This window comes from Gastrolobium bilobum, unplaced genomic scaffold, assembly GCF_033153095.1.
Source record: "Gastrolobium bilobum isolate Gb01-03AN ecotype WA unplaced genomic scaffold, APGP_CSIRO_Gbil_v1 utg3777, whole genome shotgun sequence".
In the NCBI taxonomy this organism is placed as follows: Eukaryota; Viridiplantae; Streptophyta; class Magnoliopsida; order Fabales; family Fabaceae; genus Gastrolobium; species Gastrolobium bilobum.
This window is the reverse complement of record NW_026899610.1, coordinates 24,306-87,388: the sequence shown is the minus strand read 5'-3', so window position 1 is coordinate 87,388 and position 63,083 is coordinate 24,306. Positions and strand designations below refer to the sequence as shown.

General features: G+C 35.1%; 4 protein-coding genes across 5 annotated transcripts in view; 3 read left to right on the top strand and 1 right to left on the bottom strand.

Annotated features, from left to right (window-relative positions):
• Positions 1 to 10,719: 10,719 nt before the first annotated feature.
• LOC133291951 (serine/threonine-protein kinase EDR1-like) lies at positions 10,720 to 39,882 on the top strand. Of its 2 annotated transcripts, none has more exons than XM_061490310.1 (17): positions 10,720 to 10,839; positions 12,126 to 12,522; positions 14,353 to 14,556; positions 15,026 to 15,214; positions 15,473 to 15,717; positions 16,344 to 16,451; positions 16,669 to 16,758; positions 22,969 to 23,064; positions 24,134 to 24,232; positions 27,826 to 27,946; positions 33,973 to 34,261; positions 37,614 to 37,737; positions 37,877 to 37,896; positions 38,354 to 38,510; positions 39,101 to 39,389; positions 39,479 to 39,551; positions 39,636 to 39,882. In XM_061490310.1, the coding sequence occupies exons 2-17, from the start codon at positions 12,274 to 12,276 to the stop codon at positions 39,716 to 39,718; spliced, it is 2,436 nt and encodes an 811-aa protein (XP_061346294.1). In that variant the 5' UTR covers positions 10,720 to 10,839; positions 12,126 to 12,273; the 3' UTR covers positions 39,719 to 39,882. The 2 variants fall into 2 exon arrangements, with proteins under 2 accessions (XP_061346294.1, XP_061346293.1); XM_061490309.1 differs by having other exon boundaries at positions 15,473 to 15,732.
• Positions 39,883 to 41,427: 1,545 nt separating this feature from the next.
• LOC133291952 (trihelix transcription factor ENAP2-like) lies at positions 41,428 to 43,753 on the top strand. The gene is made up of 2 exons (XM_061490311.1): positions 41,428 to 42,458; positions 43,624 to 43,753. Exons 1-2 carry the CDS (start codon positions 41,558 to 41,560, stop codon positions 43,632 to 43,634), a joined length of 912 nt encoding a protein of 303 aa, XP_061346295.1. The 5' UTR covers positions 41,428 to 41,557; the 3' UTR covers positions 43,635 to 43,753.
• Positions 43,754 to 45,416: 1,663 nt separating this feature from the next.
• On the top strand, positions 45,417 to 47,243 carry LOC133291954 (uncharacterized). Its single transcript, XM_061490313.1, has 9 exons — positions 45,417 to 45,445; positions 45,567 to 45,691; positions 45,784 to 45,868; positions 45,945 to 46,235; positions 46,326 to 46,449; positions 46,545 to 46,670; positions 46,806 to 46,871; positions 46,955 to 47,103; positions 47,195 to 47,243. The coding sequence occupies exons 1-9, from the start codon at positions 45,417 to 45,419 to the stop codon at positions 47,241 to 47,243; spliced, it is 1,044 nt and encodes a 347-aa protein (XP_061346297.1).
• A 15,340-nt stretch (positions 47,244 to 62,583) lies between these two features.
• LOC133291953 (protein LIGHT-DEPENDENT SHORT HYPOCOTYLS 10-like) overlaps positions 62,584 to 63,083 on the bottom strand; it is a 537-nt gene continuing 37 nt past the window's right edge. Inside the window, exon 1 of the mRNA XM_061490312.1 lies at positions 62,584 to 63,083. This exon is cut by the window's right edge and continues 37 nt beyond it. Coding sequence (XP_061346296.1) covers positions 62,584 to 63,083 — 500 coding nt within the window.

Sequence of the window (63,083 nt, the reverse complement as noted above, 5' to 3'; positions counted from 1 at the left end):
GATAAGAAAATTTGGTGAGAGAGAAACAGGGTTATTTTCGTAAATGTTACATTTTTTTCCTATCTATATTTTATTTACACCCAAACATAGACTTTATAAAAGTTACATAATTTTCCTATCTAAATTTTTTCCAACCAAACAACTTTTTTTACATTTTCCTACTAAACTCACTTTCCAACCATTTTCCTATCAATTACATTTCCTTAGTATTCAAAAAATTTATCCTCAACCAAACGCCCCCTCAACGTATTTTCACCAAAAACCCATCTATCCAATTTGTCTGGATTTATGAGAAACATAGATATCCGCACTGTTTAGAAACCCAATTTGAAGGTGGGATTTTTCGGAAAACCGGTTATCTGGCTTTTAATGCACTGTTGATTTCATAAAGTTACCTAATGTTCCCAGTAAAGTTTTTTCCCACCAAACAACATTTTTTTACATTTTTCTAGGCTTTTTGACCCTTATGCCCCTTAATTAATAATTAATTACCAAATTGCCCCTCATTCAAAACTATTTCGAAAATTTACCCTTCCCAACAAACATAACACCAATCTGCCCCTGTTTGACCGTTGACCACGAAGCCTACCCGGGTACACCATTACCTACCCGGGTAAATTTTGAAACTTTTTATCTACCCGAGTATGTAGGGGTGTACCCGGGTAGAGTTCTTGAATCTGGGAAAATGTTTGAATTATTTACCCGGGTACGGAGCAGTGTACCCGGGTAAACATCGACGGTAGGGTTTTAAAATACCCAGCAGCCCCATTTCGAAAACCCACAAAAGGGGTACCCGAGTAGAGCTGCTGGAGGAGTGTCATCTTGAGCGATTTCAGGCATAATCTTGCACTAATTCGTCTTGTTTGTGATCATCATTCGCGGACCTTGCAACCTCTCTGCCTTCTACCGATTGAAATCGATCAAAGGTGCATTTTTTTTCAGTTTTTTCAATTATGTTATGATTTCTGTTCTGATTCATTGTATTTTCGTTTATATCATTTGATTCTGTCCGAATTATTTTATCAATTTGTATGTCATACGCTTACCCTAACCCTAACCCTAACCCTGAATCTAACCCTAACCCTAACCCTAACCCTAACATGTATCTAATTTCTGATTTTGGTTATTTTTTCAGTTTAATAGTGTGACACAATGACCTCTCGACGCGTTTCAAAGCTGCCAGTGACCCGTTCCGAGAGAAGAACCAAGAGTCGTCACGATGGGTCGTCATCCTCTCAGCCCCAGGCTGCTTCGAGTCAGGCTCCGGACTTGACGTTCGGATATTTGTTTGAGGATGACATTCCTTCACACGAGAAGTTCGTGAAGTTTTTCATGACCCGGAAGATCTGCGAACCGAAATCACTGGATTCGGCATTCTTCAACCTAGAGCGTTTTGACATCGTGCCGCTTCTTGAGCAGACACATTTACTTCACCTGGCGGAGATGCGGTGCCCATACTCGGAGGTTATGGTAAGAGCCTTCTACCAGAACCTTGGCTACTCGCAAGGCGAGCTGACTTCCCGTGTCTGCGGGATTGATATCATCATGACTGCTCCTATCTGGACGGAGCTACTGGGGTTCGATTTTGATGGTGTCACAGGAGCAGCACTATATGATGGAGACAGCCATCATATATTCTGGACGCGATTTCCCGGGTACACTGCTCCGTACCCGGGTAAATAATTCAAACATTTTCATGTTTGTTAGGAGGGTAAATTTTCGAAATAGTTTTGAATGAGGGGCAATTTGGTAATTAATTATTAATTAAGGGGCATAAGGGTCAAAAAGCCCATTTTTCTACCTATCTCACTTTATCTATCTTTCCAATCATTTCTCTATCTATTACATTTCCCTACTATTCCAAAAAAATTTCCTCAACCAAACGCGGCTAAGGAATTTTCCAAGTTGAAGGAGTTAGAAGTACCAAAGAGTAACTGAAGGGTGCCTTCTGATATGGGATGATCCAAAAATGGTGCATCAGCAGCATCATCACCCATTGCTTGATTGAATAATAATAAGAAGAAAAAATTGAAATTCAAAATAAAAATTGGATTTTGATGAAGAAATAAAACACCCCACAATCTAATTAGTTGCGATTGCAGCGAATCTGATTGAGCGAAGCAAAAGGTGTTCAATGGCGGTGTTTCCCATTGAAGCTCCAAGCAATGCAACGTACTGTGAACTGAACCGACCGGTAGTTGAATTGTTCAACAATTACAAGACTTAGACCGGTTCGACTAGAAACCTGTCAATTGTCATCCAAATCTTTGGGGCTGGTCGCGACAGCTTTAACTCAGTTATCAAAAACAGCTTCTATTTGTTTCTTAGATTTGAATCCTCTCGTATAATTTTTTTTTCATATTATTTAACTACAACCACCTTTCTCTTTCTTATCTGATCATGTGAAAATGAATGGTTAATCAAATATAACATAATTTTATATGACCACTTTTCCTCCTGAGGATCCAAATCCTAATATGCTCGGATATCAAGCTACGATAGAATCAAATTTTGAAAATTTTAAATAATTTGCTCATTTAATTTATAAAAGTATCCCACAATTTGCTGTATTTTTTCAACGAATCACATGAATAATATTAATAAGGATTTTTTTTTGGTAAACATATTAATAAGGATTTAATATTTTTATTTTTATTGCAATTTTTTTTTCTAATACACTCATATAAAAGTGAGTGAATCCATCATAATGAGAAGAGATAGAGAAAATTAATAAGGTCTATCTACTTTTACGTGAGTAAGGTAGAAATTTTTTGGTTTTTTATTTTACTTTTTCCTGTACATGAGATAAAAGGGGAATAATTTAATAAAAAATAAAAGGGAAATAAATAAGATGTTATCCTCAAATTGGAATTTGCAACAACAACAAAAAAGCAAAAGATAACTTCAATAAAAATCTCACAATTTCCGGTTACCAAAAACAAAACACAACAAAGTTACGTAAGTTCAATTGGACTCTATTACCTTCTCGCTAAATTTTCTTCTTTGCATATATCAAGGAACCTAAAGTTCTGCCTCATCAATGGCTTATGTGTAGCCCTTCTTCCTCTTTCTAAATTTCCCTCTACTGTTGTTTCCCTCCCTCAACACCTCTTCATATTTTTTCTTTTCAATTGTTTTAGCCGTTACAAATTCACAATGCATTGAAATATTTTACCGTTTCAACTTTATTTTGTGAGGGTCATTGAGGTTTGGTTCCCTACACTCCATAATGTTTCCTTTGATTTTGCCTTTGATCCTCCATGATTTCTTAAATTTCTCTAGTACTAACGTACTGTTTTTGATTGCTCAAGTATTGAATTCAAAAAATTAACATGTTCTTCCAATTATAGATATACATGAGTTGAGTTTTTGGACTATATAAAAAAGAGCCGTTTTCAGAGTAAAAAGCTTTTGTTTTTAATCTTATTAAGAAATTCACCTAATTTTTAGTTTAGTGGTCCTTTTTTTTTTTGGGGACATATTTTAGTGGTCCTTTATCTGGGTTTTGTTCTGGTTTGGTGAGATCTTTGCAGAAAAATCATGGAACAAGTTAAAGAACAACGTGATGATGCTGATATAGAAAGGGAAACTTTGGTTTCAAGTTGACAGTGAAGCCAGAAGTAAAATACAATTATTGCCAAAAGATCAAACCACATAGAATTTAGCTTGCGCTAAAGTTGTATTATTTATAGAAACTCAACTAATAGTAAGATTGTATCATAATTTAAAAAAAAAAATTATACCATTTCTAAATGTTAGCTGGTACTAAAACACCATCTAAAGAACAAATGGCTCTGCCAGTGTAAGTTGTTCAGAATCCTAAAAGCAATTGCAGATTAGTATCTCACAAGCCAGTTTTTCTTCAAGGATTTGTCTCTCTCTATCAGATCAATTTAGTGCATGTTAGTGTATGAAGTTCAAATTTTTTAATTCCAGATATATATAATATAGCCACCATTAATTCTAGCTGATACAGTTTCCAATTTTTAACTTTAGCGCGTTTGACAAAGGATAAAAAAATTTACCTGAGAAACTTAATTACTGTAATACAGTGAAAAAGTGAGTTTGGTAAGAAAATTAAAAAAAAAATTATTTAGTAAGCTGAAATATTATAAAAAATTTGGTGTAAGTTAAACTTTTTTTTATTGTCACTTTTGGTTTCTCAGACAAAATCAAAATATCACCAAAATGATGATATTCTGAAGTGGACAAATTCTTGTAATTTTACACATTACATCGTGTTGGAATAGAAGATTCTATATGTTGTTATGATTTGCTGTGATATGTTGTAACCTGTAGTTTGTTAGGATATGTATAACTGAGTCCTATTGTAATTAAGTGTAGTTACTTATCTTTAGGAAGTTGTTTTACTATTTGGTAACAGACTGTTTGGTAACAGCCGTAACAGCCTATTCTATTTAAGATACATTGATGTACAGTTTTAAATCAATGGAAATACTATCAATTGATATGGTATCAGAGCGATCCCTTGTTAAAAAAAAAAAAAAACTTCCGCAACGTGTAGACTCTGAAAACAGTGAGCAGGAGATAGCTTCTGTTGAAGATGGCCAATGAAAACAGCAGCAGGTTGAAGCCATCAGACCCTGGATCACCATTCTATCTGACTGGATCAGATAGCCCAAGGATTCTTTTAACAACCGTTATGCTGAGAGGAGAAGCCAACTACGAGAATTGGGAAAAGTTTGTTGAACGTCCTCCATGCATTCACTGCGGGAAAACTAATCATGAAGCCTCTCGATGCTGGCAAGCATTTGGCTATCCTGGACGTGGTGGTAGCAGAGGACGAGGACCTGGACGTTTCGGTGGTGATAGGAGCAGTAACCCACAAGGAGGATTCCATGCAAAGCCATTTGGTGCACACGCAGCTCAAACGGAGGAACCACTAAAGCAAGCAAATGCATTCGCCGTTCTGACACATGACGTGGTGACACAATTGTTATCATTGGTTGACAACCCGCAACGCTCAAAGGACAAATTAAATCGTAAAGATTCCCATTGTCACTGGCTTATAGATAGTGGTGCATCACGCCACATGACAGGGGTATTGGAATTGCTGGAGAATGTTACAGATGTTGAACCTTTGGCAATCGGTTTACCCAATGGAGCTATTACTTATGTTGTGCAACAAGGATCTGTTTCGTTTACTCCTTCTTTTTCATTATCCAATGTCTTATTTGTGCCAAATTTAAAGTGTAACTTGATATCTGTATCTCAGTTGGTACGACAACATAATGTTGATGTGGTATTCACTAATAATAGTTGTGTTTTGCAGGACCGCAAGCTGAGGACGGAGATTGGATTGGGTGATCACAGGGATGGTGTGTATGTGTTTCGACCAAGCCAAGCAGCAGCTTTAACAGTTCGCTCCAGTGATACGCAAGAACTTTGGCACAAGCGGTTGGGCCATGCATCATCCGAAGCACTTTCTCTGATTCCTTTTTCTAGTAGCATTCGATTTGGCAATGTAAACAATAAGGCATGCGATATTTGTTATCGTGCCAAACAAAATCGATCCTCGTTTCCCATTAGTGATCGAAAGAGTAATAAAATTTTTGATCTTCTTCATTGTGATACATGGGGTCCTTACCGCACTTCCTCTTTCTCTGGTGCTTATTATTTTTTAACGATAGTCGATGACTTCAGTCGTGCTGTTTGGGTTTGTTTGATGGGTGACAAAAGTGAAACTTTTGGTGTGTTACGAAAATTTCTTTTAATGGTGCAAAATCAGTTTAATACAACAGTTAAGAGTATTAGATCAGATAATGGAACTGAATTTACTTCCAACAAGATGATTGAATTATTCACTGCCAATGGTATATTTCATCAGAAATCCTGTGTTCATACGCCGCAACAGAACGGTCGGGTAGAACGGAAGCATAGGCATATTCTAAATGTGTCTCGTGCTCTTTTGTTTCAAGCAAACTTGCCAATCAAATTCTGGGGAGAGAGTGTGATGACAGCAGCTCATATTATTAATAGAACTCCCACAAAGCTTCTCAATGGCAAAACTCCTTATGAGCTTTTGCATGGATCTGTTGCTGATTACAGTCACTTAAGGATATTTGGCTGCCTATGTTATGCGGTGACACAACCAAAACCTACAAACAAATTTAGTCCACGGTCTAGGCGGTGTATGTTTGTTGGTTATCCTCATGGGCAGAAAGGTTGGAGAGTGTATGATCTTAATACTAAGGAATTCTTTGTGTCACGAGATGTCAGTTTCCACGAAGATGAGTTTCCTTTTGTTGCTATAAGTGTGCCTACACCTAGCCCATCATTACCTACATTTATACCAATAGATTCTAATGATTCTGCCAATCCAGTATCTCAATCAACTTCAAATGATTGTGAGGTAGAAGTGCAGTTGGAAGATAGGGGGAGTGTCCATCAGTCTGAAAGGGAGCCGAATGAAGATTCTACATCAAATGCTGATCAAGTGCAAAGGAGTGAGGATCCAGCTCCTGCTCTCGTACAAAGGAATGAAGATTCAGCTCACGAACTTGTGCAAAGAAGTGCAGAATCAGCTCAAAACGATTCTCTTCGTCCAGCACGCACACGAAGGCCTCCGTCCTATTTGAGTAACTACAAATGTAATCTGATTGAGGCACATACATACACTCCCAGTCTCACCTCTTCTAGCTCCACCTCAGGTATACGGTATCCAATTGCCAACTATGTGAATACTAACAATTTTTCTTCAAAACATCGAGTTTTTGTTGCTGCTATTGATGCAGGTAGTGAACCTCGGTCATTTAAAGAAGCAATGACCAATGATGTTTGGCGTAAAGCTATGGCTCAGGAGATACATGCACTAGAAGAAAATAATACGTGGACTATCACTGATTTACCTGCAGGCAAACATGCCCTTCCATGTAAATGGGTATATAAAATTAAATATCATTCCAATGGTAGCATCGAGCGCTACAAAGCAAGGTTGGTAATTGCAGGTAATCATCAAGTTCCAGGAGAAGATTTCCATGAAACTTACGCTCCTGTAGCGAAAATGGTGAGTGTTAGAACTCTACTCTCGGTTGCAGCTGCAAAAGGTTGGTACTTGCACCAAATGGATGTTCATAATGCGTTTCTTAATGGAGAACTGGACGAAGAAGTGTATATGCGCATACCGGCAGGCTTTAATCAAGGACAAGGAAGAAAAGTGTGTCGTTTGCAAAGGTCGTTATATGGCTTACGACAATCTCCCAGGAATTGGTTTGCAAAGTTGAGTTCCTCACTTATTAAATACGGTTTTGTTCAATCCGAAGCAGATCACACTTTGTTCACTTTGAAGCGTGGTTCTACCTTCTTGACCATACTAGTCTATGTTGATGATTTGGTGTTGGCAGGCAATGATTCCCAAGCATGTCAAGAGGTTAAGATTTATCTTAACAAGTGTTTTAAAATTAAAGATTTGGGTCACTTGAAATATTTTTTGGGCATCGAGGTTGCCCGTAGCAATGAGGGTATCTTCTTGTGCCAACGAAAATATGCATTAGATATCCTCAAAGAAACAGGTTTGTTGGATTGTAAACCGGTTCAGTTTCCAATTGAACAGAATCATCGCTTAGCTCTGGCAGATGGACCTGACTATGATGATCCAGGTCGCTATAGAAGAATTGTCGGCAAGCTAGTGTACCTTACGATCACTCGTCCTGATTTGAGTTATGTAGTGCACACTCTTTCACAGTTCATGCAAGTTCCAAAGGAAGCACATTATGATGCTGCCATTCGGGTACTAAGATACATCAAAATGAATCCTGGCCAAGGTATCCTCCTTTCTTCCAAAAGTGATCTCAAAATTCATGCTTTCTGTGATTCAGATTGGGCCAGCTGCCCTTTAACTCGCCGGTCAGTTTCTGGGTTCTTCATTATGCTTGGAACCTCACCTGTTTCTTGGAAAACAAAGAAGCAACTCACTGTCTCACGCTCCTCAGCAGAGGCTGAGTACCGCTCCATGGCTGCCGCGACAGCAGAATTGATATGGTTGAAGTCTTTTCTTGCTTCACTTGGTGTTATCCATGATGATCCTATGGAATTATGTTGTGATAATCAAGCCGCTATACATATCGCGGCAAATCCTGTGTTCCATGAGCGAACTAAACACATTGAAATTGATTGCCATTTTGTCCGGGAAAGGTTGGTTTCTAAGACGATTCGAACTACTTTTGTTCGTTCTCATTTGCAACTCGCAGACATTTTCACCAAAGCACTTGGTCGTGTTCCATTTCTTGCCGTTCTTTCCAAGTTAGGCATTTCATGTCTTCATGCTCCAACTTGAGGGGGAGTGTTGGAATAGAAGATTCTATATGTTGTTATGATTTGCTGTGATATGTTGTAACCTGTAGTTTGTTAGGATATGTATAACTGAGTCCTATTGTAATTAGGTGTAGTTACTTATCTTTAGGAAGTTGTTTTACTATTTGGTAACAGACTGTTTGGTAACAGCCGTAACAGCCTATTCTATTTAAGATACATTGATGTACAGTTTTAAATCAATGGAAATACTATCAATTGATACCATTTATCACATCGTATTTACATGTGTTCTGCTTTGAGCAGATCTGTCCGACCTACGGTCGGGTCTTTGATATTGGATCTAGGGCTTTCTCTCTAGCTACCTACGAATTAGGTATCGTGGGGACAACAAATCACTACACACTATATGATGGCTTTAGCCAGAAGGGGTGTGTGTATGCACTGTCGTGTCTTAACTGAAATAGGGTTAGAGAGATCAGTCATATCTGTAGTCTTTAGTCTTATTTATAGAGCTTACCTCTGAACTGATGTTGGTTGGACTTCTTGCTACTGTGGACCTTTTTCTGGTTCATAACAACATGCAAATGAGAAGTCTATCCAAATTTTTTATAAACTCTTATCAAACCCGATATTCTTTAAATTTCATGTGCATTTTTTGAGACAAAATTAAAACTCCCTTGCCAAACACTCTCTAGGTGCATCATAGGCAGAGAAGGAGGAATTAAAAGGGTTCTTTAATTTTTTATTATTTTTTTTGAAATAAACCAGTCGATATGAGACAAAATTCTTCCTACTACCCAAGACTCGATCTCGGACCGTGGTTAAGCTGGAAATAGTCTCATTTTCTCCCTGTTTTGCTATGACTAGAAAGAAGGGTCAATTTTAGACTTGTCCCAAGTAGCGGAAGGGACCAGGGGCGATAACCACTGTGTATTAACTTGGACCTAAATTATTTCCCCACGTGCGGAGTAGCTTCATCAAGGATTGAACTGGTTGGAGTCCATTGACCTTAGGGTCCACCAATATTGTACCTAGTAGGACCAGAAGACTATTCTTATTCTCCAAGTCTTTGTTTAGTAATTTATCTATACTTCGAACTTTGTAGAGAAAAAAACAAAAACATAATACACAAACGAAGACTTCATTTATTTTTTCAAGGTAAGAATATTTTAAATTATTTTTTGTGTCAATTGAAATTAAAGGATGTATTTTTGAGATGGTTATATTTATAAATTTTTTATTTACAAACTCAATTATGTATTATAGGTAATACACTCTTGAGTCCATGTATTATTCATAATACATAATTAAATTTGTAAACAAAAATTTATAAATATAATATTTCTCGTTATTTTTTACATTACCAGGATGCATCCATTCTTCTACATGCTAATTTAAATTTTACGTTCGAATAGTTTATATCCATTTCAATTATTATTAAAGCAACCCATTTCTTAATTTTTAAAAAAAAATTATGATCAATAATCTAAAATACAATGAAACTATTGCTATATAGCAACCTTAATTTTTACTGTCAATGTAAAAATGTTTATATCATTACTAATTTAATATATAATTATTTAATTTTCCTGTGGTTAAACTAAAAATATTAATAAATGTCAATGTATTCTTTTACGTTAATAATACATGTCAACTAATTATAAAAAAGAGATTATATTTATAGAGGGATGTTATACTTACAACTTTTTTTTTTTACAATCTCTTACAATCATATCTTATCACTGTTGATTTCTGCCAATCAACGGTTATGATTTTCGCAAATTAAACTTATTAATTAATTATTAATTCACAATAAATGATAACCATTGATTGACGGAAATCTATGATTGTAAAAGTTGTAAGTATAACCTACCTCATATTTATAATCTATTTTTTCTTATAATTATTTTCATCATTTTTAGATTAAAATCAAATTAACGTTATAAAATAACATTAAATAAAAATAACTGATTCGATTTTAATTTAATTATAAAAAATAATTGTTAGAAATTTATCAATTATAACCAACATCTTAATTATATATAATAAAATTAAAGAAATAGAAATGTGAATGCTCATGAACCATGATTTATGATGCACCTACATTTCAAAAAAGCAAGGGGGAAAGGGAATAGCGTAATAGTGTTGACGCGTAAGAAGGTGTGGATGTTGGTGAGCCAACCCTTTTGCTAGCTGGCTGTCGGGGAGAGGTCCCCAGATCCCTCTCGCTCTGCACGTGACTCACACCCTCCCTCCCTCTCTCTCTCTCTCTCTCTCTCTCTCTCTCTCTCTCTCTCTCTCTCTCCTCAACTCTCTGAAAGAGCACATCGCTTTCTTCTTCTATTAATCCAAAACCCAAAACTCATCTCTCTCTCTCTCTCTCTCTCTCTCTATTTCATTTCCTCGTTTCTGTCACACTTTCTTCTCTCTCTCTCTCTCTCTCTCTACTTGTATGTATTGGTGTGTATGCGTAATGATGATTCCACTGTCTCTATAGCAAATTCAGATTCAAATGCTATTGGACGCGAAACCAGATTCTGACTGAAATGCTTGGATCTGCTGCCGGTGAATTCACTCCTCCTTTTATCTATCTGATCATTATGTTTTCGCTTTTGCTCATATTATTGCTCGCAATTTCAATTCGGTTATGTTTGATTCTTTTTTTCTGATAACGCGGCATTCTCAGTTCAGGCATTGTTCTGTGTTTTTAGCATTGGTTATTTGATATGCTTTTTGGAATGATTCGATTTTTTGTTTTTATATTTTTTGTGATTTACAGTGAATGGAGTTGAGTCTGTGCTTTTGCTTGTTATATTATGCAGCTGTCGGTTTTGAAAATTGGAATTAGAATCCTTGAATTGGCTGAACTTGGGAATTTTGCTGTGTTAGGCTGTTGAATTGAATTGTACTTGGATTTTCTTAAAGAAGTTGTGATATTTGCTTTCAAACTTTTTGCTGCTGCTGTGTTTTTTCATGCGAATCCGGGATATGTGAGAACATTCTTCCATGTTAGGCAGTTTCTGTGTTGTATTACTGTTGTAGTAATTACTAGTTCTGTCTCTGTCCTATGCGTCGTATTGTTAATGTTATTTTTTTTCTGTTTTTGTTGTTTGCAGTTATACTGATTGAATTAAAAAATACATAAGTAAATGAAGAAAAGAAATGGTTTAAAATAAATAAATAAATATAAATCCGGAGCTGTCTCCCTTTGGTTTTGTCTAAAACAAGTGTGGGAACCGTTAAAGGGAAGAGAATATATAGAAAAGTGAAAGCAAATTTGACCATGGGTAGAGAAGAGAATAGACCTGGCCTAGAGTTGGGATTGTTGATTTAGCTGGAAAATTGAGGATGGGGATTGTGTTAATAGTACAGGTCGAAATAAAGATACTTGAGAGAAGTGAGAATAGAAGAGAATCTTTTACTTGTTAATAATACAGTTCGAAAATGATGGGTTGTAAGTTAATAGTGGATTGTATTAATAGTACAGGTCGAAAATGATATGTTGGAAATATGACAACTTGCACATAGAGATTTACTTTTACTTGTTTTATGGATGATTTTGACTGAGAGGCTGAGATAGTCACTGCTTCTTTATGTCCTATGAGTTCACCATAGTTATATATCAGTTCTGAAATGCATTAGTATCACGGGATTCATGCATGGTGGAGCCAGTGCAATTTTAATAAAGTCGCAACTTTTCTTTTTTTGTATGGTAATTTTATTTTCTCTTGGTTTTAAATGCTTCAGTTTCCTTTTTTATGTAATTACTTAGAAATTCTTCATTCCTTATCTTAGCTGATGTTGTGGTCTCATTTTAATATGCCACATACCTTATTATTTGGTTCATGCAGGTTACATGGCCTCCAGCTTGAAACAGTTGGAATTACTGAAGTATATATTTCAATGATTTGTATTTTAAGAACTACTTTTAGCTTGGATAGATCTCATATGGGTTAAGAGGTGTGGCGAAATGGTTTTTCATTCCAAATATATAAGAACATGGAGGAGACACGAGAAGATGCAGGGCCGGCAGAGCAAGGTCAATCTAATGTATCGTGGTGGCCTTCTGATTTTGTTGAAAAATTTGGATCTGTTTCTTTGGGTTCTCAAGATGAGACCTTGAATAATGAAGAATCTCCTAGACATTCTCACAATGATGTTTTGTCACCTCAGAAAGCATCACAAATTCTCTGGCGCACTGGAATGCTTTCTGAACCAATACCAAATGGATTTTATTCAGTCATTCCGGTGAGGATTGATTTATACATTAACTTAATGCATATGTCTGTCTGCTTTTGTTGGAGTTGGTATAAATCTTTTGTTGGATACAGTTATTGCTGAAAGTTCATACTTTATACCAAAGTTGTAAGCTTTTTTATTTTCTTTTGCTTTGTTGCATATTCCAAAATTAGCATCCTAATTTTGATTTATTGTGTTAGTTCTTGTGGCTTTTTTAAAAAACAATTTTAATGTTTGATAAGTTCCTGGCATGATGCTTGAAGTAGTTTTATTACCAATATAGTTCTCATTGAATTGAACATATCACTTCAGAATGATTTAAGCCCAAAAAAATAAAAATGATAGAATGACAGTTATGATCCACTAATTGAGAATAATCAATTTGAGTTGGAACTTCTAATTCTATTTACATGGGAGAAAATGATCCTATGTAATATCCATATACATTTATTTTATCATTTTATTTTATTTAATTATTTTATTTTTATATAAAAAAAATCTTAAGTGTAAGGGAGAAATGAGGATATTTTTGAAATTATATGGTTTTGGTAGGGAAAGATTCTGGTTAATAGGTTATTAGATTGATTGGTGTATTATGATGTGGTTCAAAATAATAACCCAATGGTCCTTTTATACTAATAATTAGGCCAAGTTCTAGTGCAGTATTATTGGTACAAGCTCAAGCCCCCTAATAAAATAAGGATACTAACCCTAATTAAACAACGAAACAAATCAGGAAACATAATGAAATTAAGAAACATCTCCTTAACATTGCTTCCTTAATTAGATGACTAATTGATTCCACAATAAAGATACTCTAAATATATTCTAACAGATATTTTTTATTCTGTGCTATCTTGATTGTCCTCTCTTAAAAATTCTTTCAATAACCAAATCTTGTAAAAACTTAAACTATTTGGTGGAGCAGAGGTCCAAAAATATTTTTATGTAACTAGTCTTTTCTACCAAAAATGAAAACGGCCCCTCTGTGAGGCAATTTATTTATTTATTTGAGTGTGTGTGTGTGTGTGTAAATGAGGGTTATACAAGATGTGAATATTTTGAGTACAAGTGTTCTTATTATAAAAACTGTAGGAATAGCGTTAATTATCTTTTGCAGCTACTTGGTAAGGATGTAGGTGGTGCTTGAGACAAGAGGTTTATAATTAGTGGAGCTGAAGTCACAATGTGCATGAGAAGGCTAAAGTTATTGTTGCTTATCATAACATTATAATTGTGGTGGTTACAGAGAGCCAAAGACATGTCCTTAGCCTGTGCAAAATAGTTGGTGTTTTTAGTATCATTAGAGTGTCATTGATTGTTAAAGAAAGGCTAATATATTTTTGCATGAAGAGGGAAACTTTTTGTATTCTGGAATTTGACACTGGTTACAATAAATATATATTGTGTATGCATAAATTTTATTTGTAAGTATTTTTCTGTAAATTTTCAGAATGTGGACCACTTTAACAATGGTGATGGTATTGTGAATCAGATGAAGGTTTTTTATCGGAGCGGATCATAGTTCAGCATGTTCTGTTAACTATATTAAGTTCTTATGGAGTTATGGTTACTTAGCTGTACTAGCCAGTTTTACTTAGTGATAGAATTTTACAATGTTTTTCAATATTATGGATCATGACATGTATTGTTGTTTGATTTTGTTTGAGTTTGAGAAATATAATATAAAATATAAAAATCATTAGTATGCCTTCACCCAACAGCTTAAGCTTTTGGGTTGAATTGACACTTTATAGTTTGTGGCTCGTGGTTCTTGATGTGTAACTAAAATGATTTTCAACTCAATGTATTGTCATTAATTAATCTGATAATGTGCAGGAGACCAGACTTAAGGAACTTTTTGATAGCATTCCTACCTTGGACGAGCTTCATGCTTTGGGTGGAGAGGGTTTTAGGGCTGACATCATTCTTGTGGATTCAGAGAAAGATAAAAAGCTATCCATGTTGAAGCAACTGATTGTGGCATTGGTTAAAGGATTAAACTCAAATCCAGCGGCGATAATTAAGAAGATAGCTGGATTAGTATGCATTTTGCTATATTTATTACGTAGCTCTTTTTTGTGTATATGGATATCCTAATATATTATTGTTGCTTCATTCTCATTATCTGATAAGTTAATTTTTCCTTGTACAAGAATATATTTTACAATTTCAATGCATATTGTTTCAAATAATGCATTTAATTAAATATATTGCCAAATAATTTCCAAAATGGTCATAGTATAAACTTTTCAAGAAACAGGTTTATTTTAGACTTATTTGGCTGGGCCGTGTTAATATTTTTGCTTTCTGATTTTAGTCAGCTGCAACTTTGTTTTGAAGAAACCATTTCATTATAATTATTAGTTACAAGCCTGTTGGTTGACATTAGAGGGAATAGATCAATTATGTATGAAAACTTTCTTTCAATTGCCTCCATTTATTGTTTAGTTTATGTTCTAAGTGTAGTTAAAGGTGTTTTGCATTTATTTTGACCTCTTTTTCTGGACAGGTTTCTGATTTTTATAAGCGATCCAATGTGGAAAGTCCAGCAAAAGTTGCATTAGATGAAACGTCTCACATCTTTGAGAATCGAGGTGTCCAGATGCTGGGGCAAATAAAGCATGGTTCATGCCGTCCTCGTGCTATCTTATTTAAAGTATTAGCTGATACTGTAGGTCTTGAAAGTATGCTCATGGTGGTAAGCTCTGATTTCTGTTGGTGGGCTTAATTTCTTTCTGCCAAACGCAGTATATGCTTTGCAGCTAGTTTACTAATTTTTCAATGTAATTACAAATTTACAATGCGTCTGGCAAAAGAATTAATGGTAAATATACAATGTTTGCTAGTTTTTTTCTCTCTTCTCACCTAGTGCGATAAGGGCTTGGTTTGTTGTTGTTCTTTTTCAGTTCTGTTCATTATCATGTCTAACTTTTGAAGGATATGTCTTCTTTACCAGGGCTTGCCAAATGATGTGGCTGTTGAATGTGTCGATTCATACAAGCATATGTCTGTGATAGTTGTATTAAATTCTGTGGAAATGCTGGTTGATCTTATGCGGTTTCCGGGCCAATTGTTACCACGATCAACCAAGGCAGTTTTTATGACTCATATTTCTGCAGCAGGAGAGAGTGATTCAGCAGAAAATGATTCTTGTGATTCGCCATTAGAACCAAACAGTCCTTTATTTGGGGTTTCAGAAAGGTTAGATCCCAACAGGTTTGAAAACTATTGTTATTGTTGCTTGGGATTTATTTCACTTTTGTTCCCTTTAAGTTTGATTTTGGTACCCCTAATTTTATTATAACAATGTTGTTGTAGTTATTTAATTGCTGCTATTAAGTTCTTGTGGAAGATTAATGTTGATGCTGCACTTTTCCCCCCTGATGTGGTATTGTGCCACATCATCTCCAAGTCAGCAAATTCAATTACAAAAAAAGCGTCATCATCAACTTGATGCCATTTTGGCAAAACAAAATGGCATGACCACATCAGCATCCGAAATAGGAGTTTATAAAACAGGGGATAACATTGTTGCAATTGAAAGTAGGGGGACCAAAATCAGAATTTAGTGAAACTATGAGGTCCTAAAGTGTCATCAAGCCTTCTGGTTTTTAACTGTAGATTTTACTTCTGATTATGCATTTGCCAAGCAATTGTCAAGTTGGTCTTACATTGACAATTGGTTCAAATATAACTTTCCTACATTCTTAATAACAAGTGAATTGGGAGATTCTATGTACTAAACCTTTAGGCCTGTCTTTATATCTGTTAATCCAGTGACGAGTAATCAAATGATTGGTGTTGGTTTTCTTTGTCGCCTCTAATAGTGCTGAGAAGGAGGAAAACCTCCAATTCCATAGAAGATTTGAAGCATCTCCAAATGTATCGGGCCTTTCCTTGAGAAATATGATGTTACGATCACATAGCAGTTTGAGGTAATACTTTCTATTGCTTATCCAGAATGTTTCATGTTGGCCTTTTCTCTTTATTTTCATTTTAGTTGCAGAAATTCTTCTATTTTTTTTCACTTTTAGTTTTTCTTTTATCAGGGTCAATTTTTTTGTATGATTTGTGAAGCTTTTCTGACTAGAATCTCTTCAAGATGCACACTACTAACCATTTTTTGTTGAATGATTTTGTCAATTATCTCAGTTTGTCTCATAGTGAACCCAACATTGCAACTGCATTTGGTCGGCGTAGTCGGAGAAAGGTCATTGCTGAACATAGGACAGCTAGTTCAAGGTTATTCATAATTTTTTTTTGGATGGGTATGAGCATGCATATGTTAGGTTTAGGTTTAATACACATCCGATCTTGTTTTTTGTTACTTAGTTAATTATGGTTCTCAGAAACTTTTTCTTAGTTTGATTTGTTAGATAAAGCCTTTAAATTATCATGGATGGCAGTATGAGTGTTTTCTTGACTCTGGTTTCCTCTTGGTCTCTGTCAGTATATAAAGGTTTATAGTGTTGAGGAGCTAGAGCCTAGACTGTCTGACACTACAACACAGCCATAGATATTGTTGGCAAGAACAAACAGCCCATAATTGCGAGTCTGAAGAAATTTCCTATGAAATTATGTTGTATCCAATTTGATAGGACAGATCATCAATGGTTACTCTGTCCAAATTTGGAATGTTTCTCATTATAGAATTTTCAGAAAAATATTAGTCTTTGTCTGTTATTGAAATTTTCTGTTGCTGTAATACAATTTTCATCTTTAGACTTGGAATTGAAACTGGTTGCATATACACTGTACAATGATTCTTAGAAGCAGCATAGATGGATTTATTTGACATATTTTACCGTTGTTTACATGTGACACATTTTGTCTGCTGTGGCGGAGCCACATGTTATCTAAGGGTAGCCTCGGCCCGGGCTAAATTTTAACAAATTGCACTTATCATGTATAATTATATAATTAATTATAATTTGGTCCGGTCTAAAATTATAATTTGGCCCGGGCTAAAATTTATAATTTGGCCCTATCAAAAAAAGAAAATATATTTGATGAGAGATTTGGGTAAGTTGTATTAAGTTATGTGTTCCATTTTCGCTTATATAAATTTTTTTAAATATATTTAATAAAATTATAACTCTTTTTGATACTGTCTGCCTAGGTGTTTTGTATTTAATATAATTTAAATATATTATGATATGAACTAATTAAAATTAAAAGAAATAAATACACATATAATTTTTTAGCCCGGGCTCCAATTGGAGCGTGGCTCCGCCACTGTTTGTCTGGTTTCAAACTGAGAAATTTAGTTGAAGTGTATCATAGTGGATATGAGAACGATCAAGAATGATAGCAGCAGAAAATGATGATAAATTGCATATGGTTATTTGTAATAAAGACATTTTATTGTCATGGTATTGCCTGTTTAGAGGTAGACTTATTTATTTCTCACTGAGAAATGAAGTTTAATGGCTTCAAAATGTGGATGTTTGGTTTCTACAGTCTTCATAGATTATTCTGATTTTCAAAAGTAATGCATGTGTGACTTAAAGACGTTGATGTTTTGGGTGTGGAACAAGATGTGATCACTAAGTCTATACCTGCACTAGAACTGCACAATGATGATTGGAGCAAAAATAGTTGTCAGAATTGCAGAACTGAGAATGAATTTTCACTTGGCCTGATGTTATGAGGAGAAAAATAGTGTTTAATAATAATGCCATTAAGACCAAAGCTATCTGGAAAGTTCAAACAAATTTTATTTTCAAAATTTGAATAAATAATGGGAGAATATGTTAATTCTAGTTTCGACTATTTGATCTGCTTTGCTTGCATGTTTTCTCTGCTGTGATATTAGATGCCCTTGTAGTATGTTGGCTATTGGATCTTGTATAAATTGTCAAAATTAGATTTGTAAGATTATTGTACCACCTTCTGATCTTCAAATATTTGAAACTTTGACTTTTGATTATTTATCTAAACTTTGATCTTAGTCCATTAAAAGTCAAGGGTGAATATGACCTTGCTTAGACTTGAAAAGTAGGATTGTATTATGTGAAAATTGATAATTAGAAATGTACAAGAGCTCTCTATTTATAGAGGCTAAAATGACCTAATGGAGTAAGCCCAAAGAAGATTCTAGAATGAAAAATAAATAAAAATAAATAATTACAATACAATTATTTACAACACTCCTCCTCAAGTTGATGAATAGATATTTATCATTCTTAGCTTTCTAGTAAGCTCTTGAAATCTATCTGAGGGAAGTCCCTTCGTCAGAATGTCAGCTAATTGATGCTCAGAAGGAATGTATAGAGTGGTGATCAACCCGCTACCCAGATTCTCTTCGATGAAATGATAGTCGACCTCAATATGCTTAGTCTGATCATGTTGAACTGGATTATGAGCTATACATATGGCTGACTTATTATCACAAAATAGCTTCATAGGTCCTTCATATCTTATTTTAAGATCATCAAGTATAATCTTCAACCACAATAATTCACAAATGTCTTGAGTTATAGCTCGAAATTCAGCCTCTGCACTTGACCTGACAACCACATCCTGTTTCTTACTCCTCCATATCACTAAGTTATCACAAAGGAACATACAATAACCAGTAGTAGATCGACGGTCAGTCACGGATCCAGCATAATCGGCATCAGTATAAACTTCTAAAGAAAAATCGCCATCATGCCGGAATAACAATCCTTTACCAGGAGTGGCTTTAAGGTACTGAAGAATTCTCTCTATTGCTTGCATGTATTTTTCTTTTGGGTTATGCATGAACTGACTCACAATACTAATAGCATAAGCTAGGTCTGGTCTAGTATGAGCCAAATATATCAGTCTCCCAACTAGCCGTTGATATTGTCCTTTAGCAACTGGAGGACTCGGCTTTTCATAACCAATATTGTGATTCTGCTCAATAGGAGTACTAGATGGTTTACACCCAAGTTTTCTTGCTTCTTTAAGAAGATCTTGGACATATTTCCTCTGACTGATAAAAATTCCTTCCTTTGAATGAGCTACCTCTATCCCTAGGATATATTTCAATCTCCAAGGTCTTTAATCTCAAATTCAGAGGCTAGTCGTGCTTGTAGAACATGTCTCTCCGCAATATCATCTCCTGTTATAATAATTTCATCAATATACACAAGGAGCACAGTAAGCTTCCCATTTTGGGAGTGCTTAAAGAAAAGTGTGTGGTCTCCTTGATTCTGTTTGTATCCTAAGGTCATCATAACCTTAGTAAACCTCCCAAACCAAGCACGAGGAGACTGCTTCAATCCAAAAAGGCCTTTTTTAACCTACAAACTTTATTTTCTCCATCAATAGAGTCAAAACTAGGCGGGATTTCCATGTAAACTTATTCTAATTCACCATTAAGGAAAGCATTCTTCACATCAGATTGATTTATATCCCATCTGTTATGGGCAACAAGGGACAACAAGGCTCTCACAATATTCATCTTTGCAACTGGGCAAAGGTTTCTTCATAATCAATACCATAGGTCTGAGTGTAACCTTTAGCGACTAATCGAGCCTTTTATCTCTCAAGAGTACTATCAGAATTGTACTTTAGGGCATAAACTCATCTGCACCCTACTGCTTTCTTTCCACTGTGTTTATCAACAACCTCCCATGTTTTATTCTTTACCAAGGCATTCATCTCCTCTTGCATGGCCTGAACCCAATTCTTTTCTTTTATTGCTTCGTGCATTGATTTTGGGATGGCAATGGAATCTAGTACTGACATAAAGCTTTTGTGCTGCATAGAAAGGTTAATAGAAGAAACAAATTGAGAGATAGGGTATTGGGTGCAAGATCTTTTTCCTTTTCTTAAGGCAATGGGTAAGTCATCAAAGACAATAATATCATAATCAGAAACAAGAGATTCAGGACTTACCAATGATTCAGACAATTGAGGTTGCTGGTGAAGCAGTATAGGTTGTTTCCTCCTCTGATATACCAATTCAGGTGTCAAAATTTTCTGTATCTCAGGTGTACTTGAAGGTTCTGACACATCTGGAGTAGACACAGGAGGAAGGATGACCCAGACTCAAAGAAGGAAGATGGTGAGTCTTCTGAAGAACTGCTCTCCCCTTGAAGTTGAGGACCTTGGAAAAAGAACTCAGATTCATGAAAGGTGACATCCATAGAAACAAAAAATTTTTGACTCGAAGGATGATAACACTTGTAGCTTTTTTTATCAGAGGCATAACCAAGAAAGCTATACACTTAAGAGCCCTAGGATCTAACTTACTGCGATGTTGTTTATGAACATGGACAAAGACAACACAATCAAACACTTGTGGAGGAAGACTCTGCAAAATAAGAACAGAAGGAAAGAAGAAAGTCATGGAATGAATAGAACAGTTGTTGTTAAGGACCCGTGAAGGTAAGCGGTTGATCAAAAAGGCTACAACTAACACGGTTTCTCCCCAATAAAAACTAGGAACAGATGTCTGGAACAGTAGCGCTCTAGCGACTTCAAGGAGGTGACATTTTTTCTTTCAGCATCCCCATTTTGTTGAGGGGTATCAACATATGTGAGCTCATGAATCATACCTCTGTCTGAAATGAATTGCGATAGACGTTGGTTGGCGTACTCAGTACCATTATCAGACCTTAATCTTTTAATATTCTTACCAAACTGAGTCTCGACCATGTGATAAAATCGGATAAATATCTCTGGCACTTCAGACTTGTCTTTCATCAAGAATATCCATGTCACCCGAGTACAATCGTCAATAAAAGAAACAAACCACTTTGCACTTGAAATACTATGCACTTTAGAAGGGCCCCAAACATCAGAATGAATCAGAGAAAAATGTTCAATGCTTTTGATAGCACTAGAAGGAAAGGACCAGTGTTATTAAAACCGGACCGGCCCGGCCGGTCCGACCGGTTGACCCGGAAACCGGTCCATCAACCGGTCCGGTTATAACATTGGACCGCTTAAGTAATCGACCCGGCATTGACCCAGTGACCCGGTCATAAACCGCGGTCCGACCGGTAAACCGGTACCGGTTTGTTCTTCAAACCGGTTTTTCAAAATTAGTTACAAAATCTTTTTTTGCAGCAAGTGAGATTCGAACACACTACCTTGGAGTAAAGAGAGCCGTTTCCTACCACTACGCCACCATCACTTGTTGAATAATTTATACCATTTAATATATTTATCATATAACTTTTAAGTTAAGAGAATTATTTCAAAAACTGCATGTAATGGGGTTCGAACCCCTTGCATTAAGGATAAACAACATAGCAAATACCACTAAACTACAGCAGGTTATTGTGTAGATGGCACCATTTAATATATTTATTATATAATTAAGTATAAAATATAAATTTATATATATATATCCGGTTCATGCGGTTCAACCAGTGACCCACCGGTTGAACCATTGACCCAGTGACCCGGTACCTAGACCGGGTCAATGACCGGTCCGGTTCTAATAACATTGGAAAGGACACTCGATGGTGTTTTGCAAATTCACAAACATCGCAATGAAAGGTCTCAACTGACTGATTTAGAAACAAAGAAGGAAACACTGACTTCAATAGACTAAATGGTGAGTGCCCCAGACGCTTGTGATGGAGCCGAATAATAGACTCCGCCGTAGAAGGATGACGTGTCATCAATAGCTGATTTTTGGTATCATTTGTAGCGTGTTCTGGAAGAAGATAATACAACCCACTCTGCTCCTCATCAACTCTAATTGTCTTCCTCGTGGTAAGATCATGAATAACACAATGAGAAGGGAAAAAGGTGATAGAACAATTCAAATTAGTTGTTAGCTTTTGAATGGAGATAAGATTAGTGGAAAGCTGAGGAACATAAAGAACATTTTTAAGAAACAAGGAAGGTTGAATTTGAATGTCACCAGAACCAATAATTGATTTATGGAATCCATCGGCTACGGCTATAGTATGACTACCAATAGCAGGATGATAAGAAAGAAAAGACTCTCAGCAAGACAAGTCATATGATCAGTTGCACCAGAATTCAAAATCCATGAGGTTTTAAAATCAGTGCAAGAAGTAAGAAGAGATGTAGAACATGTTTTCTTACCAGACAAGATCAAAGAATTGTCAGATGGCTTAGGCAAAGTATCAATAGAGGCCTTAAGCTGCTCCAACTAGCCTTAAGAGCTCTCTATTTATAGAGGCTGAACTGAATGACTTAATGGGTTAAGCCCAAAGAAGATTCTAGAATGAAAAATAAATGAAAATAAATAATTACAATACAACTATTTACAACACTTAGTTTAAAGACAAACTCACTTTAGAGGAGCTTTTTCCCAAATTTTTCTGCTTAGGACATGTCAATTTTGTCTTTCTGATTGGTTTATGTATGTGTTATCGTTTTGCATTTTGTGGTAAGGGTATCTAATTCTAAACGATCTCAAAATTGTATATACTAACTTTAAAATTTAAAAGTTTATGGTCTGTCTTCTTTTCTGTGTTTGAAATATTTCTGGTTTTGCAGTCCGGAACATCCATCATTTAGAGCACGTGCACGGTCCATGCTTAGTGGTGATAGAACAGCATTTAGAGATTTTGCTGATGACCAGGCTACATCAAGGTTTTTACCTTTATAATCCATTAACATTTGCTTATACTATGTTATTGAAAAGTTATAGAGCCTTACGTCGATTTGTTAGTCTCTATGCCATTAGCGGCTAGCTACTTTATTTTTTCTGTTTTTGGGCTCCCCTTATGTTTTGAATGAAAAACGCTTGCTAATAAACTTTTCTTTACCTAAGCTTGTGTTGCTCTATCATGCTTTTCACTTTTTTTTTGTGAAACTATTTATCATGTATGTACCTGACTTTTAGGTTATTCTATATCATTCTGGGGCAAGACATGGTGATAACTGATATTTATTAGTATGATACAACAATACTATATATGATGCGTTTACATAGTATTTATCAAATGATATGCTACTTGAGGTGTACCCAAACTCAGGATGAGATTCACAAAGACAAATTTATGACATGAGAACCCTTTTTTGGTTTGTGTGGGAATCTACTTGAGCTATGGAATCTACAGATTTAATATGGTAATTATTTGCATTTTCACTAGATGGCACAGAATATTGTAAAATTGTAATAATCTTGTGTAAAAACTTTGGATAAGTTTGTGCAGTAATCTTAAATATCTTTACCTTCAGTTTGTGTCAGTTCAAGTCTGAATAGCTGCTATCAAAACTGACAACGTCTAAAATTAAATTAAATAATAGAAAAAAAATTGATAAATTTATCATCACTGTAGATGGTGGAGGGGATTAGGGACTTTCGAGATGATTTGCTTTTCTGCTCATATTATTTTCTGTTGTGCTTTTTTGTTGCTTTTGAGGCATTGTTTTCGTATACACATCATTTGATGCTAGTGGGTCTTTCCTCTTCAAATAGGTTTGTTGAATTGAATGGGATTTTAAGTTAGATAAAGATTTGTTTGATGGCATTTACTTCATTTGCTTAGATAAAGATTTGTTGTATGGCATTTACTTCATTTGCTCTTTACTTTTTCATGGTTTACTATGAGCATATGTGGAGTTATTTACCATATTGTTTATTTGTCCTTGTTCTTTATTATCTCATGTTTTCTTAAAATATATGATTTATAAGAGTAGTTTGTCCATTTCTCAGATCCAGTTATAGGTCAGATGGTGCATCTTCGTTAGAAGCTCGTAGGATACGAAGAAGAAGCATCAGCATTACCCCAGAGATTGGTGATGACATCGTAAGGTTGATTGTTACTCTAAGATGCTTCTGGATTTGTAATTGCTTCATTGTGGAGTGTGCTGTACTTGGTGCCTATGTAGCACAAACACTTCAAAAAACATGAAGTGTTGGTGTCCAACATCTCGACACGGCGTCCGACACATGGTCAACATATATATTAATAAAAGGGTTTAGTATTTGTCCTTTTGAAGGACATTAAGTTATGCCATTTTAAGTGAGAGAAAGACACAAGCAATGAAAATCATAAGAGAAAAAATGGATGATTTTTTTTTAAATTTAAATTTTAAATAAAAAAATACTAGGTAGTATCTTTCCCTCACTTAAAATGACACAATTATACGTTCTTTAAAAGGATAAACATTTTTTCCTTAATGAAATTATAATTTAAAAAATTTATAATTTACAAAAAAAGATCTGGACAAAAATGTCATTATATATGAGGATTCCTTTACCCAAAAGGGCCTTATTTTTTTGCGCATTTTTCTCTGTCTGGATTTCTCTACCAATCAAATCACAGTCAGAGAGCAAGACGCTCTTCTTCTCTTTCAGTGCCATTCTCATTTCCTCTGGGGTTTATCTCCGTTTGATTGAACTCCTCTTCTCCCAAAATGCCATCTCCAACGCTTCCACAATCGGAGCGCTAGTGCGCATGCTTCTGCCGATGTGCAGTGTAGTTGAATCTGGCTCCTCGATCTACTGCATTTTCCACCTGTCAGTTTATCTATTACTAGAATTTCCTTTCCATTTGCATTTTTTTTGCTTAAATTGATTATGTTTTACATAAATTGATAATTTTCCATTTTTCCTACCTAAAAATTGACCAAATGACTCGGAAATATTCAATAACTCGTTCCTTTTCTTTGAAATGCATTATAGTAATCGCAAATTAGTTGAGACCTTGGTTTCGTACTTAATTCTTCTGGTGGTGATGTTATTTGATTTTGATATTTCACTTCCCTAGATTAAAGTTTTTAAAATGCAAAGAAACTGTAGTTTTCGTGGGTTTTAAGTCGGTGATGGAGTCAAATGTTATTCTAGATGAAAATGCTTCATGAATGTAGTCTACATATTTTATGGTTTTCTATGGATATTCTATTATTTTTGCTTTATATTAATGTAATGGTATTATGGAAATGATTTATTTTCTTTGAATCTTTTTTGGTTAAATTGATGTGTATTATCAGTTTAGTTTTATCTTTTTGTTAAATTATTGAATATTAAATGTAATATACACTATATAAATTAAAAATATTATTTAATATTAAAACGTGTTGAAATCCACATTTTTTTATAATTGACGCGTCGGAGTGTCATACAGTGTCGTGTCACGTGTCGGTGCTACATAGCTTGGTGCATTGTGTTATGTGCTTTGAAATGTTTGAATGAATTGCTGCTTTTCCATTTTTTAGCTTTTTTCTTCCACATGATTCTGTCATTTTGGACATAAGCATGCTGACGTCCATTCCTGCATATGTTAAAGATGATAGTTTCCCTGGATCATTCTGTTCACTAAACACGTTTTTGTGTAGGTGTCTAGTTAATCAATTTTTTTTTTAAATCAACGATTATCCTTTCATCTTATTTTCTGCATTTGGTTGTTCAAATTTAAAAGGTTTGGTTTTGTTTTTCTCTTTTTAGTTATTTGACTCTTTGCATTAACAACAGACTCTGTTATTAATTTGAGACTTACCCTTTCATTAGTAGAAAATGATGTTACCACTGCAACCGAGTTCATAAAGTAAGAGTCTTCTATTTATTTATTTTAATCTCATGATTGATTACAGATGCTTAGGTCAGGACTAATTATTTGTATTTAGAAAGTATAGATTCGTAACATAACATCTTTTACCATTTGAAGCTGGATGTGATTTATTTGTGGATCAAACATAACATCTTTTCCCATTTGAAGATGGATGTTATTCATTTGTGGCTATTTTAGCTCTTCTTTCAGTTCTTTGGTTTTTTCACAATCCAGAGGTAAATGAAGTGCCTTATGATCTCATTATTTAAACTTGCCCCGTTAGAGGTTGAGTATGGTGAAATGGTAAGGCTGCTGCCTTGTGACAGACAGGTTCTAATCACTGAAACTGATAAGACCCAGGAATTTAGGGAGTTACTAGGAAGTTATAGAAATAGTTAGGTGGTCTTTATGAAAAAGGCAAAGGCTTAGCTTAAATTGTAGGAGAGGTAGAAAGGAAGGCTGGAGAGCATTTAGATTTTTTAGTTTGGGAAAACAAATTAGTGACTCAGTTGTAAAGGGAAACCCTTGGAGGAGATTTTTCTCCTTTTTTATGTAAAGATTCAGCTTTCAATAATAGTCCTTATTCATCCTTTCTCTCTTCCACAGTACATACAATCGGCTTTCTCATTAGTAGCTTCATAAGGAAAACAGTCTCTCTGCTTATGGGGTTAAGGTTGCATAGTACATCTGGCCCTCCCGAGTCCCCTCAGTGGAAGGAGCCTCTTGCACTGGGCTGCTCTTTTTTACTGTCAGATCCATGGCACTTCGGAGCAGTGCTATCAAACTTTAGATCGGTTATTGACTCGGTCGGGGTACTAGATTACTAGTTTAACCAATTAGTCACTTGAACTAGATATATGTAGAATTATATAATAAATATAAGAGTAGAAGCATTATAACAAGCATTTAGCTGTGCCTTAGTGGTTAATGTTGCATGTATTCTTCATTAGGTCACAAGTTTGAATCCACATATGGAATTGTCTTAAAAAATTTACACAAAATTCAAAGAACCAATTCAACCCAGAAACTTGGTGCCAGTTTAAAGCTTTTTCACCATTTTCCAGACTGGTTTGCTGCTTAATGGGTGAATTGACTGGACCAGATTGGTTGGTGGTCCTGTTCCTGGTTGAACTAGTCAGATCGACCAGTCTGCTCTGATTTTAATAACATTGCTTTAGAGTTTTCTCTTTTTGGAGGAGTTTGATGCATTTCGCTTGAGTGTAATGCAGGATTTTTTAGTTGCAGATATTTTCCTCCTTGTTTTATATGGAACAGACTTTGTTTTAGTAAATTGGAGGTGCAAACACCTAGGTAGGTCATAGGGGAGGGAGATAGGTGGCCTTGTGGAGGAACTAACATCTGGCATTGTCATCTAAGCCGCCAAGTGGGCCAGTGCTAATTGAGCTAAAAGCTCATTGGCAAGGGTTTTGTTTATCTGATATGATAGGGATGAACTCTTTTATCTGTTTTCCGTAGTAGTCCTTTCCTTTTTTTCTCCTCTCAGTTTTAAGAGGATTCCTTATTCTTGTGCCATGTACACTTCTACATTCATTATAAATACTTTTATGTAAAACAAAAATGCATTGGGTCACGATTGCTTGGTCAGTTTGTCTTTGATTGTATTCTAACTCAACTTCCAAAAGAACTAATTTGATAGATTATTATGGTGGAGGCCCGACTACTTTATCTGGTTCCTGCGTTATGCTAAATAACAAATGCAGAGAATGGATGATTGTAATACGTACTTGGGTCAAGTGCATTAATGATCCTTTATTTCCAATTTTCAAATTGCATAGTCATTTGTAATACGTAAGTTGATTTAATACTGTTATAACTTGGTCACTATTCACTGTAGGGCTGTACGGGCAATGAATGAAACACTGAAGCAAAACCGTCTTCTGAGAGAACGAGGGGATGATAACTCATTCTCCCATTCTCCAAACAATAGAAGTAGTGATGCCAATCTTCAGAAAAATGTATGTCTGCATTATTTTGGTAAACGTGGAGTATACTATTATTGAAATCTTTCTCTGCCTGTGCATCTTTCACCATCTCATCAAACAATTCTTTTTATATTGCTAAATTATAACTTTGTCCTATTGTTGTGACAGTCCTGATGAAAATGCCCTTCATTTTGTTGAATGAGGCAAATTTGTTTTGTTTCCTGATCTGTTTTGCATAAATCATAGTTTGTGTTATGCATCTTGCCTTAGAGTTGTCCTGGCTGACAAATTGTCGTCTTAAGAAATTTCTCTCCTCTGTGCCAATATTTCTGGTGTTGGTTCTGCCTTATCTTTTGATTTGTTTCTCATAATATTTTTGTGTTAATATTCATTTCTCAGAAATTTTCTGTTGCTTCCTTATCACCCAAAATATTTTGTTTGCAACTTCTTATAGAGGCCATTTATTTAGATATTTGTATTGGAGAAAAATTGAAATGTTAAGGGAAGATTATGTAAAGTACCCAAAACAAGTTCAATTTGAACTAAATAATTTCTTATAATGGATTATACAGTATTTGTAACTAGGTTGCAAGAAATCCGAGTCTATGATTTGAAATTGTTCCTGACATTGGTGCTAAAGAATAGATCTGGGTAACGATGAAGCTTATAAGGTCAATTGCTGCCTGTTTGGGTGGTCTGGACAGTACCTGCAAGACAGATTTGGGTCTGATGGATTTCAGGGCAAATTGAAAGATATAGAGTTTCGATCTGGTGATTAATGATGTCTTCCAAAAATTAAGTAAAACAGTATATATTTATAAAAACCAGCACTCCCCATAAAATCCCAACTAGCGAGGGTGGGGTGAGGGCAATCCTTGTACGCAGCCTTACCCTTGCATAATTGCAAAGAGGTTGTTTCTCAAATTTGAACCCGTGATATTTCAGTCACAAAGGAACAATTTTACCACTGCTCCAAGTTTGCCCTCTTAAACAATATAAATTTATAATAAGAAAAAATCCTAGGCATCACACAATCAAGAAAGAACAAATGTTGTCATAATTCGTAACGCTGATTTCTTTTTTTACTGATGAAAAAGAATGCATTAACATGATTTAAATTGACCTTCGGTAATTTATATACTAAATGATTTAATAATAGATTCCTAATTCTGTAAGGATTGAGACTCTATACTACTACTAAATCCTTAAGGGAGACTTAGACATTTGAAAAATACTCAGTTTCACCTAAATAACATAAACCAAATACCAAATTCAACCCTAGATCTGGGAGTACAACAACCACAAAACTGCCCCTATGACTGAAAATATGAAGTTAAATAAAGTAACATTTACTAACACTAAGAACTGTAAATAATTGTGGTCTAAGCTAGAATATTCAGACAATTTAATTTTAAACTTGCACTTTCTTTGTGCTAGTGTGTCCGGCATCAGGTCTGCTATGGCTTCTGTTAGAATATATTAAATATGATTAAATATGATTAGTCTGTAATTATTATGATTAGATATGATTAGTCTGTAATTAATTCTGATTGTATTAGGTTTGTATTAGGTCTGGGCCTTTCACTTAAGCCCATTAGAGTCTCTATATATTGTAACCCTCTAAATTAGATCAATACACAACATATTATTTTACATTTAAGTTGGTATCAGAGCTCTTTCGTTCTGGGGACCCTCGCTTCCGCTTAGAAACTTTGTTTTTGCTTTAAAACCTAAGCCCACTGCTTAGGAGTCCTCTTTCTTGCCGTGCGTCCTTCCGGCAAGCCTTCTAGGGCTGTAAACAGCCTCTAAGTGATTTTTCCAAACGCGTCAGCACCTCCGACGGCCACCGGAACCACCGCCCGCCGTCAGAATCACTGTTCAGGCCACCAGAGACTTTTTCTGGCGACTTTTCCGACCAAACTTCACGCGATCAGGACCCTCTCTTCCCGGCGACCAGGTCTGTGGTGGTCCGGTCAACAACGCATCTCCCACGCGCCGTCACGCGCCACCTGTCTTCTCTGCGCATGGGCTTCACGCGCCACCTTCTGCCGGCGCGTGAGCACTATTCTGGCGGCTTTTTCCGGCCGGTCTTGGACAGAGAAGCTCGCCTTCTCCTCCCCTTTCTGGATCTGTGACTGTTTCTCTGTGGGTCTGACCTTAGACGCGTGGTTCTTCTTGATTGGATATCGTTTGCCTTCGTTTACGGCTTTTATATTTTATCTTTAAATGGCAGCAACATCTCCTGATCTCTCGGAGGTTAACTCTCTTTCTATTGTTGCAAATATAGCTCAGTCAAACAATGCATCATTTGGTTCAGGTTCGGACTATGCTGCACTCCAAACCCCTCTCAGGAAGGCTTCTCCTCAGTCTCAGCCTTATACTGGTAATCCCGTTGCTTGTGTTTCTCATTCTACATCACTTGGCACTTGGATATTTGATTCCGGTGCTACCGATCATCTCTGTGGTAATAAGGAACTCTTTACATCTCTTACTTGTTATGATCATTTACCGTCTTTTACCCTTGCGGATGGAACCAAAGCCCCAGTTCGTGGGATTGGACAAGCTCGTCCGACCTCTACCTTGGCCCTGACATCTGTCTATTACATTCCTGGCATCCCTTATAACTTAATTTCTATTAGTAAGTTGATCCACTCCCTCACTTGCACCATTACTTTCTCTAACCATTCTGTTTCTGTGCAGGATCCGGGTACGGGGAAAATGATTGGAGTGGGTCGTGAGTCACGGGGGCTTTATTATCTGGATGTGCTTCGTCCTTCAGTAGCATGCTCTCTCACAGAATCTCCACAACTTATCCACAGTCGCCTTGGTCATCCAAGTCTTTCAAAGTTGCAGAAAATGGTTCCTCTTTTGTCCGGTCTTCAGTCTTTAGATTGTGTGTCATGTCAACAAGGGAAGCATACACGCTCCTCTTTTGCCAGTCGAGTCAATAAACGAGCTGATGTCCCTTTCTCTCTTGTTCATTCAGATATCTGGGGTCCAAGTCGTACCTTGTCTGTCTTAGGTTTTCGGTATTTCGTTACCTTTATTGATGATTTTTCCCGTTGCACTTGGACCTATTTAATGAAAAATCGTTCTGAGTTATTTTCCATTTATAAAAAGTTTTCTACTGAGATCCATACTCAATTTGGTGTTTCTATTCGTATTCTACGTAGTGATAATGCTAAGGAATATGTTTCTATTGATTTTTCTAATTTCTTGGCCACACAAGGTACTTTACATCAAACTACTTGTCCTCACACTCCACAACAAAATGGGGTGGCTGAACGTAAAAACAGACATCTCATTGAAACTGCCCGTACCCTTCTTATTCATATGCAGGTTCCCCTTCACTTCTGGGCAGATGCTGTACTCATCTCTTGTTTTCTCATCAATCGCATGCCTTCATCTGTGCTCCACAATGACATTCCTCATAATCTATTGCTTCCAGATGTTCCTCTTTATCCTCTAACTCCACATGTCTTTGGTTGTACTTGTTTTGTTCATGATCTCACTCCTGGTAAGGATAAGTTAACATCCAAAGCCTTTCAGTGTATCTTTCTTGGTTATTCTCGTCTTCAAAAGGGTTATCGTTGTTATTCTCCCGACCTTAAGCGTTACTTAGTTTCCGCTGATGTCACTTTTCTTGATCAACAACCCTTTAATTCTATCCCATCTCAGATGTCACAGGTTGATCATGTACTTCCTGTCCCTTTTCTTGACTTGTCTTTGCCAGTTGCAGGTGCTTCTATTCCAGTTGAGCAACCTATTGCTTCTATACCTGAGGACCGTCCACTTCTCACCTATCAGCGTCGCAAAACTGTGCCTCCTGTCGACTCGACTCTTGCTGACTCATCGCCCACTGCTGTTGCTTCTTCCCCTCCGGATCCTTCATCAGAGACTCTTCCCATTGCTCAAAGAAAAGGTACACGTACTACTCGTAACCCTTATCCTCTTTATACCTTTTTGAGTTGTGACCGTCTTTCTTCACCTCATTTCACCTTTGTTTCTAGTCTTTCTTCTATTTCTATTCCTAAGACCACAGGTGAAACACTTTCCCATCCAGGGTGGCGCCAAGCAATGCTTGATGAGATGACTGCACTTCATTCCAATGGCACTTGGGACCTTGTTTCTGCTCCTCCAGAGAAGTCTATAGTTGGTTGTCGCTGGGTTTTTACTGTGAAAGTTGGACCTGATGGCCATATTGATCGTCTCAAGGCACGTTTAGTTGCCAAGGGTTTTACTCAAATCTTTGGCCTTGATTATAGCGATACATTTTCTCCGGTCGCTAAGATGGCGTCAGTCTGCCTCTTTCTTGCCCTTGCTGCTGTTCGTCAGTGGCCACTCCTTCAACTTGACATCAAAAATGCCTTTCTTCATGGTGATTTACAAGAAGAAGTTTACATGGAGCAACCACCTGGTTTTGTTGCTCAGGGGGAGTCTGGAAAGGTGTGTCATCTTCGGAAATCCTTATATGGTCTCAAGTAGTCTCCTCGAGCATGGTTCAGTCGCTTCAGTTCTGCTGTTCAGGCGTTTGGCTTAATCCGCAGTAAAGTTGACCATTCTGTGTTTTATAGGATTACATCTCCTGATAAGTGTATCTATTTGTTAGTCTATGTTGACGACATCATTCTCACCGGAAGTGATCAAGACGGAATTCGTCAGTTAAAACAGCATTTGTTTAGTACATTTCAAACAAAGGACCTTGGGAAGCTGCGTTACTTCTTGGGAATTGAGGTGGCGCAATCCAGACAGGGCATTTCTATCTGTCAAAGGAAATATGCCTTGGATATCCTAGAAGAAACTGGTATGTTGGGGAGTAAACCAGTTGATACACCTATGGATCCTAATGTCAAGTTATTTCCCGGACAGGGGGAGCCGTTATCTGATCCTGGACGTTATCGGAGGCTAATTGGGAAGCTCAACTATCTTACTGTGACTAGGCCAGATATTTCTTTTGCTGTTAGTACGGCTAGTCAGTTTCTTGATTCCCCTTGTGATTCACATTGGGATGCTGCTGTGAGGATCCTCCGATACATCAAAGGAGCACCAGGAAAAGGTTTGTTGTATTCAGATCAGGAAAATACAGAAATTTGTGGTTATTCAGATGCTGATTGGGCAGGATCACCCTCGGACAGACACTCTACTTTATTGTGTCTTCTTTGGAGGAAACTTAATTTCGTGGAAGAGCAAGAAACAACCTGTTGTTGCTCGATCTAGTGCAGAAGCTGAGTATCGTGCAATGGCAAATGCTACCTGTGAGTTAGTCTGGTTAAAGCAGTTGATTCAGGAGCTTCATCTTTGTGAACAGAAACAACCCATGACACTCATATGTGATAATCAAGCTGCGCTACATATATCCTCTAATCCTGTCTTTCATGAGAGGACCAAACATATAGAGATTGATTGTCACTTCATTCGAGAAAAGATTCAGTCAGGAGAAATCAAGACTGCTTTCGTCAACTCCTCTGATCAACTAGCAGATGTCTTCACTGAAGTTCTTAGAGGTCCTTGGGTTCAATATATTTGTAACAAGCTTGGTGCTCACAATATATACGCACCAGCTTGAGGGGGAGTGTTAGAATATATTAAATATGATTAGATATGATTAGTCTGTAATTATTATGATTAGATATGATTAGTCTGTAATTAATTCTGATTGTATTAGGTTTGTATTAGGTCTGGGCCTTTCACTTAAGCCCATTAGAGTCTCTATATATTGTAACCCTCTAAATTAGATCAATACACAACATATTATTTTACATTTAAGTGCTTCCAACCATTTAAAATTCATGGTTGTATTGAAGTTAGTGTCTTGGGAATTATGTATGTTTTTCATTATTGATGAATGATTATAGTATTAATAGGTGTGGCTTGGTCTTAAAAAAGTTGGATTACCTTTTGTTTTAAAACATGGAGTTTGCCTTTTCCCTTTTGTTTTCTAGAAGAAAAGAGAGAAAGAGAAGGAGATTGGGGGGGGGGGGGGGGGGGTGTATTTGCTTGTTCAGTTCAATTAAAATATCTTCCAAGTCCTACATATGTTTCTCATTCTGCAATGACAGGTGTCAAATTTCGGTGTTCATGGTCATGATGAAAGGTCCGTCTTATATTCTCTTCAGCGTGACGAAGTAACTTCACAAAAGGCAATGTCATTACCGTCTTCACCGCATGATTATAGAGGTCATGCTTCTGAGAGCAGCGGGCCATCAAGATATGGAGTGAATGATGAAATGGAGTCGACTTGGAATAGAGTACTTGAATCTCAGATGTTCAATAATAAACCTCTGTTACCATTTGAAGAATGGAATATTGACTTCTCAGAATTAACTGTTGGCACTCGTGTAGGGATTGGTATGTATTACCCCTCATAGTTATTGAAATCAAGTGATTTATAATTTGTACACAGTGAAATTCAATATCATCCATGTGATACAAATTGTGTACAAGTTTAAGAGTCCTGATTGAATTGCAGAGATGATTTTGAATCACTGCATCTGGCTAAATCACACTCGTCAAATTGTTAATGGGGGCTGGATTTCTACATTTCTGTGTTATAAATTAGGGATTTTTCACATTAGCTGTGACCGATCTGGATCAGATGTCGGTCGCAAACCCAATACAGTAATGTAGACAGATTTGATCAGATCTGTGTTGGGTTTGCGACAGGCATGTGATCCAGATCTGTCACAGCTAATGCGAAAAATCCCTAATTTTTTCATTACCTAGTTTTTAATTGGAAAAAATTGGTCTCAGAGAGCCTTAAAAACCTTCAGTACTAAATATGCTTCCCGCATCTGAAAGCAATGGGTGATTCTTTTTCCATTTTCTTTTCTTTTCATTTTTTGGTGTTGTCAGTATCAAGGCTTGGAGTTGTCTGGGAATGTGGATCTCATTCAAGTGAGGTAAAGGGAAAAAGAGAAGGAAGCGCTGTTAAATTTCAGTCAAGGAAGTAGTGTATTGAGAAACTGGAAAGAAATAAAATAATTAATGTTAGTGAAGAAACTGAACTTATTTATATATACATATATTTTTATTTCATTTTATTTTATTTTATTATTTTATTTGTGTATTTTTATTTATTTATTTATTTATTTATTTTTTATTTTTTTTTTACTTTTTTTCAACCGTTTTGTATCTTTCATGTGGGTTCATCTACCACCGACCCCAATTAATTTGGGATAAAGGTGTTGTTGATGTTGATGTTGAAGAAACTGAACTTATAATTAGTTATTGAGGAATTGGAAAACTAACCAAACATAATGATTAAAGAAATCCAGCTTATGGAATTCATAAAGAAAGAAACCAGAATTAAATGCTCAACATACAAGGAAAAAACAAACTAAAAAATTAGGTATCATGCTAATATTATTATTACAATTTGTGAGTTTTTTTTTTCGGGTGAAATTTTTTAGTACTTTTTAATTTGTTATTAAGTGGTACAATATGATACCATTGATGATTCAGAAACTATCCCTTTCAATTCATAATTTGAAATGCCTGGAAAGAACCATGCTTTTCATCATTTATTGTCTAGTTTCTTTGTGCCAATTTCTTTCCTTATGCTGCTTTATGTTTGGCTTGTGCAATTTCTGGATAAAGCAACTTTCTTGCTTGGTTTCTTTTCATATTTTACATCTCCAGCATGCTTTCTCTTTGAGAACTGAAAAACACAGATGAATCTCATTGTTGCTGGAAGTTTTCCCTTTGTTTCTTTGCTGACTGTAAAGTTTACAAGAGTAGGGTAACAAGGTGAGACAGAAGTAGTGTTTCTAGAGTAGGTGAAGGAATGAAGTTTTAGTTAGGAATGATAGATGAGACATTTTATTTGTGTCTTGTCTTTATGGTTTAAGATGGAAAAACTGAGATTGAAGGTGATGTCTTTTATGATTAATCATTGAAATATGGGTTGTTGTGCTAGGAGAAATTTTTTTTTTTTGGGGGGGGGGGGGGGAATTCTATGTATTGATCAAAATTATTGAGGTACATCTAGAAGGACTACTATAAGATAGAATGATTTCAGATTGCATGCACAATGGCTCTAAAGATTGTGGATGTCTTGGTACATAAGGAATGAGGAAACTCAAGCAGAAGAGCCTAACACGCGGAAACAGACAAAGTGAGCACGAATAACTGGGGTAACAGTGTTAAGGAAAGATACTTCCTACATGCAAAGTGTTCAGGAAAGATATATCATGCACGCAAAAGAGATCAGGATAATGAAATTTGGATTGGACTGAATTGTAGAGAAAAGTTCTGATAAATAAACAATTATTTTTTTTAACAAAATAGAAAGCTAATATTGCTCACGGATATTCTTCCATGGTTTGGTTAAAGGTGGGAAATCACTCTCACATCCAGATCCAGTTGTGTTGGTTGGTTTAAAGGTGGGTGATGACTCTCACATCCAGTTGGGTCAGAGACATTCCTTTTTTGGATTTTTTTTCCTACAATCCTTGTCTTCTAGGCATCATGCCTTTATTCACAGGTTTCAGAGTTTAAGGATTCCAATCCTGAAATTTCTTTTTATTGAGGAAATTGTGTGATAAGTAAACTTCTGATATAATGCTTTTTTTTAACTACTTGATTCTTGTAGCTCTCTACAAAATTAAAAATCGGGAGGACAAGGTTTTGGTCCTTTCGGACCCAGTATGCTCCTGGTTCTTCTACCTGTGAAATATTTTCCGAATTCCTCATTCATTGTTCGAATAGCGAGATATGCCTTATTGCTAATTTGTGTTGGGAGTATAAATACCTAAGATCAAAATTTCTGTATGGACTTTGACAAACAACCATATCGTTTCTCAGCATCATTGCTGGTTCAAAGGCTACAATGTATCCCTTATAACAAATTGGAGTCCTCACCCTTGAGAGTGGGATAATCTCTTCACGTATTCTCTTTCTCTTATAACCTCATTCATTTTCTCATTTGTGTCATGTTCCTTTCTTTAGTTTTCTTCTCAACCTCCTTAACTGATCTTCCATTTGTAGAGAAAAATTCTTCTTATATTAATTGGTTATCAATAGCAAATGATGAAAAATCCTTTCCTCAAATTTCAATTCCTTGTTTAATCATAGAAATGTATTTAATATGCATGGAATTGGGGAGTTTTATTGTATCCTTAATAACGTCAACATTTTTTATTGTATTGTTACAATGTGAAATTAGGAAATATGAAATTAGAAAATTGACTTATGCTGTCCTATTAACAATAATATGCCGCCTTTAAATTGTAATTTAAACATACATTAAAACATTGTCTTGAAACAATAATTTAAGCCCATGTTGAAACTTATAAAATATTGCATTGCATGGGCTACTGACTAGTTACTTTATGAGTTTTAGTAGTTCAAAGGCTGGTAATTATCTGTTTCTACATTGCTAAACCTTTGAATCAAGTTCTTTTGGTTGTCTGGTTGCCTTAGGGTTTAAGGTAGCTTGAAACAATTGATTATAGGTTTCAGGAGATACAGGTGGGGAATATCTTGAGGTGATTTGTGTTGTTAGAAAGGAGTTGATTTATTTAGTTGGAGTGTATACCTGTAATGCAATTTTAAGCAGAAGTGCTATTCAACTTTAGAAAAATAGAATTGTCTTTTTAGCATGTTCAAGGTTGATGGTCAATATCTGTTTCAAGGGACTGTTGTTGACGGATGATCTAGTAAAGAAATAGTTGCTTGACCATTATGTGTTTTTCTTTTTAAGGGTTCTTTGGAGAAGTCTTCCGTGGCATATGGAATGGCACAGATGTTGCAATCAAGGTTTTCCTAGAGCAAGATTTAACTGCTGAAAATATGGAAGATTTTTGCAATGAGATATCTATTCTCAGGTATCCTGTCTTTTTTTTTTTTTTTTTGTAATGTAGGTATCCTGTCTTTGATATGCTGTTTGTCAACATCTTTCTGTTATATCCAACATTTTCTGACTGTTTCTTTTCTTTCTGAATTTTGGTATTTGTTTTCCTCCAGTCGGCTCAGACATCCTAATGGTATTCTCCGACATCCTAACTATTTACTTTTATAGTTATGACTTTCACATTGGTCTTGCACATTTTGTTTTATAGATTTGGCAATTAATGGAACAGAATCTGGATTATTGTCTTTTATTGTTTCAATCGGAAGAATTATTTTTGTTAAGGGAAAAGAAAGGGAAAGGGAGAGATGTATCATGGGATCCGTATGTCTCAATTACACAGTGAAGGGTGAATTACGTAACCAAGAAGTTATAAATTCAAAGATCGGGAATACCCTAACTACTATAATTTCATGATTTGGTCAGCCTATACAATGAAGCTAGCATATTTTCACACTTCCCAACAATTTTAATGAAATCTTCCTTGCTCAAAAGTGAGGAAAATATTATCCATGCATTGTTTTAACTTTTAAGAATATCTCTTGTAGCATCTCGCTTAGCTGTTATTTATCTGTTGATGAAATTTTATGCAGTTATCTTATTTCTTGGGGCATGCACAAAGCCTCCACGTTTGTCAATGGTTACAGAATATATGGAAATGGGATCATTGTATTACTTGATACATTTGAGCGGTCAAAAGAAAAAGCTTAGTTGGCGGAGAAGACTTAGGATGTTGCGTGACATATGCAAGTAAGTATTATGGTTATTTATACTTTTCAGAATCTTATCCTCTTCATGGGCCTTTATGCTAAACAGGTGTTACACATCAATTACTGCATCTGTCGTTTTCCAATAAATAACATAAAATTTCCCTGTCCATTCAGTCTCACGTGAGAAATCACTATTATTTGTGTTTCATGACCTTTTTTTTCCTTTTTTATTCTTTCAATTGGATGAAGACAATGATTAAATGAATTCATTTAACCGTGGAATAGTGAGACGGAAGGAACTCATGGTGAATAAGGAAAAGTGCCTTTCCCCGTGATGAAAGATTACTGGGCTTTACTGCTCATTAGAAATTTTGAGCTTTATATATATCACCGCAGGTTATGAAATACCGGATAACCTACCATTGCAGTCAAGCCATTATTTGTTGGATTGAAATTGTTTTATAAGACTACTGCCAGTGTCATCAAATTTCTTGTATTATCTTTTATTTTATTTCTAATAATGTGTTGGGTGAGGACGTATTACCTCATTTCAAATCTTAATTGTTTCGCGATATTGGAAAGATTACATTTGATCGGTAAACATTGATAGAACACCTTGGTCGTGTGTAGGGGTTTGATGTGCATACACCGTATGAAGATTGTTCACCGTGATCTGAAAAGTGCAAATTGTCTAGTGAATAAGCATTGGACCGTGAAAATCTGTGATTTTGGGCTTTCAAGAATAATGACAGATTCTCCTGTGGGAGATCCTTCATCGGCTGGAACTCCAGAATGGATGGCTCCTGAACTTATACGAAATGAACCATTCACCGAAAAATGTGATATCTTTAGCCTTGGGGTGATAATGTGGGAGCTCTGCACCTTAAATAGACCATGGGAAGGCGTACCGCCTGAGAGGGTATAATCAACATATGATCTGTTCATTTTCCGTGTTGATTTCTATTTCTGTTGTGTGCTTTATTGACAATTTTCCATTTTGCTGATCAGGTAGTTTATTCCGTTGCTAACGAGGGTTCCAGATTGGAGATTCCTGAAGGACCCCTAGGCAGGCTGATTTCAGGTCCCTGCAACTTTCCTTTTATTTTATGTTAATGGCAGAAGTCCATCTGGTTTAACCTAATTACTTCCGTTTTTTGGTCTGCAGACTGTTGGGCAGAATCACATGAGCGGCCAAGTTGTGAGGAGATTCTTTCTCGTTTGGTGGATATCGAGTACTCATTGTGCTGATGCAATCTATATCTTTTGTACATAGAAAACTTCGGGTAGAGTTGATACATTATGTTATCGGCTGATCTTATGGACTACTGTGAATTTTGTTCTTTTTCTCAGAACATACGAAAATATGAATCGCTGCTCCTGGATGTCTTACCCCTGTGCCACAAACTCCTCTCTTTTTTGTGCAATGAAAATAACAAATCTATTTCTAGTCCTAGTAGAGAATGGTTTATTCTTGCCTCAAAAAATCCCAAATCGAAATCAACAAAGAATGTGAAGAATAAAAAATGTTAGTCCATAAAGAGAGAGACAGATAGGGAGATCAAACTGTTGATTGTGGTTGAAGAAGATTGAGAGTGGAGCTAAGGATGATGGAGATTTGGGGACGGAGGGAGATGAAAAGAAAAAAAAGCCAGCTCCGCTGTGGGAGGGGGATTGAAAAAGAAAAGAAAAGAAAAAACGAAGGAAATACCAGCTCCGTACGCGGACGGGTTGAAAAAAAACAGATAAAAAAAGGAGTTCCGTTAAGGGTGTTACTCAAACCCGTTGGACTTATTTAGTTCATTGATTGAATCTCTAATTGCTTTAGTGGGAAGAGATAATGGGCTTGCTAAGTGCTATTATGGTCTAAGAAAGATTTGTGGGGATGACGTATCCTCTTACCTTGTTGAGAATACTTTATATTGGCAAGCTAGCTATCCCTTTTTCAACTGGCAAGCACAGTAAAAGCGTCAAAAGGTTCTCTCATTCTTCATTGTTCAAAACAGGGTCAATGATATTTTCAAATTTAGTTTTACAACGATATTTATAAAGATATTCAATGAAAGATCCAAAAAAAAAAAGTAAGGGAATTTTTTTCAAGAGTCTAGAGCAAAAAAAACTCGCGGTGAAGTTACCGTAGCCCATAAAGCTCACAATTAACCTCCAAATATAGAATTTTGGAATAGTTCATTATCCATAGTATTTATTAAGAGTAGCTTTATGGTGGATAGGTGGTGTCCTAATAATCCTTCCAAATTGGCCAAGTCAGAGTAGGAAATGGCAAAATCAAACAGTGATATGTATGTAGTCAAGCCTGATTGATAAAATTATATGCATAAATATTGAAGTAGGACCGGATATTAATTATTACTACTGTGGTTCATGATGTGTTCGAGAAAATCTCTAGTACTCTCGTCCTATGTGCATCCTACCAATAAGAGTGCCATACATTTTATTTTTTTTAAAAGGAGAGAATTTTTTTAAAAAATTATAATTATGTATTTTTTTAAATACATAATTTATAATTTCATTTTAAACTACCGTCCCAGGGAACTTCCTATTTGATGGGTAATCTATTTAAGCCTACATGTTTTGTACACTGTACAGTGTACGTTCCCGAGTTACCTTCCCTCCCAGTGTTGCACCATCATCCAAACAAAGGATAGCCACAGCTGAACCAGGTCCTATTACAAGCCCAAGAACACGAACTCACGTTCACCCCAAAGAGTTAGGTTCAATCATGGGTCTTCTCCCTGAATAAACAAATACTAATATGGAGCAGTTGGGCCCAAATTCTAAACCAAAAGCCCATAACATTTTTCTCTACTGTCCAAAGCTTATCATGGATCAAACAATTCGAAATTAGTATCAGCCCATGGGCTTTCCCTTAGAAACCAACGGAAAAAAAAAGAACAAGAGAAGAGAACAGTGCTTCCCGCACGTTAATCGTCTAACGTCGTATTACATTGGCAAAGGTTCCTCTGACGAACCGAAGTCACCGTACGTAATACTAATATGTCTGCCAACCCAACCCAATTACCACTATCGCCACCGTTTTGAAACACACACACACACACTCCACCGCGCATCATGGAATCCATCGCCGAGGCTCCGCCGCACGCCGTCACACCTCTGTCCTCGCGGCCGTCTCCGTCGCCGTTCCACGGTCGGGAAGACTGTTGGTCCGAGGAGGCCACGTTCACCCTCATCGACGCCTGGGGAGAGCGCCACCTGGAGCTCAGCCGCGGCAACCTCCGCCAGAAGCACTGGCAGGAGGTCGCCGACGCCGTCAACGCCCGACACGGCCGCGCCACGAAGGCGCGCCGCACCGACGTCCAGTGCAAAAACCGAATCGACACGCTTAAGAAGAAGTTCAAGATCGAGAAGGCCAGAGTTTTCGAATCCGACGATTACGCCACCGCGTGGCCGTATTTTCGCCGCCTCGATTTCCTTATCGGAGAAAATTTTCCGGCTAAGAAGCACTCGCCGCCGGCATCCGGAAGAGATCGCAGAAACTCCCCTCTGTTGAAGCCCCCAGCCTGGGCGATCGTGCCGGTCGGTCCTCGATCCGGCACTCAAAAGCGGCCGCCGCCGCCGGATACGGCGGTGACGGCGACGGCAACATCCCCGGCAAGCATGAAGAATTCATACTTTCACCGGAATTTCTCGGCTTTCGCGGCAGTGGCAGCTGCGGCGGCGGAGGCGGAGGAAGAGGAAGAGAGTGAGAATTGGAAGTGGAGGAGTGGGAGTGAGAGGAGGAAGCGGAAAAAGGATTATTGGGAAAATGGGTACAAGGTGGTTGCAGAGGCGATAGAGAAGTTTGGAGAAATATATGAGAGAGTGGAGACAGAGAAGCATAAGCAAATGGTGGAGTTGGAAAAACAGAGGATGCAATTTGCTAAGGATTTGGAATTGCAGAGAATGCAGCTCTTCATGGAAACGCAGCTTCAGCTCCAAAAAATCAACCGGTCCAAGCGTTCTTCTGAAGCTGGTTAGCCTCTTATTATTATTATTATTATTATTATTATTATTTTCAAATTTGTGTTTCTTAGTAGTCATTGTATGTTGTTTATGGTTTTTTAGCCTGTCTTGTTGGTTACTGTTGCCCCCTTTACAAGTCCTGCTTGAAATGTGTTCTTATAAGTGGTGTCTCGTTGTGGTTGTATGCCAAGCATGAATCCTCATCTGGGTCATGTGAATCACAATTGTTAGGTTGGTAATTGTTTTTGTTTTTATTGATTTTAATATGGTTACTTTTGTAGCTTAGATGGAGTCATGGAGTTGTGACTTTTGATAGGCCTGACTATGGTCAGAGTTGTGTGTCATTAAAATGTCATAAACAACATCAAATATTTATATTCTTTCACTAATTTAAACGTAGTTTAAGAGGCCTGAAGCAGTGATGAAATTGCTCTTATGTGATTAAAAGCTGATGAATTGAAATTCAGAAAAATAATCTCGAGTAACGCTGCCGATAAGAATGAAAGTTGGAACTTGATAAGGTTGATACTATAGTGTATGACATATTGCAACATGAGTTAATTTAGGAGCTACTACCCACAGTGAGTACAGAGTGACTTGATTTTATGCATGATGTAACAATGATGTTTTTAGGTTATTTATTAGTTTTAAATGCTTTTTTTTTATGGCAAATATAAATTAAATAAGGTATAACAATGTGAAGCCGTTACCTCTGAAGTGGTTTGCTTTGCAATAGCAGTAGTTGCTGTAATGAACTGAAATTAGGTCGTCATATGAATTCATAATCAAATTTAATTGGGATTCTCCAAATGTATTATTTCTTTTTACAGAATTTTATACAATGCTCACTATTTCTTGTAGCCCTCTGTTCTATGCAATTAAAACAAATTCTTTCTAATTAATCTGTTTACTAGAAGGTTATATTTTGTTCAATTGTTTTTTCTATTCATGTCTCCTTGGAACATGGTTAGCTTAGTTATGGTTCTTTTTGGTTGCATGGCCATACTTGATCAACATTGCTTAAATTCATTAACATTGTGCCATATGGTTTTCTAATTGGAACCAAAATTGACTTTGCAAATTCAGTTTTGACAGTGACCTTACTGCATATTCACGTATTTGCCTTATTCACGAGACAGGAATCTCATTGTTATATTTTTTTTCTCCCCAAACAGACAGTTGCTGATAGCAAGAGGCGATGGAGACTCCTATTGGGAAGAATAGATAGATCTTACCTTTGCACATAGAAGCATATTTAGTCCTTTTTAACAAATTTTTTTTTTTTTTTTGGAAATGTATTTTTTACGGTCAAGTTCAAATTTGGTTGTATTTATAATTATAATAGTACAATACTTTATGTGAAGAAAATTTACTTTTGGTCGCACAAGAAGAAAAATTAACAAACAAATTGTGGATGGCTATTTGATTGAAAATTTTCTAAGTGAAGTTCAAATTTTTCAATTGTGATTATTGATTTTTCACTGGTAATTTTATAATGGAGCTGTCTCCGAATACTCAGTGAACCAACACTTATGTGGAAGCAAAGTTCAAGACCAAGTCTTTAACCACTTGTACTAACCCCGCATTGGTCAAGTCGACATGAATATCATCTGACCACAATTAATTGAATAAAAATAATGAAAAAAAAAGGCGCAAAGAGGAAGGACTACATTTCCTAAGGCGATGTGAAGTATTTTGTTAAGTATTTTAGATAAGGATAAAGGTATCCCACCTAACGGGTATTTACCTAATTTAAAATTTAAATTTATTTTCTTCTGTTTAAAATATTTGAATATATACGAAAATAAACATATTAATATTTTTGTTCTTATGTGTGTGATGAAGGAGGATTTATTGTCATCTTCTTACTATATAGAAAGGAGAACCGAACTTTTGAAAATTAGCTGAGGTGTCGCATTCTCCTTAAATCTCAGTTTTCTGTTCACACTAGAGGATGTCTTGAAAACTTACTTCTTTTCGATATAGTGAACAAAATATGTATGTTTGAATTTCTGTTCACACTAGAGGATTCTTCCGTTTTAATGTAAAAACAGCTGAATCATTAAAACAGGTGAGTGATTTCATTTCAAATTTCAAAATTTTAAATCAGCTGACTCATTAGGTATTTTTGGGAGTTAATTAAGATCATAATGGTTAAAATGTTTTGAAATTTTCTATTTATTCATTGCATGTATAAAGACGATATTTGGTGTTGCTTTTGCCTTTTGGTCTGCATCACTTCCACGAGCATTTTGTATCTTCTTTGGTCCATTTCTCTACTCCTCCAATGTATTCAATGTCCTCAAAATATGACTTCGTAAAGGATCTTAATCCGACGAAAGAAGAGTGGAGGATTAAAGTGCGTGTAGTTAGGTGTTGAAAGGTTCCCAGTTTTAATCAAAAAGATTTTGATGACAATGTGGATATGGTTTTGGTCGACGAACGGGTAATGTAATTTTTCTTTTTTTCAATGTTTTTATCTTTTCAGTAGCTCATTGTCGGTTTTTTTTTTTTTTTTTTTTTACTTTGTTGCGTGTTTTCATTTTATAGGGTGGAAGGATCCATGCTACGACCAAGGGTACTTTGCAGGTTCGGAAGAAAATTCGTGAGGGTGATGCTTATTTTATAAAAAAAATTGGAGTTGGGTTGAATACGGGTAATTTCAGGCCAACACGGCATGAATATCGTCTGTCTTCAACTTGAGGACGGACGTGAAATCCATTGTTGATGCTACGATTCCTGAGCGTGGTTTTGATTTTGCTGAATTTGACGTTATTGAGAAAGAATCCTCTGACTCTCCTTGTTTAATAGGTGATGGGATTGTTGTATTGTGTTATTCGCTTTCAATTAAGATTTTGTATATAGGACGTAAGGCTGAAACCCATGTTATTGTTGTGTAGACGTCATTGGTTTGCTGTCTGGAATTGGGGAAGTACGTGAACATGTCATCTCTGGTAGGAATACAAAAATGGTTGTCGTGGAGCTTGACAACCTGAGGTATTTATGTTATCTATATTTCTGATAGTATTGTAATGTAATTTCTTATGTGTTTTTGAATTTAAAGAGAATGGGATTTTACATCATTTCTTATGTGTCTTTTGTTTCTATATCATGATAGGGGTCAGAAACTTGAATGCACTTTGTGGGAGTCATACGTAGACGAGGTCCAAACTTTCTTAGCAAAGAATCAGAGTGCTCAAAATGTTATAATACTTCAGCTTGCAAGGATAAAGGGTTTTAGGGGTACTTTTTTTGTGATTAAAATTCTCATTTTTTGTTTTTTTGTTTTGCTGTTTTACTTTTTCTTTTATTTACGTAGCATTTTTTTTTTCCAGGAAAGATTGGAATAGCTAATACAAAGTATACGACGAAAATTCTTTTTGATTCCAATATACCTGAGATCGTAGAGTTCAAAAAAAGGTGGGCTACCGTGAGAAATTATGAGGCATTTCTTTTGCTCTATTCACTCATTCTTTTATATATTTTTATATTCCAGGCTTTCCGGTGATCTGATGGAAAGTAGTCAGATGTTGACTCAGTTGTCCAGCCCATCTTCATATTCTTATGAAAATGATTTTCTCAAGGATACAGAGAGGAAATTTCTTACTGATATTAAGAATTGCATAGATGCTACTACTTGCATTACTTATGGAACTGTAAAATCCATCGAAAGTAAATACAACTGGTGGTACAGGTCCTGTAAGAAATGTCCATATTCAGTGTGCGAAGATTTTGACAAATGGTATTGTAAGAACTGTCAGAAACATTGGAATGAATATACTCCGAAGTAAGCCATTTTTTGATTCGCCATTGTTATCGAAAAATTATTCATGCACACTGTGTGACTGATGTAAAATTCAATTTTTTATTTTTTTAGGTTCAGTGTTCAAGTCAGAGTTATTGATAACACAGATTCTTCTTCTTTCGTACTATTTGATAGAGACTGTCTTTCTTTATTAGGAGTGAGTGCTGCTGAATTGCGCGAGCAACATTTTAAGCGGGTTTGGTTCTCAAAACTTTGAATTTTTTTATTAGTGAGGTTCTCAAAACTTTTAACACCCTTAGTACTCCTTTTGCTGTGTTTCCTTTTTTGTAGGGTGCAGATTTAGAACATTATCCGGAAGAGTTGAACGTTCTTAAAGATAGATCTATGTTGTTTCAAGTGAATGTCAAAATTAGCAATTTGAACTCATACAGTGAGCCAAAATATCATGTGGCCAAAGTTTGCATCAGTGAAAGTATTATCACATCATTTCTGAAGACCACGGTGGACCCAAATGTTTTTTTTTTTTTATTATTCATAACCTATACTTTTCAAAGTTATGACTTTTTTGCGTTTATGGAAAAAACATTTCAGGATGATTCTGTATTTGACAGTCCTTCTGATGATAATATTATGTCGATAGGGTCAGGAAAAGCTGTGGTGAGTTGGTATTATTGACATAATTGGAAAATTTGATTGCCATATCCTTATATTAATAGCGGTCATAGTCATTTTGTTGACAGGATGTTCAGAGCCAAACCTGTGATAGTACTGATGATGCTGATATTTCTCTCACTTTGTTGTCACCATCTGTGAAGTATGATGATGTTGTTGAAGATAAAAATAATTGTTCAGTTGTTCGTCCTCTTAAAAAAATAAAGCTGGAGAAAGAGTTAAGTTCTGACTATAGATATTATAAAGTTTACGTGATTTATAATTTCATCCCTCTCACTCTGTGTGCCTTTTTGTTTATTTTGGCACAGTTTTGATGCTGCAGCCGGTGACACTTTGGAGCAGAAAGAAAATCTGTAACTATGCTTTGGTCGATTTTTTGTAAGGAGGAGCTATTGACATTTTCCTTATTCTGTTGCCTATTATCACGTGTTGAACTTTGACAGTGTACCAAGGCCTTAATATTTGTTTTTAAATATTTTGATATCAACTTCGCTTCTTCATTTTTAACAAAGTTTGCAAAAAAAATTTCTTTTAATATTTTGTTATCAGCTTTAGTACGACGTGTGAATTTCTTTAGTACGAGGTGTTTCAGTTTTAGGGATATCATTTGAAATTCACCATTATACCAATTGTTAACAATTAATTTCATTATTAGTAATTGCTTGACGTTTCGTTTGAAGTTATTTTTAATGCTCCCTTGAATTTCGAATTAGTGTGTTGGACTTTTAAATTTTTAAACAAATTAATAAATGCCAATAAAAGCGGTAGATTGGTCGATTTTTTTGTAACAAGGAGCTATTGACATTTTCCTTATTATGTGGCCTATTATCATGTTTTGAACTTTGACAGTGTACCAAGGCCTTAATATTTGTTTTTTAATATTTTGATATCAACTTCGCTTCTTCATTTTACCAAAGTTTGCAAAAAAAAACTTAAAAGTAATTGAATAAAAAATTAATTTATAATATTTAAAATATTTAATAATTCCCATGTAAAAACAGCTTAAACATTAAAACAGGTGAGTGTCAGCTGACTCATTAGATGAGATGACCAATTCCAATGTGAAGGTAAGTGGCGCATTAAATGTTTTGTCTACCACCTCATTTGTCTTAAATTATTAGAAATTTTAAATCAGCTAACTTATCGAATGAGATGACCAATTTCAATGTGAAGGTATGTGGCGCATTAAATGATTTGTCTGCCACCACATTTGTTTTAAATTATTAGAAATTAAAATTGATTTCCGATTTTTAAAAGATAAATCGAAAAAATTAATTGAATAAAAAATTAATTTTCGTTTTTTTTCGTATTTTAAAATATTTAAAATATTTAATAATTCCAATGTAAAAACAGCTGAGTCATTAAAATAGGTGAGTCATTCCATTTCAAAATTCAAGATTTTACACCACAACTTATTGAATAAAAAATTATATTTTCCGGTTTTTTCGTATTTTAAAATATTTAAAATATTTAATAATTCCAATGTAAAAACAGCTGAATCTTTAAAACAGGTGAGTGATTCCATTTCAAAATTCAAAATTTTAAATCAGCTGACTCATTAGATGAGATGACCAATTCCAATGTGAAGGTAAGTGACGCATTAAATGTTTTGTCTGCCACCTCATTTGTTTTAAATTATTAGAAATTTTAAATCAGCTGACTCATTAAATGAGATGACCAATTTCAATGTGAAGGTAAGTGGCATATTAAATGCTTTGTCTGCCACCACAGTTTGATATACTATTTTGATATACATGGTTTTAATATTTCTACAGATAAGTTATCTACACTCACTTTCAAAATGACGTCGTTTTGAGTTGAAAAATAAAAACTTATAATGAAAAAGACTATTGTAACTTTTAATTACAAAAACACTTTGATTTTCGCCCTAAAACGATGTCGTTTTACGCTCAATGTAAATAACTTATCTACATTGACTGTAGAAGAGACGGATCCTTTAAAAATAGGGTTTAATGTTTCTGCTTTTGCTACTTATAAAAAAGTGAGTAAGTTTCATTATAAAGAGAAGAGAGAGAGAAAATATCAATGGAATGTGAATGTGGCAGACAAAAATGTTCTGCAACAAAAAGCAGAAATATTTTTTCCTTAAAAATATTTATCAATATTAAAGTTTTTATTTAACATATATTCTTTGAGCTTTTTGGAATTCAATTTTATGTCAAAATTTAAATGACATATATTATTTTTTATTCTTTGATAGACTGATATTTTATATAATGGTAAAACACATAAATTTTCTGTTACAGCTCATAATTTTTTTTTAAAAAATTATATATATAATCATTGCTTGTAGAATGTTTAAAGAATTTGAATTCTTGTTATTGGTCAGAAAAAAAGATAAAGTTTACTTTTAAAATTGCTTTTTAATCACGTTAGCTATTTTAAAAGATAAATTTATTCACCTAACATTAACAATTCAATAAAAACATTAATTGCGCAAAGCTCTTCGTGTAATGTTTAACACAGTTGCACCGTGACTCGAACTCGAAATAACATAAGATTTTATTTATTTTTTGATAAATAACACAAGATTTTTAATAGAGAGTAAAACAGGGAAAAAATTAAATATTATTTTAATAAAAATTTACGAAAAATAAAACTATAGCACTCAAACACGCCCTATAAGGGCCTGGCCGATTGCAGAGAGACACTTTCCACAAGTGGCATGATAAAGTTAACAGTTTGACTGTAAAACTTTGAAAGTCCATAACTTTTTGACTCGAGTGTCCGAATTAGGTATTTTTTTTTCCACACAATTTTTTGAGACCTACGTAATGACACTTCATTTGACATATTTTGTCTCTCACAAAAAAAGTTCAAATTTACAACAATGATACTATAAGAACGTTTAACCCAGATTAATAAAGAGAAAAATGTTGTCATGATTAGAAACATTCATAGTAAAGTTCCTTATGATTATGGTACTATTGTTGCAAATTATGATTATGATACTATAAGTATTCTCTCTATTGCATGAGAGTTCTCTCATATTGCATGAGATTAATAAAGCATAAAGAAAAATGAGGCACATTTTTCTATATGAAAGTAACATGAGAGAGTAATCTCATATAACATGAGATTATAATTTGCCATATTTATATATGGCAATGGCATTGTTAGTCTCATGTTGCTGGAAAAAATTATTTCTCGAGCTGACCTAGTGATACCTAAGCTTCATTTTCTTTCTTTTTTATTTTAAAATTGATGGGCCCCACATTGGTTGTCTTTATAGCATAAGATAGAAATTGTCCTGAACTTGTTTTTCATATATATATATGAATGTGTTATTCTTCCTATTTCTTTTTCTGCCTACTTTGCTTACTCCTTTGAATACCATTAGATTACAATTTTATCCAACAATGAAAATTCATGGGATAAAACAAATCCTTTTACAACGTTCTCTTTCTCATCAACGCCCACCCTCTCTCTCTCTTTCCTCCCTCCCCTCTCCCGGAAGACATTTGAATATAGCTTTGATGTCTCTTTTACAAACTGAAACATACAATTATGAAAAATTAGCCTTTTTATTTATTTTATTTTTTTTGAAATTCTTCATTACATTACAAAGAAATGAAATAATCTGGGAGAGGGAGCATAAAAAAACAACAGATTCATTGCGGGGTTGAAGACAACACGATGATGAGAGTGAGAAGATGAAGAAAAGGGGAAGGAGAAGAAGATTGAAGGTGAATAGGGTTTTGGAATCAACACTCCTATTCATAACATGGTGAAGCGTTGTGTGACAGTGGTGGACGAGTGACATGGTGGAGAGTTGTTTAACGGTGGTGTCACGGTTGTCCTGATTTGGGATGATGGAGTGTGATGGTGGTCAAAGGGGGCGAGAGGAGAGAGAGGGTGGGAGACAGTGTGTGTGTGTGAGAGAGAGAGAGAGAGAGAGAGAGAGAGAGAGAGAGAGAGAAAGGTGTAACACCTCGTGTGCACCCGGTGTATTAAACATACATACGGTAATGGCGCAGCTAAATAAATGCGAAAGCTAACTTTTTCTTTCCAATTATGTACATATTAAATTAACCAAGTTGATTACTTATCCTTTTTCAAAATATCGTCTGTATGTAAATTGCAATAAATAACTACAGTGAATAACCTCATTCAATAAATGTATATCTAGTCACGGAACTACAACACGTATACCGAACAATATTCTGATACATTATACAACTCAAGACAAAGCATAACTGACATCAATGTGGCATGGACAACCCTCATGCTCACCAAATAAGGCACATAGCCAAACAATGTCTCAAATCAAATAACAATGCACTGAAAGTAAAACATGAAGTAATATCCAGGCATATAATAAAAAACAGCATGCATAATCAGCTCATCTCTGGCCTCCTACCACCAGAGGTCTCAACCCCCGAGGTACCTGTACCTGAAAATGTGTCCCAACACGTGGTGAGATCTCTAAAAAGAAATCTCAGTAAGACAAGGGGTCCTCAAGGATTTGTCCACCCCAAGCTCACTTACATGTGCAATATAAGTTATAAAACAGGATAGCAGTATAATTTCATAATCTGTGCAATGCAACATATATCCATGTCATGTGTGTAAGTATCCTACTGGTCAGAGAATAAAAGGTAAGATTTATATACGTCTACAACCTATAGTACAAACTCCTCGCATGTACCTCACCCACAAAGTTACCATCTTGTATGTCTCCACATACTCAGGGGTTACTGTCTAGGTGGAACATCACATACATATCATATGGCTTTTGCACTTTTAAAGCAGCTCAATAGCATATCAATAATCATCACATATTTTCATACCAAAACACAACATGTATATAAACCATCCCTCCATTAGGTATGGTGGAACCAACAATGGGCAAAAACGAGGACACGAAAGCTTACCTGTAGTGCCAAAATCTCTATCCAAAGGCTTGGTAAAAACAGACAACCCAACAGTCTCACAACACGTCAATTGCAATCTGTTCGTATGAATACACAATTTAATATTCAGAAATCTCAATATCATAACCATTAAACAACGTCTTCTCTTTCGTTTGCATCCCTTTTAATTCATAATTATCACGCATTAAACCCCATTATTATAGGTATTAATGTTTTCCAACAGTAATACTGACTTCCTAGGGCATCGTGCCCAAATGGAAATCTTCCCACGCATTAAAACTGGTTTCTGGTCATTCTGACAGGGGGTAATCGATTACTATACATGGGGTAATTGATTACTGCACATGGTAGCTGATTACCAAAAACAGGGTAATTGATTACTTCACATGGTAACCGATTATCATACGAAAGGTAAATACCACACGGACAGAACAGAATTCTGCAGAATTTTTCTGCATAATCTGCGACCCCAAAGGTTCCCCAAGGTCCAAGGTCCGATTTTTTCTCAAAACAGCAGTTCATTATTATTTATTATGCCTAGATTAACAACCCTTAACTTGAATGATCAAAGTTCCCTCTTTTAATGACTCAAACAAGTTAAAATCATGAAATTTCAAAGGAAGTGATCATGGTTTACCTAAGGACCCTTGAACTCAAAAAAATGAGGTGGCTTGGTGGTTACTATACCACTCTAATGTGCTGCACAAGTGAGGCCACGAAAATCATTTAAGTTTGATTCTTTACACCAAAAAGATGGCTTCTTGAAGCCACAAATGCCAAATAAAAGGCTCCCACAACACTCAATAAGAAGTCAACACCCAACACTCATCCAAACAGAAGCTAAAACTCAGAAATGCATTGCCTTTCAATCTCCCAAGGCTTGAGCACACTCACACATGGAGTTTTTGTGAAGGAATCAAGAGGAAATGTGGCCTCTTGAAGGTTTCTATGGAGAAGGAAGGTGGAGACAAGGTGGTGTAGCCAAGAGCATCAGAAATCCCACGTAGAAGAGAGCAAAAATTGACCTAGGGTTTTGTGCCCTTTAATATTTATAGGTCCACTTGATTAATCTTCCAGTATTAGTTCTAATAGCTCCGCTAATTATTTTAATCTCAAACTTCATATTCTGAACCTAGCCATTTTTCTAGGATTTTTCATATTTTTATTATAATTTTTCGCAACACTTTGCCGGTACGCATTTTACACGTAGCTGGTATTAGTTCTGACATCAATACTCATATTCATGACTCCAAACTTGGTTTACTCAACCTAGATATTTTTCTAGGTATATTCATGTGCTTATTATAATTTTTTGGGATACTTCATCGGTACACATTTATACCGTGAAGCATAATGGGTATCTACAATTTTCGTCAGAAAAACGACTTTCAGCGTTATTAAGCCCTTATAATAATTATTTAAGTCTTCCCATATCTATTCGACGTCAATTATGAAATTATTTCTTAACCTCATAATTAAATTATTAAAATTCATAATTTAACGGTGCAGGTTCTTACAAAAGGGGTAAAAGAGTTTATTTTATCTTGCGAATCTCCACCGTTGGATGAAATTGCAATCTAACGATGTTAAGAGAGGTAGGCATAGTAGGCAGAATAACTTATCCCACACACACACACATATATATATATATATATATGAGCTTATCGTTTGTCAGGATGCTTGAGAAATTTTATCTCCGTCTACTAAATCATGACCGTACAAATATGGATTAATGATAATAAAGGAAGAAAGAGAAAATGAGAATCAAAACCTTTCAAAGGTGAATAAATTAATGGGAAATATTTTTCTTATGTTGTAGGAAAAAAGTTATCTCATGTTGTAGAGATAAAATTATAAGTGGGACTCACAGGTAAAGGGAGAGAAAAAAAAAGAATGGTGGGGCCCAATACCTTTTTGTGTGTATAGGAAAGTTGTTTATCTCATGTAAAATGAGATAACATAACCCTAAATTAATATAAGGAAATAAATAAACAAAACGACGTAGTTTTGAATTGACCGGAGATAAATATGTCTCAAGTAACTTAAGAAATATTTTTCTCTCTTTATATATATATATATAGGTTGGGTATTTATATTGGGCTGATTCTGCTGAATAGGGAATGAATTTTTTCATATATAAATTTTAAATATATTTACAAATACAAATTTGGCTTTATTTATTTATTGACAAAGAGTGAAATAAATACAAAATTTTGAAGATCAAATCAGTGGGAGAGAGAGAGGGAATTAGAGGAAGAATTTGGAGTAATTTCTTCATGTTCTATTACCAATATTTATCCCTTTTTATGGACCAGTTCAATACGCTGATGTAACTTAGAAATTCAATTACTTAGACACTAACAAGTAAAAGCATATTGGGCCTGTTTATAAAAAAAAACATATTGGGCCTATTGAATGTATCATAGAGTTTTTATGTATAGTAGTCAATAAACTTGATGGGCCATTTAACCTTCCTTTTGGGCCTATTGAACGCATCATAGAGTTTTTATGTATAATAGTCAATAAACTTGATGGGCCATTTAACCTCCCTTTTGGGCCTTTTCTTGACTTGCTCTTTCTATTGTGCTACGCCTACACTACACTCTTCGAGTTTTATTTTTCCCTTCCAATACTCCGACAGTCTTAGTCACTGAACCTGTAAAAACAATGAGATAGAAAATGTGAAAGAAACAGGGCAACGTTGGAAAAGGAGGGAAATAGTGAAAGTTTGAATGAGGAGAAATCGTTAGGGAAAAAACTTTGCCTATAGAAGTATAGGAATCCAACAAGTTGACGATATATATTAGCGCTGTCTATCAGAAATCAAGGAACTCAAGAACGAAAGATTTATTTTTTTCATCTTGTGAAAACTTGATTACATATACTGATACAATACATTTACACTGACAGAAGCAAACAGAAAATACCAAGCTAACTTTAAATAATCGCAAATGCAAATTTTTCAATCATTTGGAAACAAGTTATCGAAAATAATATCTTTCTAGAGACTTTATATGGACCCGAAAATTCGAAATATATATATATATATATATGGAAAATATTACTCTCCTTTCACATAAGATAACTTCTCTCATTTTCTCTTATTTCGATTTTCGCACCCTACCTTTTTCTTTTTTCTTGTAATAGTGGGACCCACTCATTTTATCTCTACAACATAAGATAACTATCTTATGTAAAAGGAGACTAATAAAGTCCTATATATATATATATATATATATATATATGACGTTAGAAAGTTATTCTTATTCTTGTAATAAATATAATAATAATAATAATAATAATAATAGTGTATAGTTAAGAAATGTGTCCCTTACATACACGATAAAAAAAATGTTGTATACTGACTATTTTTTCTCTGTTACCAGTGAGTTGTTGTTAAGTGAAATCAATAGGATATGTAGTTAGTAATTAGTATGTAATGTGTAATAAGGTGTTGTACAGTAGTTTTGTTAGTTCAACAAAAATAGGAGTTTGTTGGAGTTTGGTCAGTAACAGTAAGGTATAATATCTTAGCTGAGTAGTTGGAAGTGTATATATAAAAGCCTTGAAAGCAATCAGATTGTCATGAAAATAATAAAATCAGTTTCTTTTCCTCATCAGTTTCTTCTCCCTTCATTATCATTGGTGCTTTCATTGGTTACCATGGAAGTGCTGAAGGATCTTGTTAGCATGAATTTCTAGGAGCTCTTATCCTTGGTCAAGGAGCAAGTGCAACTAGTCCTGACCACTTTGCATTCAATGCAGGTTGGATCATCATAAGCGACAATGTTATTCGGGGAAACATCTTCAACGACGCTGTTTGAGGGTTGTTTGGAAGTATGTCTAAGGGAACATCTGTTGGGAACTCGGTTCTTTCAGATCGGCTCAGGGGCCTTTTGCGGAAGTCAGTCAATGAGATCCTGGATCTCGGATCTCGGCAATACCTCGGCCTGAACTTCACCAGGTCAGGCAGCGCAGCGGAAAATCAAAACGAAAAACGAGAGAGAAGGAGAGAGAGAATACAAGCAGTTTTAATGTGGGAAAACCTTCTCCAATGAAGAAGTAAAAACTCACAGGACGTAGTCCAGATCAAAAATCTACTATGAAAATAATGGTTACAAATAATCAGAATAGTTAACTCAACCTCTCCAGCAATGGTGATAATCAAACCTTCCTAGAGATATTTCACTCAAAGTCTCTCTAGAGATCTCTCAAATACAAAACATAAAGCTTTGCTCAAATAATTTTCTCTCAAATTTCTAATCTCTCTCTTAATCTCTGACTTAGCCTCCACCCACAACTAATGAATATATAGAGGAGATGAGAATTTAAGGTTTAAGGTTTAGGGTTTTGGAAGACCCCTCAATGGGCTTGTGCTTAGCATTGAAGGAGGAAGCCCAGCAGCATACTCTGCTGCAACTATGGCGTTTGGGTTTAGGGGATCTTCTGGATCATTATCCTCTTTTTTCTTCCTCTGCTGCAATGATGTCGTTTAGAACAAACTCCATTTCGTAGGGGTGGGTAATGTTACGTGATGTCAGTAGGATATGTAGTTAGTTATTAATTAGTGTGTAATATGTAATAAGGTGTTGTAGAGTAGTTTTGTTAGTTCCGCAGAAATAGGAGTTTGTTGGAGTTCTGTGAGTAAGGTACAATATCTTAGCTGAGTAATTGGAAGTGTATATAAGCCTTGCAAATAATCAGATTGTCATGAAAATAATAGAATCAGTTTCTTTTTCTAAGTTACTTCCCCCCTTCAAAGAGCAATGCTTTATCAATTGTTAATTGGTGTCATCTGCAAAAGGGTGAGGTTGGATTAGTGATACAATTAGCCACACCTTTGTGATTGAAAGATCATGCAAGGATAAAACTACTCACAAAGATCGTTGGTCATCACCCTATCTTAATTAGCGGGATATAATGGGGGTGATTTTTTTTTTTTTTTTTAAGGTTGAAAATCTATAGAACTTAATTATTATACTTAAAATAGAAAAAATCCAGCTCAAGTATCACGAATTAATGATTGAAAGAAAAGCCTCTCACATTCCCCCACCCCCCCCCCCCCCCCCCCCCCCCCCCCCCCCCCCCCCGAAAAAAGTCAAATAACACATGAAGAATTGCAATCACTTATGCAACTTGCATCTTTACCACTCCACCTTTTCATTTATTACTAAACAAAACTAATGACTATTAAATAAAGGATTTTATATCTCCCCCGTAACACAAGAGACTTTTTTTTATCCAGCACTCACCATAAAAAAACGGCACCATCCTTTTTTTTTACTGTGGGCCCATGGCTTTTTGTCTTTGCTGAAAAAAAAAAAAGTCTTTCAGGTTACAGGAGAGATATAAAGCTCTTAAATAAATAAATAAAAATTAATGACTATTTCAAAACTCAATTCAATACTGAACAGTAAAAAAGTATTTTAATTTTTATTTATCAAATGTCAGATATATTGAACATAGAAGCATTCACTTCACCAGCAACTCTTTTTATTTAAGGATTTGACCGATCTAATATTAGAAAATAATAATAAATAATATTTTTAAATATGTGTTGGGTTACCAAAAAAATAAAAAATAAAAAAAATGTATCTATCGTAAAGAGAACAAGTTAAAAGGTAGTCTATTAAAGCATGTATTGATCTTCCTCAGTATTATTTTTGGGAGAAATTTAAAGCTTTAATTCTAGACTCATCTTGAATATAATTGCTTCACGTGAAGGATACCTGACTACCTGTGGTTTATAAAAAAGAAAAGAAAAAAGTAATGCACTTTTGTTTAGCAAAATACTTTTTCCAATAGAAATTGAAGGTATTTATAAAAGCCAATCTATAATCCAATTTAAACGTCAACATTAATTGGATAACTATTTAATAAGTATTTTTAAACATTTAATATTTTAATTTATAATCCAATATGTAAATGTAAATACATATATTATACGCGCAAAACATTAATCTAAAGCATACCTTAATCGATAAAATTTAAGACCTCTGCCAAAATACCCATTCACCCTAATCGCATTAGCAATACTTAAATGACATTAATGGAATCAAACCATCTCTCCCTTTTTCTTTCCTCCAATAGAAAAATGACATATCAGGAAAAAAATAACTAATAACTAAAAAAACAATGGCAGTTAAAAGATAAAAAAAAAATTAGTGAGATTTTTTTTTTTAATATTATTCATCGATTCATGTATTACTCGATTAATTGATTCGAGCCGGTAAGATCATATGAGTGGCAAAGCTATCCATATAAAGGTTTAACTTGAGATTGTTAATTAAGTTAAAACAATCTCTCATAAATTGATTCACCTGCTCAGTGTTAGTGAGGTTTCAATATGAAAGAAGTGATTTGAATCCTTTGTATTATTCTCTCTTCATAATAAAATATCAAATAATGAAAATATCATATATGCATAAAACCAATATTCTTCAGACCGTGTGACCTACTTCAATTTCACTATTAAATCACATTGCTATCTGGGCACAAAGTTTCTCAAAACTTTCCTTGTCTTTCTCCACTATAACCTCGTGTCTTGAAGAAAACGACTAGACTAGCTGATTTCTAACATACATGAGAAGAAGCAAAATATATATATGTTCACTATATTTGGAAGAGGATATGAACCCGAAACTATTAAAGCACACCTTACACTTCAATGGAACCAATCCAAAAAATACACGCAGAAGGGAAACAACTATTTATGTGCATAAGCAACTTAAGTTTGAATGCAGGATAAATCAAGGCATAGCTGACGGTCATATAATGAGTAATTTGATCTGCTAAGAGCTTACAAATTCCCAAGTAAACAAAACAGAAACTTTAAAAGGTACCGATTGAATATATAAAAACCAAACCTCCCATGGACTGAAGAACTCCAATTTGATTATATGCTACCTTAAATCCTGCAAGGAGATTAATCATGGCTTAATAGACAGGCATTTCTTCTTTGTCCGAATGAAGCAAACATCAATGTCACCTTTATCTTTAAACAATTGTGATTAATGGTTAACGAGCTGATATAAAAGCATAAGGAGATTAAGGATAAATAAATAATAAATAAGAGATAAAAATATAATATATATTATAAAAAATGAAAATAAGTAAGTAAATAACTAAAAAAATAAAAAAAATTATACCACTCCGCAATGCTAATAATTTGTTTTCACTTGTCCTAAAACAAACCGCATGCGAATATATTTCCCATCTCACTAGTTTTTTTTTTTACTTTTTTCCTTAAGTTTCGATTAAGCTTTCTCTTTTTTATGTCATTCTCTAAGGAGTAGTTTTGTCTTTTTTATTGGAGCATCTAATGGTGTTTGAAGACCATGTTCAAACCATCTCAATTTATATTTGTTCTTTTATTTTTAATTTTTTCACTAGTACTATTCTAACTTTTCATTGAATATCTTCATTTTTTATTGTATCCATATTTGTATAACAATAGATTCTTATTTATGCTTCACCTATTTTATGCTCACTTTGTTTTTGTGCTAGCCAACATTCTGAGCTATGTATATCATTATAGACCTTATTCTTATTATATAACATTTTTCTTTAGTCTTGGAGGGTTTTTGCAATCATGTAAAATTCTCGATACATTTCTTCCAACCTACTTTAATTCTATGACTTTGGTCCTTGTCAATCTCTCTTCTTTTCACAAAATTCATTTCAGATATCTAAATAAATCTTTCTTGAGTACCTCCTATCCTAGCATATTCACAAACTCTCAATTTTCTCCTCTTTTTTTTAACTTAATCTAAATCTATTAGACTCCAACGTATTTCTTCATAATTTTAGTTTAATGTTAATAACAACTTCGGTCTCGTTAATAAACACAATATCTCTTGCAAATAGCATACATTACGACATCTCATCTTAGATATCTTTTGTTGGTTCATCCATAACTCAGACAAAAGATAAGAAATCAATGTAAAACATTGATATATATAAATCTACAGTAATTGAAAAGTACCTTGATAAATCTAATAAAAAAAGGGGGAAATGTGTTATCATTTTAAAGGATGTAAAGTTGTGTCATTTTAATTGAAAGAAAGAGATAGATCATAGGGAAGAGAAGTAGACAAAAATAATAATAATAAAGATATGAGTTCCACCTCTTTGTGAGAGTGAAATGACATTAACTTGTGTCATTTAAAAGTATAAACACTTTCCCATAAATCAAAGTACCTTGATGAACTGATTTTCATATGAATAACTAATTCACATATATCATATATATCAGTGGTTACCAAGAGGTCTTGTGAAAGAACTCAAGGATTGAATACCCTTTTAATAAGGATAAGCATCGTTTACCAAAAAAAATGAAAAATAGGAATAATCATCCATCCCGCATTCTACTATTACTTACCCAAATAAAATAAATAAAATAGAAAAATGGAAGGACTGTAGGGTTTCTGCTTCAATTATATCCAAATGTGGCAACAGTTAGGAAGGTCATGGTCCATAATAATAATCCTTTCTCCATCAATAAATAACCTGTAACTTCTTTTGTTTGTTCTGGGGCATGTATATAAATTCTCTACTTATTAAAGGTTTTAAAAAGGACATAGGAATTCTACATGGGCCAGTATTTAACCTAGTTCAGCAAAATAATTCAAACATGGTACAAGTACCAAGCAACGATCTGTTTGATGAGTTAGATAAGATGGTATCTCAAATATTGCATCTAAAATAAACTTAAAAAGATATATACTCTGTGTGCAAATTTAATTCAAGTCTATAACTTATGAGGCAAGAAATAAGATAAAAAAAAGAATAAAGAATAAAGGTACTTTAATCCATAGAGCACTTTCATCTATGAACCAGAAAGCACAAGTGAAAGTGTGAGTACTATATTATCGGAAATCTCATATTCCCAGCACATGAAGCTGCCGACAAATACTTTTCACATACTTATATCAGAATACAAACAAGAAAACCCTAACTTACCACCATCTGTCACTGACACAGTCTGTGGAGACAATTAGCCGTACAAATGGAATATTCCCTTGATCTTTGCTATAAACTACACATGGTTTCTGTATGAATGTTTTATTATAGGAAGCATTATATACGCTGAAGAAGCCCTCACCAAAGTTTTACGCAGCTCAATAATCCAGATATATGTATAATTTATATGCTTAAAGAATCATATATGCAGTAAGTTTTGACTAGTATGAGTGGAATAATCACTTGAAACCAAGTGCTTGTCTCCAAAATTTCTATATTTAGTCTATTTTAATGTAGTAATGAAAAAAGAAAGCTTGCATCTTGATAGAGAAATATAAACAAAATCAGTAATGGCATTTACTCAGACAGCTTAACTTGTTCGATTGAAATGATTATTTGTCATGATATCAAAGCTTCGTGACCATGGGATCATGAATTTGATATGTACTACTCTCATTCTATTAATAAATAATTAATATTGTGAAGTTTCTAAATATATGTATGAGACTGATGCATTATCTATTCTTTAAGTCCAATGAACTCTTGTGGAAGGAAAGATGTTATAAAAATATAACAAAAATCATTGTCTTTATAGCTTAAGTTGTTGGGTTAAATTGGTTATATATCAGTCTCGTTCAAATTGCTATTGAAGTTTCATTTAAGTACATAGCCGACAATAACATGTGAGGTGATGGGAGGAAGCACAAAGCTCAAGCATTTGCCTAACCAAACATTAAGTTACTCCAATATAAGCTTATTAATAGTTAAGTACACTTCAAACCAAAAACTTTTTTATGAAGGGAATAAAACCACTGTACATGTACCACAGAATCATATGCTAGACGACATGATCTAATCAATGTACATGCCATTGTAGGAAAGCAAAGTGGAGGGGGAAAAAAAACATGTATATGCAATCACCCTCTTTGCATGGATCTTCAACATTAAAATAGCAATTAGTGGGGCATCATAGAGGTGAGGATGATGGGAACTGTTAAGGTTAACAAAACATTAAATATTTAATTAGCATCAGGTTTCTCCAATATTTATTCTAAATAGATTCCATCCAATCATGACTTTGTTAGTATTAAATTGTGAAATAGAAAAGCGTTAGAAAAAGATGCATTATCAACAATTTTATATGGTGATAAGTAATTTCAACGTTACCTCAAACCTTAATCAATCAAATGCTTTCAATCATTTCTCTATTTGATGCTTAGTAACTTAAGAAAGAGAATGTCACCTCACTTGAACATTCATGGGACACAAAATCTGCAGAATCTTAAAAGGGAAAAAATAGGGGAAAGCTAACATGCAAGTAACTAATATTTAATTAAAGAGAGTATGTGAGCCGGGAGACTAATATAATCTTTCCATTTGCAACCTAATGAATACACGACATTGCGAATATTTTTTGTGGGTATTTAATAACATACAAAAGCTGTGCTCACAATCTAATTGAAGACCGTGCAAGTAAATTTCTTGTTTTTATGAGGATCAGCTATCTAGTTCATTAATCTGCAAGAAACTGTATAAAAACATTACTTTTAAGTACACTAATGTTTTAATTATAATTAGTTATTATTAAGATATTATTTATCCATATTTTTGAGTTCTTTCAAGGTCCTGACCTGATAGTACACGTGCTCACATAAACAAAATCACCTAGATTCAAATCCATTAATACTTTACTACGTACATATGTATGGATTTATTAGTAAGTTTTAGAGTATGATATAAGCAATATTAATATTACAACTGGATCCTAGCTAGCACAACATTGAGTTAATCATCAAAGTAAGCACAGTCTATGATTGATGATAAGATCTATTACCGTGACTTCAAGAGAAGTGAATGGTGGAGCTTGATTCATCATTTCCCTTGCTTGGATTTGTGTTCTTCTTTTTCTTCTTGTAAGGGATACCTCTTGCCTTAGCTTGACAATCCCTCACCTCACGGAGATAAACACGAATAGAACCACTTGCAAAAGGGTTAGTCTGTGGGGATCCACCATTTTCCTCATAAGCAGCTCTGAGTCTCCCTATGAGAGCATCAAGGCTTCCCCAAGCTTGTCTAAGAGGGCATGTACAGGGTGCTGGTGGTTCTGGTTGACCATAGAACATGCACCCTTGAAGGTGAACTTTGGTCTTCCCAAACTGATCAAGATACCTAAGAAAATCCAATACATGGTTGCAATTGCACTGAGAGAGTGGAATTGGGGGTCTCTGGTTATTCAAGTACTGTCCAAAAGTGTTCCAATCCCTTCTCTTTTGAGACTCATAGCGGCTAAGTGTCCCTGGACTCTGCTGTTGTTGCTGATAATCTATTGGAGAGTTTGATC

Bases quoted from the DNA above. Each gene is read 5' to 3' on its own strand.
- LOC133291951 (XM_061490309.1), top strand. From the start codon at position 12,274: ATGGAGGAGACACGAGAAGATGCAGGGCCGGCAGAGCAAGGTCAATCT. The intron at 15,733-16,343 runs GTTTGAAAACTA...CGCCTCTAATAG, and splicing joins GAAAGGTTAGATCCCAACAG to TGCTGAGAAGGAGGAAAACC. The intron at 23,065-24,133 runs GTTTTTACCTTT...TCCATTTCTCAG, and splicing joins GATGACCAGGCTACATCAAG to ATCCAGTTATAGGTCAGATG.
- LOC133291952 (XM_061490311.1), top strand. From the start codon at position 41,558: ATGGAATCCATCGCCGAGGCTCCGCCGCACGCCGTCACACCTCTGTCC.
- LOC133291954 (XM_061490313.1), top strand. From the start codon at position 45,417: ATGGTTGTCGTGGAGCTTGACAACCTGAG. The intron at 46,236-46,325 runs GTAAGCCATTTT...TTATTTTTTTAG, and splicing joins TGGAATGAATATACTCCGAA to GTTCAGTGTTCAAGTCAGAG. The intron at 47,104-47,194 runs GTTAAGTTCTGA...ATTTTGGCACAG, and splicing joins AAAATAAAGCTGGAGAAAGA to TTTTGATGCTGCAGCCGGTG.